Source organism: Cricetulus griseus, chromosome 10 (assembly GCF_003668045.3).
Source record: "Cricetulus griseus strain 17A/GY chromosome 10, alternate assembly CriGri-PICRH-1.0, whole genome shotgun sequence".
NCBI lineage: Eukaryota > Metazoa > Chordata > Mammalia > Rodentia > Cricetidae > Cricetulus > Cricetulus griseus.
In genome coordinates this window covers 28,795,729-28,856,676 of record NC_048603.1, presented here as the reverse complement: position 1 = coordinate 28,856,676, position 60,948 = coordinate 28,795,729, and the positions used below count along the sequence as shown (strand labels likewise).

Genomic DNA, 60,948 nt, shown 5'->3' with positions numbered 1-60,948 from the left:
ACGAAACAGTCAACTGAAGACCTAGGACTTTGTTCTAAATGGTATTCCAAAGGCACTACATTAGTACCCAAGACACCAAGAAATACTGAGGGGAACCAAATCCTCAGGCTTCAGTGGAACTGTAAGGGTCACAATGGCACAGTAACTTCAAGACTGTGTTTGGGCTGGGCTCTTTTGGGTGGGGCTTAACTTTCGCCAAAGAAGTGTTGGATGGACTGAGATTTCAGAGCTGAAAACAACTGACTCATACAGTAAGTATCTGAAGAGGAATGAGAAGAGCTGGTTTCCGCCAGGTCCCTCTGCCCTTCAGCACCAAATAAGCACAAGGACACTATAGTAATTATAAAACTGTTGGCCAATGGCTAGGGCTTCTTACTGGCTAGCTCTCTCTTCATTGTTAACCCATAACTACTGTTAATCTATGTATTTCTTCATGAGCTTTTCTTACCAGAGAATGCCTGGCACATCCTATCTTCCTAGTCTCCATAGCATCTCTTCAGAGTCACTTCTCTGCCTCTCTCCCCAGCATCCTCCTCATCTCCTTGCACCACCTATCTTCCTGTCTCTCCTGGCCAGTAAGTATTTTACTCATCAATAAGAGAAACATACATACAGAAGAACACCCACCATCAGGAATGTTTTTACTTCTTGTCATTCTCTAACTTAAAACTTTCTACAAGGTTCCATATTTTTTTTCAAACATTTTAGTACCAGATTGAAAGGAAAAGAAGATTCCAGAGAGATCACAGCAAGTGGCCAGCTCCTTCTCAGAGAGAATGAGCTGTCCCCGGCATCACCATAGATGCCAAGGACAGAGAAATGAATGTGCCAAGAACGCCATTGCACTCAGGAAACGGGGCTGAAGCCTAGCATGAACCACATAGGAGTATATTAGCACCAGAGGCCCACAGGTCCAGGGAACTTAACACGAATTCAAATTGATGTCTTGCCCTTGGAAACGGCCCTATATTTCACTTACACTTTTCCTAAATTAGAGTAATTCCAGAGTTGCATTTAATAGGTTATTTTACATTAAGTCTTTCTGCAAAGTACAGATTAATACAAATTGAATCAGAAGACTCCACTGCCCAGTATGTTAAATTATACAAAAGGAAGAAAATCTAATGTATTCCAAGATCTCACACTGCGGAGCTGTGTAAGGCAGTCAGAATATAGAATTGTGGGGCTTGCAGAGAATGGAAAGGCTGTCAAGCTCTGTGCTAACATGCTCCTGGGAACCATTTTGTTAACTCACTCCTCACAACACCGAGTGCAGAAAATGTGTTGTGAACAGCGCTGGAGACCCTTGCATTTTGCAGAGACAAAGAAAGCCTGACTCTCAGTTAAACTACTTATTGGCTTTCGAGCGTGATGGATATTGCAGGCAGATGCCACTATGGAATATGAACTTAGCCAGCACCCAACCCCAAGATGCAGCCTGTTGATAAAACATGCCAGACCTCAGGCTGCATGCAAGAGTGTTGTGTGCTAACCATAGAGTTTTCCTGAGACAGAGAGGCTCACTTGTCCCATCTACAACAGGCTCAGAAAGGGAAAGGGACTTGGGGAAAATGAGTTAAGACGATTTTAACCTTGAGCATCGACCGCCCTTCTAAAGTGGTTCCTTTTCTACTCAGAGAAATGCAAACTGATAAAAGCCTGGTGCTGATCATCAGAATATTCACCCGTGAAAGCCCCGGGCTACCCACCACTCTCCGTAACTGCTGACTATACTGTAACTGCTGATTATACTATCACCTTAGAATTCTGAAAGCAGGAGGGAGCAGAGGAGAGAGAAGGGGAGAGGAGGGGAAGGGAAGGGAGGGGAGGGGAGGGGAGGGGAGGGGAAGGGAGGGGAGGGGAGGGGAGGGACAGAGACACAGACATAAGAGACTGACTCGGCTACCTCTATGGTAGCAATAGATTGTAACATGATCCATGGCTTCTGAGGTTACATTGCTCTCGGACGCAATTGACAACATTATGTAAGTATCAAGCCAGCTTCAGAATTAAGAGTCTATGAGCTGATTGGCCTGTTTTTCTAAAGAACCTCCTTTTGTAACTGGAATCTCCAGGCTTTTACTGTTTAGGTTTAGGGGAGAGGTTAGGGTTAGGGTTTCAAGGTTAGGGTTAGGATTAGGGTTTCAGGATTAGGATTAGGGTCAGGGTCAGAGTCAGGGTTAGGGTCAGGGTTTAGGGTTAGGGTTAGGGTTTAGGGTCAGGGTCATGTTTAGGGTCAGGGTTTAGGTTAGGGTAAGGGTCAGTATCAGTTCAGGGTCAGGGTTTAGGGTTAGGGTTAGGGTTTAGGGTCAGGGTCATGTTTAGGGTCAGGGTTTAGGTTAGGGTAAGGGTCAGTATCAGTTCAGGGTCAGGGTTTAGGGTTAGGGTCACGTTTAGGGTCAGGGTTTAGGGTTTAGGGTTAGGGTCAGGGTCAGGTTTAGGGTTAGGGTTTAGGGCCAGGTTTAGGGATAGGGTCAGGGGTTAGGGTTTAGGGTTAGAGTTAGTGTTGGTTAGAGTTAAGGTTAGGGGTTGGAGGTTAGGGTATGGTTAGGTTCAGGTTTAGGGTTAGAGATTTGGGGAGAGAGAGAGGAGTGCTACTACAGTTACACTCAGGGCCGCAGATGCTCTGGCTCTCTCTGTAAGAAGAGTGTTGATTTTAACATCCCTGTGGAGATGCCCTCACAGCAGTGGTTCTCAACCTTCCTAACACTGTGACTCTTTAACACAGTTCCTCATGTTGGGGTTACCCCAATCGTAAAATTATTTTCATTGCTACTTCCTACGTGTAATTTTGCTGATACGAATGGGAATGTAGACGTCTGATATGCAGGACATGTGATATGTGGCCCCTGTGGAAGGATGTTTAATCCCCAGAGGGGTCATGGTCCACAGGCTGAGAACCACTGCTTTAGCATGAGAGCTTGTCTGTTGAAGTTTCTAGACTTCCGTGACCAGGAAAACAGGTCAGGTATCAGGTTGAGGAATTTCATTTCTTCTGCACCCTTAGCTTCGCTTGTCTTTGGAGCTGGCACAGAGTGAACGGAAACGGACTATCAGGAGCAAAGGAGCAATTACAGGCGGCCAAGAGCTTTCTGGGCCAGGTGCGGTCAAGTGTGCCTTCAGTCACAGCGTTTACAAGACGGAGGAAGAAGGGTCAGGAATTCAAAGCCAGCCTCAGCACAGAGTGAGTTCATTCAAGGCCAGCCAGGGACGTATGAAACTCTATCTTAAAGGAACAAAAGAAGAAAGGAACCATCCTGGTGAAAGACCCCCGCCCTTAGCTTTCTCTTTTAAGTTTTCCCGCATGCAGCTGGCGAATACATCCTCCCCTGCACCCCCTGACCCTTGATCCCCACAGCTGCCGGCACTTCCCCGCCGCGGCGCAAGGCCGGCCCCGGCCCCCGCCGGACCGCTCCGTCCCAAGGTCAGCCATCTGGACCGGCAAAAGATAAAGGCCATTTCGCCTGACTATTACGGTGCCTTTTTCCCCTATAAAAGGACTCCCCTTCCGGGGCTCAGGGCTTGGCCTAACAAAAAGCTAAGTCCCCGGGTGCCCGGCGCCATCAATAAATCCTCTTGTTCTTGCATCCAGAGTTCGTGGTTTCGCTGATTCCTGGGTGTGGGTCTTCTTCCACGAGAGAACCTCTCCGGGGGTCTTTCACTGGCCCCTGCCCCCATTTGGAAGGGAGATTCAGGAGGAACACAAGTTCAAGGACAGTGTAGACAAACTCTGCCTCAAAAAAAATAAATAAAAATGAAATAAAGATAAAGTTTTTCTTAAAAAAAGAAAAGTCAGTTGATTGCTTCAGCAAAGAAAAAGCGGTTTATAAAATCCAGCACCCATTTATGATTACAAAGTAAACCTTGTACCAATAGGAAGTTCTGTTACTCTGAAAGAAACATCTATTTAAAAAAAAAAAAAGCAAACAAACAAACAAAAGCCTATAGCAATATGTTGCAGTCAAATACTGAAAATTTCCACTCTGAGATCCTCCTGCTCAAAAACTGAATGACCACTCTCCACAGTGGAGTAGACTTGTTTAAAAAGCCTGCCAGGCAGTGGTGGTACACATCCCTTAAGCCCACAAGTCTCTGAGTTCGAGACCAGCCTGGTCTACTAAGCAACTTACAGGACAGCCAGGGCTACACAGAGAAAAAAACAAAAACAAAAACAAAAACAGACAAAAAAGAAAGTACACATATCTCCCTAAACTAAGTTGTTAAACAATGCAAGCTGCAGCCAGCTTTTAAAACAACAGTGTAGCATGACAAATAAAAGACCTAGAGACTGATCTTGGGTTCAAGCTTCAAACTGACTATCAGAAAAGCAAAACAGCCAGCCACTAGCTCTTACTGTACCTCAGTCTAAAAGGGCTGATCCACAAACTCTCCAGCAAGCCTCAGACTGCTATGCTCTCCTCAGAGAGGCAGGAGAATCCTGAGACTGACATTGAAGGCCCTGCTCCTATCTTTTATATCACTCTAGTGTTGGGATTAAAGGCGTGAGCTCTGTTACTCTTAGACTGATTCAATCTTGTGTAGCCCTGGGTGGCCTTGAACTCAGAGAAATCCATCTGCCTTTGTCTCCTGAGTCCTGGGACTAAAGGTGTATACCACCACTGCCTGGTCTCTATAGCTTGAGGCTGACTTTGCTGTCTGAATGCTCAGGCAAGCTTTAATAAATCATAAATAATATATCACCACATGACAGAGCCCAAACCACCAAGTAGAATTGAAAGACTCCGAGCTGAAGACAGACATAGAAACCATCTCACCCCTAGATACCCACTCATTTTAGAGTTGTCCCTTTGTCAATTTCTTCAGTAGATGAGTCCTAGCCTTTAGCCAGCTTTTGCTGGACAGTCATGGTAGATTTTTGCTGGGTGATGACCGTTGCTAGAACTAGTGACCACTGTATTCCCCCTCCTCTGCCTGGATAGAAATTGTTACTGCATGCTGGGTGTGTTGGACCAGGTGTTTTTCATGTGTAGGTTATCTGGCACCAACCACATAGGACAGGACAATGGTGTTCTTGATAAACAGTCTCTACTCAGAAACTTGAGCCTTGTCCCAGATGGGTGTCTTCACAGAGGGGACAGGTGAGACATGAATATGTGGTATTCACAGGGGTAGATTTCAATAGACAGCTAACTTCAGAGGTCCTTCGTGCTACGGACTTGGTCATCCAGAGTGAAGACCTCTGGAAGTTTCTAGATGGAAATTTGAGAAATGTGTTGTGTCGAGTGGTGATTTAAGTCACCTGGAGCCATTTACCTTTCGTTATTCCTTCGTCCTGTGTGGGTAACTGCTGGGACTCGAACAACTGTTTCAGATCATGAATTGCCTTCATGATGAAACAACAGAACTAGGTCTCAGACCTCTTTCCGAAGTGTAACCCCTTTATCAGCTCTGGGCAACACGCCATGATAATGTTACACAGGACACAAGTTTCTGTCTTCTTTCAGCCATTGTGTTCCTGGGGTTTTCTGGTTTGCAGTTAGAGCCAATATGATCAGGACAGGTCAAACCACAGTTCTCAAGTAGAGGTGTGTTCTGCGGAGTTTCAGTGTCTGTGGTTGTTTTAAACCGTTTGTGAACTCAAGACATTTTCACTAATACAGCAAGGCATTGTTACTGTTAAACTGGCAAGAGCGAGGGTGTGATTGAAGCTACAGAAGGGTGAGGCAGAAGGCCTTGAGCCCAGGAATTTGAACTCACCCTGGGAAATTCAAATTGATAGGTGAGGAAGGAGGGAGGAGAAAGGGAGGGAGGGGAGGGAAGAGGGGAAAGAATGGGGGGTGAGGGAGGGAGGGAGGGACTAAGAAGTGGGGGCAGGAGGCAGTGTGGATCCATGAAGGCCTAGGCAGACGCTGTACTCTTTGCGGCCATGTGTGCCAAATTTGGGCTCAAGCATACAGTCAAACAAAAGGCCATATATATATATATATTCATTCCCTCCTTCCTTTTGCAATCAAGTATCTTCCCCAAGCTAAACATCATACAACAGATCAAAACAGATGAGAGTCCAGCTGTCTCTAGCAAGCCAGATGTCAAAGACACTTGGAAAAACCTTTCTAAAACTCTCCAATTCTCACTAGCTTTCGAAAAATAACTTCCATAAAATATGCATCATTTACATAAACATGAAGCTGGTTTACAGTTGTACTAAACTAATAAATTATTTTTTAATAATATTTTAGTTGCATCTCCAATACAGTTAAGTATTTATATAAGCTTCCTACATAAAAGCCATTTGGGGAACCTCAAATGCTTGGAGAATCAAGACATCTTGAAAATAAGAAGCTTAAAATCTTCGGTTTGTGATACTGAACTTAAAACATAATCGCAAAGCTGTTTTCCTATGAAAACACGGGCGCTGCTGAGCCCTGAAGTGGAGAAATAACACAGAGGTACAGAGAGGGGGTTGGGGAACGGGAATGGGCGGAGTTTCAAAACTGCAGATCGACAACAGCCTTGGTGTGAAGCATCAGGGACACAGGAGACCAAATGCAAGCAGAGTGGTAGCCACTGGCTGCAACGCGCATGCACTGCCAATAAACCAAGACGTATTTCTTTCCTTGAAAAGAGGGTCTCTCACTGTGGGGCGCTGGCGCTAGCGCTCATTCAGCTAAATGTGTAGACCACGCTGGCCGTGAACTCTCAGAGAGCTCACCTCAGAGCCTCCAGAGTGCCAGGACTAAAAGCGTGCACCATCACGCCTGCCCTTGACATTGACTGTTAAATAGGGAATGCGTGTACGTATCCAATTCCTCATTATGCATTTGATGGCCTGTAATAAAAACGGTGGCCCCGGGAACTGCCCGTGGAGTAACCAGCCTCCCCGAAGCAAAGCGTGAAAAGGTCAGAAGTGCCAGAGGATGTGACACAGGAAACGAGGCAGTCTTGGGATGGACACAGAATGCCCCCAAGGGCCTCAGTCAGACTTCAGTGTCAGCGGAGAAGTCAGAGTGACGTGGGTGACTATTAAGAGCCGGCTCCGTTCAGAGCGCTGGAGACCTGAGCAGGGGGAGCATCTCTTCCTCAGAGATGAGATGTACAGCCCGGCTAATGTTTTTCTTAGCAAATGTGGGCTCTTTCTCTGAGTCAAGGTAGAAGAAAGAACAGGCGAAGATGTTAGTGCAATAAACCACATTAACTTTCATTTGTTCTCCTCCCAGGAAGGAACGGAGGAGGAAAGGGAGCTTGCTAGCTTGGGGTTTCTAAAGTCACAGCAGGGAGCATCTACGGTTCCCGCTGTGCGTGCGGATGCTAAAACACTCCGCAAATGAACAGCTTGCATGCTAATAGCGAACGCCAGGTCAACCGAGTATCCCAATTTCCACTTATTCACTACATCCAACTGCTCCAGAGGGTCTCCCCGGCACCTCCTCCTCACACTTAATCACTCAAACAAGAAGCTCTAGTGACTGTGGAAAGACGGTATAATTTTCAAGGAAGGAAGCTCACGAACCTTCATACCTAAGCTTCCGGAACGTCATGGCATCCATGCCCGGTGTGGTGCGAACAGTATGGAACACCAGTCGTCTGACACTGCAAATGGAAACATTGTATGTGCCTGTCTTGATGACTCCCCTCTTGCTAAAAGTGAAACAAACAAAAACAAAACGCCACATCCCATGAAACAAACCTACTTAACTTCAGTCCTAATTCAGGTATCAGCAGCACACATTGCGTGACTGAAAACAAGCTATTGCTCTGTGGTCCCGAGCTCGGGACAGACCCTAGCTACTTACAGATTATCTACAGACGTTTTGTATCCCAAGATCACTTTTCCATGCTTCTGGGTCAGTTTCTTCTACCTCTATCCGTCTAATATCCAATGGCTATTCATCCTATCACTGTGTGCTAATATTTAGGGCTAATCCAGACATTTGCCTAGTGAAATAAAGAGGAAAACGTTCATAATGCACCCGGAGGTGAAATCTTATTTCATGTCTGAGATGAAACATCGGTTTCCTAGAACACGGCACATTTCTCTGCGCAGACATTTGTACTGTGTGCTCACTCCCTCCAGTCTTCCCTGGTAAACTGTTTAGGATCACTGGCATCTTCTAATCCATGTCTTCTTCCATTTAGCAACCAAAAGATTTTAAAAAATTAAGTGTGCATCTATATTTCTGTTCTCTTCCCCCACCGTTGTTCCTCGAGGAAGGAACTTCACGAAGACAGAAGTACCAAGCCCAGGGCAGTGGCACAGTCCTTTAATCTCAGCGCTCCAAAAGCAGAGGCAGGAGAGATGCCCAAGTTTAATACCGGCACAGTGAGACCTTGTGTCAAGGAAAGAAAAGGGAAAAACAAAAACACTTTCCAAACAAACAATAGTTATTGGTGCCTTGGACTGTCCCTAGCACACCATATGTAACCAAACACACAGACTTTACCAAGTAGACCTTGAGATTTCAAGTAAGAATATGCTGTACCCAAGGACATAACTAACTCAAGTCCACTGGAAAGTAGCGATTCCCCAGGTAACTGCAGCAACAACAGTGTTGTGATTAACTGTGTCGATGTGTGTGAAACACTGCAGGAGACAGCGACAAGGCAGTGTTGATAGGACCATCGTCACATGAGAGCCCCAAACACGTTTATCATTTCCAAGTAAATCATGGCAAGAATGGGAATCCACTTTCCAAGTCCACACAACTAAAACAAATGCACAAAAAGCAGATTAAGAGTTTCCAGAAACCAGAGCACCTGAGGGGGGCAGGGACATGATAAACCTTAACTCTATTCCCCAGGGTCTTTATTACAGTGAAAATGTCCACAAAGAAAGCTGAATTCTAAAATTAGAAAGATTTACTTCAAAACAGTTTACTCAAACTTCTGCTGAAAAATAGAAACTTCTGTTGTCCTTGTTAGCTGCTGGGAAAGGAAGGGCCAGTTTTTCTAAGAGCGAGTATAGCTAGGCCCTGATCAATCAACCACACTCCAGTGCAAGGCCACACAGCCAAGAACATTTGGCAGCACAATTTGACCTTGGTGGGGGTGGTGGGGCTCAGAATTGGGAGGAAAAAGAACCTGGGAAGTTCAGGTAGGGAGTGTGGATATGATTTGAATACATTGGATCAAATTTGCAAAGAAACCATAAGTAAAATTTAAAAGCATTCTACTGCTTTCATAGTATCCTGTCTGGAGAAACAGCATGATGTGAACTGAGCAGTCCATGCATGGCTGGAGCTGTAAGCAGCTGGTCCTGTGCCTGAGCAATCACTCACAGCTGTTTGATGGGTCTTTCCTCTCTCAGACTCCACAGGATTCAATGTCAATGGAGACTGTGTGCTGTGTGTGTGTGTGTGTGTGTGTGTGTGTGTGTGTGCATGCGTGAGTGTGTGCGTGCGTGTGTGTGTGTGTGTGTGTGTGTGTGTGTGTGTGTGTGTGTGTGTGTGTGTAAAACTGCTCTAAGCAGTGTCTTGGCATGTTTGTCACCTCATAACAACCCTGCATTTTTATTAATCCTGTTTCCTTCAGTGATAGAAGAGCCCAGGCCCTCTGAGATTAAGAAAACCAAATTTTAAAATCAAAACCACATTCCGAATGTCTTAAAAGGTATTTTTTTGTTCAATTCTTTCGTAAAAACATTGGTCACTATTTAACATACAGAGGCAACAAAATGTACCCAGTTTACATGCATGAACAGGTCAGTAAATAATAACACAAGAACGGCACAAACTGAGCAAACAGTCCTCCCGCAGCTCACGGTACAGCTCTCTGGAGCTCTGGTGCTGACAGAGAACAGCTGCCATGAGGCAGGGCAGGGCAGTCCAGTTTCAGCTGATGTCAGATTCTCTGTGGTGGAAAACACTAAACAAGGGTCTTATGGAGTCAATAACTTAAGGGGAGCCATCTTCAGAAATCCCATTGTACAAAGAACAGTGTGAGACTGGCGCCAGAGCTTGATTGGCTGAGGACAAAGAGACTGATTTTGTGTGTCTGCTTTTGAAAATTAAGTATTTTAATGATTCAAAACTTTATTGATTAACTATCATTCCGTGTTTTACTGAAAATGTGACTGTCTTTCAATGTGAAAGTTACATCTTTCATGTGCTGACAACTGAGACAGCTGAAGACTTAACGACACTGGCTTAATTAATTGTGTTACCAAGATTCTGGTAAGGACTAGGGTGTATTTAAGAGAAAGATAAGGAAAATGGACAATCAAAAGTCCTTCCTAAACTCCAAGACAGGTTTCTGGAAATGGGATTTAATAAGAAGGAAAGTTAAGCACCACAATACAACACTTAAAAACAAAACAGATACAGGAAAGCCACCAAAACACAAAGGATAGACACACACTCACGGTTTACACAGAAAATGAAACACTCTAATCTATCGACCTGGAGCTCTCTCCCTAGTGTCCATGTGTTATGTGGAAGGAGATATGAAAGACAGGTCTTTCTGTGTCTCAAGTCCTGTAATTCTGATTGGTCAAAAGAAAATGTTACTTGAGTACATGAGAATTGGATGGTTTTTTTCATACTATTTTTTCTTAAACTCTATGATAAATGGACAACACTAAATCGTCCCATAGTGCACAAGGGGTGTATGTGACACATTTTCTTATGGAAGAGAAATCTGCTTTAAAAGGGCTTGAAGTAAATATGTGTAAACAAAACTCCAAAATACGATTTGAAAGGCATAGTCATGCTAAGTCAGGGTTTTCCATCTAGTTAGCCAACATGGATAATTTTAATTCCCCAAAGAATAACTTCTAACTTCAGTTTCTCTCTTCCACATGTTCAATTATTCTGTGACATGGGACTTTCTGCCATGTGTAGGCCCCATGGGAGAAAACTTAGGACCCCCACATGATTTAGGTCAGACATACAAGCACAGACACAGACAGCTCTCACCAGCCACGTGCTACAATCACCGCAAAGAAAAAATCTCCATACCTCAAGGTATGTTTGACAGACTATACAGCGAAGAACAAAATATGAAACACATGTTATTTCTAGAAAAAAATTCATCCAAAAAAAAATCACAAAGCGAGATCTAATGAGATTAGGATTCTGAGCACGGACTGTTTAGACTCACTCCTTCTGACGAGACAACAGCAGGTCAGGGGAAAATCCTCCAAAGTAACAGGACAGATGCCTGTGGCCTCTCCAAACACCACCTGTGTCCACCTCATTCTCCATAAACCTCCTTGAAAGTTTCCTTTTTCTATCTCCCAACAAAACCCAAAATTTAGCATAATTTCCAAATGTCATCCCAAATCCCTTAGTCAACCCTGACTTCTTAATCCCTATTTCCAAAGACGGTAAACACTGACACCGTCTTTCCCTCACAAACCAGAGCTAACGGTTCGATTATTCAAAGTTGGCAAATAAAAGGTAAAACGTCAACTAGAAATAAGTACACTTGTTAGCATATATGGTGTATGTAAAAGGAAGGCCAGCAAATCGATCTTTCTGGTTAATCTCTGGCCCTTAAGACAGCGTGGTTCAAAAGTAAAATGAACCGGATATACTTAGAACACTTACAAACCTCTATTCATTTCGAATAGATGGGAAAGCTTTAAAAATGAGTGAAATTTTATGACTGTAAGTGTTTACTGTGAAATAACACAGAAGTGACGCCACCAGGCAGGGATTAAAATTCCAACTGATATTAAACATCTGAAATAATCTGGAGAAACCCTAGCATTGAATTATAACCACCAAGAAAAAAAAAAAAAACATAAAATAGGTATTTCCATGCATATACATGTTACATAACAAATAAGCAAACCCCAAGTCAGTACAGTACAGTATCAATGACTAAAAGTTAAATAATATGTTGATACACAGAGAGGAAGAAAAGATAACATGTTGACTGCCACTGAGGAAAAGCATCTCAACAATTTACAGAAAATGATACTAAATGGTTTTAAAAAAAGATGTCTTTAGAGACCAAGCCACAATAAGTTAGTGTTTCCATAATACATGCTGAATTATTTGATCCCTGTATCTATACACTGCTACTGTCTTCACCACTAAATGCTGTGACAGTATTTTTTTAATGACTGAGGTACATTAGTTTACATCGTTTTATTCTAAGATGATTCATTTGTCGTTTCCAGTTTCTCATCTTCTTCACCTCCTCCAAAGAAAAACAAAGGGAACATTCCTAGAATGCAGCCAATAGTCACGCCAACAGCCTTGCCCTAAGGAGACAAAAGACAGCATCTCTTAAATATCCTTAGTAGAGGTGTCATCTCATAGACACTGATGACAACAGTCCATTGCCACTACAACTGTGTTCCTGTTGATTACAGAAACCTAAGTATTAAAATAAGCTACCAAACACACAACTTGCCATTTTAAAGTTCAGAGGAACACGGGAAACCATCCATCATGAACATGACATCAAAGAAAGATTCAAGTAGAAAATATTTTTTTAATTGTTTGTTTATCTTAATGTCAGAACACAGGAGGGGGAAACATAGCAACTATTCTGGGTGTATTTGGATTTGATGTCCTTGTATGCAGTCCTTCAGGACCAAATCCCACAAATGCTTAGCTATATGAAGATACAACCGTTACAGAAACAGTGTGGCTCTCAGCCTCAGCAATCTACATTGCGACGCCTACACTGTGAAACATTTAAAATTTCAACTTCCAAAACGGATTCTAAATTTTGCATTCCTATGATGGCTATCAAATTTAAACACTTTTAAATTCAATTTTCTTTCTTTTTTTTTTTTAAGGTTTGTTTCTTTTAAAGATAGGGTTTCTCTGTGTAGCCCTCCCTGGCTGTGAGTTTTCTTTTTTAAAGAATACCTACTGTATTATTTTTAATTATTTGTGTGCATGTCTTCGTGAGTGGATATGCACACATGAGTGCAGGTGTCCACAGAAGCCAGAAGAGGGCAGGGATACCCTGGAACTGGAGTTAGGGACAGCTGTGAGCCCTGGGTGCTGGGAACGAACTGGATCCTCTATAAGGAGTACTAGCTCTGGACGTCTGAGCCATCTCTCCGGCCCCTCGATTAAGTTTTCATTTCTTACAATCATCCATTGAGATTCTGCTATGTATGACTAAACTCTCTGTGCTGGGTAATCCTGAGGCAGGGACCAATCACATGGCGTTGTCTCTGGAGCTCCAGTTAGAAACACAGAGAGACAAAACAAGTCCCATCTGACATTGCTGATGCCGTGCTGGCTACATAATCTGTAGCCCTGAAGGGACTGTTTCCTCTTGGATACCGTCCAGTAAGCAATCAGATCGTGGGGGTGGGGGTGGGGGGTGGGGGGTATCTGTAACAACTTTCAAAGTAGACATCAATGTTCTGACAATAGTGTATGCAACACTTTTTCAATCTGTTACTATGGCGTCTGTTGTTTGCTGTAGTGATGGGTAGTATGCCCGTGTTTTACATTAATTGTTAAATCTGTTAATCTCATTATATGAATATTTGAAAAGGAACTACAGTTTCAGAAATATAACAAGAAGAAATGTGCTCTGTCCAGACACTAATACAGCCAGTCCTGGATTCCTTACTTTCATCTCATATTTGGTTCATTTATATTTCAACATAGACTATTCTGTTTGGCTCCTGATTGCCCTAGATGCGACTGCTGCTAAGAGACCCCCCCACTGCCCCCCATTCAGTTTAAATGACTTTCACCATCACCCAGGGTGACCAAGGGTCCCCCATTGCTCCCTTTAGAAATGCTGGAGCAGGGTGATCGGGTGATCCTGCTCCATTAATATTTCTACCCACTGCTGTTTGACCTTCCGTCCCCTAGGAGTCCACAGAAAGGCTCAGGAACGACCACCACGAGCTACCACAGAATATTGGGGATGAGCTCCGGAATAACCAGCCGATAGCAGAGTCTTTGGGTGCTCAAGCCCTTAATTAACCAAGCTGCGCAATGTTTGGAAAAAAATCAAGTATACTTATAAAACTAATGTATAACAAACTATTTTCCTGACAATGTCCAAGGCCTGGGTAACTTTTTGTAGCAACTCCACTCAAATCAATTATAGTCTCAAAACTGCCACGCTAACCACCAGCTTCATGCTCACGAGCCACGTAACTTACCAGATGTGTGCTAACACGCGTTTGCCACATGTCAACTTGCTTTGGTGTAAGATCGGGAATTGATAGACCTAACCTGGAAGCCAAGGCCTCAACATAACCTGCAAGGCTTTAAGAAAACAGAAGAAGAAGAAGAGAGTTTAGAGAGATGGGAAAATGTCTTCATATAGTAAAAACCAATCACTACAAAGAGAGATGGGAGTTTTGTCCCTGTGCTCATCACTAGACAAATGATAAAAATTCTATAACTTCTGTTTTTATTATGTATAAATAACTCTGGTTTAAAAATACTTTCAGATTCGCTTCTAAACACAGTGACTCAGAGCATCTATTCTTTATCATTATCTTTAAGAGACCAATTAAGGTACATACTTTTTAATAAATAATTAAAATGTACTTACTTCAAACTCAAAGCAAATTATTTAAATATATAATTTAATTTGGTAACTATGACCGGAAAGTAAAAGTTTTTAAAATTCATCACACACTTATCACTTTTAGCATAACTGGAGATTCTAAGTTGCCATCGCTGCGGGATAGAATCTTTCTCTAAGTACTGAAGAAAAGAGCCTGTGAGTTACGCACACCGACAACCACAAGGTAGGTTCTGGCTTCAGGTGAGAAGGGCTTTGAAACTGTGTATCTGAGAACACATAAAATGCAGTATTTGTGAAAATACAAGGAAGGGGACAGTTCTCAAAAGTGAAAGTTCTTTATAAAAATCTTCATACCTCAATCTAAAGCTAAGTGGCCTTAAAATCTATCAGTTGGCTCTACTAATGCATCAGAAAGCTCCACAGAAGTTGCAATGTTGTCGATATTAAGCTTTGAAGTTTGAAAATGGGAGATGGAATGTCAAAGAGGCCATATCAAGATAACATTTATGTCAAGAATTCTAGGAATATAAAATCCCAATCATGGCCTTAAAGAAAAAAAACAAAACAAAACTTAAATTTAGTTTTGGCTCCAAACTCAAGCACAGAGCCTAAAATTGAGGGTCACCTTTAAATTGTCTCTGCCTACTGTGACCTAAAATAGAGTCCTACTAGATCCAACCCAAATCTCAAAATATGCCACTTGAGTAGCCGAGAAAGGAAGCCAGTGTCAATGACAGAATGAGAGAGAGATGTTTGTCCTAATATTTCATGCCAACTTCTCGCTTCCCCAAGCCCAGGAAGCAGCCAGGCCATCTGCCACCTGGACGAAAACGAGAAATCTGGCTTTCCCAAGCAGCCACCCGCCATTTGTGTTATTGTTCCTGCCATACAAAAACAAAATGGCCAAGCAAACATAGGCTTTGGAGGCTGGGGTATGGCTGAGTGGCAGAACACATCCTCAGCAGAAACCCCATGTTCAACCTATTAACAGTGGTGGGAGGGAGGGTAGAAGGAAGGGAAGGGAGAGAGGAGATTGGACATTATTTCCTTTGTGGGTCAGAACCTTTAAATCTCTTCATCTTTGGGATTTTCCAAGTATAAGGAAATAAGAGATGTTTACTTTTAATCCTCTGTTCCCATCAGAGATGTCCACAAAATACATCTTCAGCAAATAGAAATTCCATTTTGCTTATTTTTATCATTTTAGGATATAACAATGTATACAATAGTTCTATCCATTTTTGGAATCACTGATTCAATTTTATACACTCATAGACGACAACTATATTTGATTTCTGCAAAATATTTAGTATTACTGATTTAGAAATGTTAAACTTAAATTTTTAGATTTAGACCCCAAAGGAAAATAACTGCCCTTTCAGAAGGCCTGTTGGTTAGAGAAGAATGAAGACAAGAACATAGAAGTACATAACTGCAGAAATGAATCATGAAGGGACCTACCCAAGTCCAGCTAAATCTGACACAAGATTTCCCAAAGCAGCAGCTGGAAATTTGAAAAACACACAATGAATTGTCAAAACAAAGCCAGCAGAGGCCACAGCATTACGTCACATCACAGGCACTGAACTCTGGTCTGCCGAGGCCAACATATTTCTCTGCTGTAACAACCATGTTGGAAGAAGCTCAGGGATAGCTCTAGGTGTTGAGAGTTTAAAAGACTACAGTCCTAAAACTGGATGACCCTGTGGACCACCCTACCTCCATTAATAGAGTGACCACCCTGCCTCCATTATCAGAGTGACCACCCTGCCTCCATTAACAGAGTGACCACCCTGCCTCCATTAATAGAGTGACCACCCTGCCTCCATTAACAGAGTGACCACCCTGCCTCCATTAACAGAGTGACCACCCTGCCTCCATTAACAGAGTGACCACCCTGCCTCCATTAACAGAGTGACCACCCTGCTTCCATTAACAGAGTGACCACCTGTATAGCAGAAAATTTCTATTCTTACATCAACACTAAAATTCTGTAGTTGCGTCTTTAGTGTGATATTTGTTTCTGGGAATTTGGATATTGGAGGTGCTACATTAGCAACTCCAAGCTCAAGAAAGTGAAGGCAAGAAAAACTTGCCTTTACATAAGACAATTTAGTTGAGTATTATCACCACTAACTAACATAAATTAGTTACAATTTCTCAGGAAAAAAAACCAAACAAACAATCCTGCTATATACAGAAAACTGGGAACCAGAAGGTTAGGATTAGAGATACCTAAACAAACATCTCAGCGAGCAAATTCATTTCAAACAAACTGTCCCCTAAACCTAACTAACTGGCCTTTTAAAACAACATGCAGACAAGAGAATTTTAACATTTGCTATTGTTACATACCTGCCATTGTTGAAATTCCCAAAATAATTCCAATAGATAATTCAATTTGGGTTCCCTGAAAAGTAATTGGGGAAAAAAATTAAAGCTGACATGGCTATCAAAGATATCAATGTGCTAATAAAAACAGACTGTGTGGTAAAATCAACACGCTGCTGTAACACAATCACACACAAAGACCCATGAATGTGCACGGCGTGAGGTGAGTCCCTCAGTTCTTATTTACATAGACACATTCATGAAGGAGTAACCACTAACATCCACTAATGCTGCGCCTTCCTAAAAGTAAACAGTGACACATGTAATAACCAGTTCTTCACCAAGAATCTGATCTCTGCATTCTTAATTCTACTTTTCTTCACACAGAAATATGTTTAGAGCTCCCTGAACAAAAAGATGGACACATAGATGCTAAATTCTGAAACATACTGTGTCACTATCTGCTCTTTCGGGGTTCGAAAGACTAAACGATTTTCTGGGAAAACTGGTTAGTAAGGCCTTCCTCCACGTGTTTAAGTGGGAACAGCAGTTAGTCTGGCAGGCCGGCAGTAACAGTGAGGACCGCTGCATCCCACCAGATTTACTTACTGGCCATCAAAGGGCTCCCACATTAATCTTCCCCTGGGGAGAGAGGAAGGGCTCATGCTTCCCACCCACCTTACAGATGTGGAACTGAAGTAGCTCCCCTGGGCTGTCACACGGAGGAGGAGGCCCTGAGTCTATTTTGCTAATTCAGTTCCAATTCTTCATGAATGTGAACTTAATTTTCCCTAGGAGACTGGACCTGAAAATTTTAATTTTTAAATCTTAACATTGAGGGGGAAAAAAAAAAAGACTGTCTAATGTGCTATATAAAACTCCCCACTGCTCGGTCAATATGGACCATAAAAGCTGGGTGACATTTCCCTCAATTCTCTTGTCCTCTGCTTTCAGCTCTGCCCCTGGAAGACGCAATTCTTGTTGAATACGACCAACCAGCCTGATGTGCCACTGTTGCAGACACAAAAAGTTACACACTTCTAAAGGCACCTAAAGTAACAGATTTCTGAGGGGAAACAAAAGGAAGCACAAACAGAGAAAAAAATAAATATAAATGCCAACATGGCAGAGCATCACTATGGCAGACCACAGTAAATAACAAATTTGACAGCACCCTGAACAGCCGTGACTCACTGTCAATGACCCAAGAAGAGCCTCTTTAAAAGTATACATATGAAAGACCATTTGTGTGAGCATGGAGACAGCTCTGAGGGTGGAGTATCTGCGGGCATGGAGACAGCTCTGTGGATAGCGTCTGTGAGCATGGAGACAGCTCTGTGGATAGTGTCTGCGAGCATGGAGTCAGCTCTGTGGATAGCATCTGCAGGCATGGAGACAGCTCTGTGGATAGTGTCTGCGGGCATGGAGACAGCTCTGTGGATAGTGTCTACGAGCATGGAGTCAGCTCTGTGGATAGTGTCTGTGAGCATGGAGACAGCTCTGTGGATAGTGTCTGCGAGCATGGAGTCAGCTCTGTGGATAGCGTCTGCAGGCATGGAGACAGCTCTGTGGATAGTGTCTGCGGGCATGGAGACAGCTCTGTGGATAGTGTCTGCGAGCATGGAGTCAGCTCTGTGGATAGTGTCTGTGAGCATGGAGACAGCTCTGTGTGTGGAGTGTCTGCGAGCATGGAGACAGCTCTGTGGATAGTGTCTGCAGGCATGGAGTCAGCTCTGTGGATAGTGTCTGTGAGCATGGAGACAGCTCTGTGTGTGGAGTGTCTGTGAGCATGGAGACAGCTCTGTGGATAGTGTCTGTGAGCATGGAGACAGCTCTGTGGATAGTGTCTGTGAGCATGGAGACAGCTCTGTGGATAGTGTCTGTGAGCATGGAGACAGCTCTGTGGATAGCGTCTGTGAGCATGGAGACAGCTCTGTGGATAGTGTCTGTGAGCATGGAGACAGCTCTGTGGATAGTGTCTGTGAGCATGGAGACAGCTCTGTGGATAGTGTCTGCAGGCATGGAGTCAGCTCTGTGGATAGTGTCTGTGAGCATGGAGACAGCTCTGTGTGTGGAGTGTCTGTGAGCATGGAGACAGCTCTGTGGATAGTGTCTGCGAGCATGGAGACAGCTCTGTGGATAGTGTCTGTGAGCATGGAGACAGCTCTGTGGATAGTGTCTGTGAGCATGGAGACAGCTCTGTGGATAGTGTCTGTGAGCATGGAGACAGCTCTGTGGATAGTGTCTGCGGGCATGCACAAGGTTCCCAGGTTGAGCACCACCATCCTCCACTGAGTAACAGTAAGAAACAAGTATTGTGTGCTTATCATTTGGTGAAATTTGGGGTGCTTGAAGGTCCTTCTAAGAATGTAAAAACTTCATATAAATTCAAAGATGTTTGGGGGACAATTTCCTACTTCTTTACTTTGCTATGTATTTCAAAAAAAATTAATAGAGATAGGAATTATGAACAAAATCTAACAACAGTTATCACAAAGTAACACTTTATCACCTAATTACACTTATCTTACAATTAATCTATTCTTTTAAAAGATCTATCCTAAATTGAATTGTAAAACAAAGCAATTCCCCAAATGACTAAAATATAAATTATAAAAAGCAATCCAGCAATATAAAAGTGTAATAAGTTATATAACCTAAGGCTGAGTATTCCTAAGCCTACTTCCCCCTATTCTAACTGGCTATACAGAAACTCGTTCATGACTACAAAGAGGGCAGCAGCCAGGAATGTGCAGCAAGACAGGTCAGAAGACTCAACTTTGTCCTGTCTGAGAAACTCACATCTGCTCCACAAGGTGAAGTGTGATAAAGGGGCAAAAAAAAAAAAAAAAAAAAAACCGGAAAAAACCCACACTGCTGCTAGGACAGTCATGAGATTCTTCCATTGTATCACATAGCTATTCTAATGTCTGGAGTCAAATAAATCACCTCACTGGAAACTGTCACCCTCTCTGAAATAACCTTCTATTACAGGGGTAATCGAGACCATCACTGTTAATTGGTGTTGAAGTCAGTGACTTAAAATTCTCATTCTGTAAAAACTGTATCCAGGGGGATACACCCTTGAAACTGGGTTTCAGTGTAAACACGTTATTGCTAATTTGGAGTTGAGACTCTCGGGTCTGGAAAACCGTTCTACTCTGAAACACTGAGGCAGAGTTCTGAAGGGCACAAACTAACAAAACGGAAGTGACTGCAGTCCCTGATGTGCTCTGCTGGGTTTGGTCCTCTTGAGCTCATTATAAGAAGGGTCTGAGAAGATCTAAGAAGCCATTAGCTTCCATACTCCTCACTCTTCAGACTATCCCTACACCCCTTTGTCAGAGCGTAGGTCCCCACAACTGCTCCCTACACCCCTTTGTCAGAGTGTAGGTCCCCACAACTGCTCCCTACACCCCTTTGTCAGAGTGTAGGTCCCCACAACTGCTCCCTACACCCCTTTGTCAGAGCGTAGGTCCCCACAACTGCTCCCTACACCCCTTTGTCAGAGTGTACATCTCCACAACTGCCAATACTGCAGAGGGCAGTTTTCGACAACTGGGTGTTTAAGGCGTGCCTTATTAAGGAAGTTTGTTACAATGGTGGCTGGAGCACTGAACTGTCAAGGGAAATAATGGGAAAGTGAAATATTTAGCACAGAGGTGCTCTGCACCCTGCTCCCGGGCACACAATCAACTATGGCTTATAAACTCAACATCGAGGAGCTTTTATTACAAGCAGGTGCGCTTTGCGTTAATAGCAGTAATTTAGCCAACTCAATGTGAGCAGCCTGAGAAGAGCAGTGCAGTTTTAAATACTTAAATACTCTTCGGACGTGTGTGTATACGCAGATCAATTGTATTCAATTGTATGATGCTAGGAAAGCATCATAATCCTAAAAAAAATGACTATTCTAGAATTACATTTTAGGGGCACTAACTTAATGAGCAACAGCTTTGGGAAGTCTGGACTTTGCCACAGCACGCTACCAAAAAACCCTGCGAAGGTGTTTATGACCCCAAGCTGTGCGCAGACCAGAGTCACTCTGTGACTCTCAACAGTAGCCCCTGAACCTTGCTTAAACCGGGCACAGCTGGACCCTCAGGGACCAGGTCCTCATTTATCTGGATGCAAGGATGGACAGACCCTGTAGCAACCAAATCACTTCAAATGAACTGACTTAGATACGGTAAACAACACCTGCAGCCTATAAAATGATGAGGTAAAATACTTTTTAAATCTCTATTTTATAACTAAATCTATTTATGTTCATTCATAGTACAGGTAAACTCTAAAATACCAAAAATAAGCTCTCTTCAATCTCCCCTACCTTCCCACCCAACCCTTCTCCTCTCCCACATCCTGAGTAGTTTCTTCAATAACAGTTAGTAGAAAATTCTTATAGTTAGACCCTGGGAGGCTCACAGTAAATTCTCAGTGTTCTAATTCAGAGAAGCATTATTTCTTTCCAAATAAGTCTAAGAAAAAAAATCCACCCGGATGCCCAAACTGATACCCAGAAAGCAATAAGTAATTTATACTTTCTCCTCTTTCAAGGGTTTAGGTAGCCTTCCACCTTTTTACTGCTAATATCCAGGAAAGACGGCTGCATGAAGCATCCTAAAGGCACGTTTAAAAGTTAGCAATTGCCTTGACTGAACTATGAGAAAATCATTATCTTTATATAAAATAAAAGTAAATCAACACTGGGAAAGTCTTAAAATACTTGTGTTTTAATCATTACTTTGTTAGGAAAGTGTACCAAATACTGGTGTCCACTAAAAGAGATGTCATTAATATAAGAAAGGCAAAGGCAGGCATTCCTGAGATTGCAGTGGTCACAGCAAAAAGGAATTCTTTATAAGACTACACAATCCAACAAAGGCAGAGGATACTGTTGAGTGAATCTTAAGACATCTTGGATTAAATGTTGAGACTAAAGCCTAGACTATGACAAGGAACTAATCAAAACCCTCTATATGTGATGGCAAGTACCGACAAAACTAAAACACACCAGACATTTTATATACATTTGTGGTTAATAAAAATGTTAAAACAGAACAGAATTATATAAACCATAAGTGTTTGTCTACATGCTTTGCCAAAAGTTTTATGATTAATACACATGATACTCTAAAATTGAACTTGCTCATTGTTAATTAACTTGTTAGGTATAATACATAAATTATTAGGAATATGTAGAGCATACTAATTTATTTATTAACTCAAAATAGAAGTGGTGAGAAGACTTACTGCAACAATCATAATTGCATTATCCAAAAAGCCAAACCCTATGAAAGGTATCGCATTGTGGAAGAATACTGAAAAACATCAAAACACAGAAAAATATATTTTAAAACTTTGATAACTTCAGAATGACCAAAGCAGGCTGTGTAATTAAAGCTTCTAAAGAGACCTGATAACAATCACAGACCCTGTTGTTGCTGCAAGTTTACTTACAGAAGCTATGCTGGGAGACAAAACACGAATACGTAACACAGAAGAGCAATCTTAGGCCTTTATGTTTGCTTACGAGCAATGCAGATACACACAGTTCAAGGGAGAGCACATCTGTAAACATGTGATGGCCCCACTTAACCCCACCCACAATAGTCTATTTCTTTCTCTTGTGCCAGAGGACTGGCACAGCAGTGCTGGCCTCTGCATTTGCAACAAGAATTTTTAAAATTCCAGGGAAGCAATGTGACTGCTTTTTAGGAAATGGTGATTGCCTTCATCTGACATCTAAATTCTATTGAAAACTAAAAACCGGTATTTGCTCGATATCAAACCGTGGCTTAAAGGCCTCTTCCTACCAAAGACACTCTTCACCTCATCTATCTGATACATAACCTGAAACCTGGGATATTAAAAGTCAAAGCAGGAAAAACATGTTTTCCTTTTTATAATCTAGCCTCATTTTTTTTTTTCAAACTTGCATCTTCAGCAGGCTGTACAATGCTGAGTAAATAGCTGAGGGCCACGAACCTGGAAAAGAAGCTAATTCCACATTTAGGCAACTGGAGGCATACTGTGAACAGGTAAAAAGCTGGGAACAGGAAGGACTATCTATTTGTCATTACAGCCTCAGGCACAGCCAACGTCAGCCCAACCGACAACGGTCTTCAAGGAGCATCAAACACCTGAGTTTGATATTAAAAAGCCCTCCCTTAAGCCACCTGACTACACTGGTGAGTGACTTCAGATTCTTTTATCTTTTAATACAGCTGAATATGCAATGTAATCAAATCTAATCCAGAAGTTATGAGAATGAAATTCTATGCGCCATCAGGGAAAGCTAGTAGTCAGTAATTCAAAAAATTAACACTTCTACCCACAACTGCAATTAGAGAAATATCATCTTCAGCGTAATGATCTGTACCATCATGAATAGACTATGATAGTTACACAGTAGATATAACCGGTCATTTCTGGTCTCTGCTTGTCACGGTAACAATGTTCCTGATGGAAGAGCAGGATACGCCATTGTGACTACTGCTTTGAAAGCTATCACGATGGTAAAAGCCAACCGCCACACTCATGAAGTGGGAATCAGCTCAAGAAACCAGCTTACTTCTCTGGCTTTTCAGCGAAGTCCACTGGGCTCCGACTGAACCCGTGACTTTTTACAGCGAGCAGCTTCCAAAACACATACACAATCCCACCTGCCAACTACAACATAAACTTAATAGGCAAAGATGTACACTGGAAATTTTAAAGTCACCCAAAGAAGCCACACAGTGAAGGAAAACCTGTCTAGAGGTATCTAGACACAGCCTTCTCCGTGGTTTCTGAAACACAAATATGGCAAAATAACCAAGAAATCAGCTGAGGTGACTTAGTATTTGAAGAATGTAATGACATCTCTAAAATTAGCCAATTAGAAATACCTGAAAGCAAGGTGTTAATGGCATCCAGGTTGCACCAATAGTCAGTAAAGCTAAGGCATAGAGCCACACCAAGCAACTAATGAACTGTGAAGTAGATCTTTATGTTTACATTTAAATAAATCTGCCATATAAATAAAAAGCTACTTTTAATTCAAAGGGAGAAAATGAAGTTTCTCAAAGAAAAAGTATGCACTGGGCACCCTACTTTGGAACTTGAGATATAGAGACATATAAAACTTGGTTTCCACATTTAGACACAGAAACCTAACCACATAAGCTGTTAATGTCAACATCACCTACAAAAAATGAGAAGAGTTCTGTATGCACTATCAGTACAGGGTTAGGAATCTGGGCTGGGAGAATCAGGGAAGATTACCTGGCAAGAGAGATCTCAAAGAAGTCTCAAATGTTTGGGTGTTGGAGGAAAGTTACTAATTCCTAACATAGTTATACCTTTGAGAGGGAAAAGGACCATCACAAGTTTCTTCCTGGTTGTTTGAATTGGTCTTCCAGTGAAGAATTGTCTCCTACTAATTTGCTATTTCTTCCATTCCCTTTGGAAAACACGATTCTATAGCTAAGCAATTGCTAGCAAATTAAATGAGGCTTCTTTCTCCTCAAACGAACTCTTGCTTTCTTACAGCTACAAACGCTACCAGAAACACTTTCTGCATCAGAGAACACTTAGTCTGAATCTAAAATTAAGTTCTGCAATTACCTAATTTAAATTTTACCCAAGAAGTAAATATAACACATATTTTCCTGCAAATTAAGACAACTTTGAAGAAATTTACTTTTATTACTAGATAAGAACATTTAAAAAATAATAGCTATCCCATACTGTGATGTCTTCAGCCAAGTTTAGAAAGTACTCCTCCATGAAAAACTGGGATAATCCATCCTATCGGAAAGGTTTGATTTATTGACTTTTGCAGTAATTATAAGAAACAGCTCCCTCAGGTCCACAAGAGAAATGCGTATCAATTTAACAACTATAGAGCCATTACCATATCTCAGCTGTCCTGGAGTGGGCGGTAGAGCTTCCAACTTTTCTAAAGGGGAAGAGAGGGGATGGAATAAGAGTTAGTTACCACTGTATAGCAACAGACTTACAAAATGCTAAGACATGTTTCCATTAGTTGATCAAAATTATCCATTTGAAAGAATATTGGTTTGGAGTAAATTACAAGGTTAGGGGCTAAGCAGCTTCAGCCATATGCTGGGGGTCGCACACATGGGTTCTTTTTTATTTAAGTCATGGCATCACCCATTTGCAGGGAACCCATTTGCATCTATTGTAGATAGAATCACTTGTCTTCAAATGGAAACTCTGGATGACGTAACATACAAACAAGCCAATACTGACAGCAGAAAAATAGACTCTCAAATATACTTAGATTAGTTTGTTTCTTTATTTAGAGGTGGTCTTATTATGCAATCCAAGTTGGCCTCGTATCCCCAGTCTTCCTGACTCTACATTCCCAGTGCTGAAATAAGAGCCCTGTACCACCACAGCCACTCAGAAATTACATTTTGAAAGCAATGCCATTACAATGGTTTTGCCCAGCCCCTTCCAGCCTCTGCTTCCCAGCCACCACAGGGTGAGCAGCTTTGCTCATGTCCTTCTGCCATGATGGTGACCTGTCTCACCATCACCCAAAACAATGGGGCCAGCCAGACACAGACTGAGCCATCTGAAACTGAACCAAGACAAATCTTTTCCTTAGGTTCTTTTTCGTACATTTGGTCAAAGCAGCAACGAGCTGAAGAACACCGTGGAGAAATATTTTCCAGCACATTTTGAGAACCAAATACTAAAAACAAAGCCCAACAAATAAAATCAAAATCGAAAGTTACAGGGCTAGAGATCTAGTTCAGAGATAAAGTACTTGTGTGTCAGGAACAAAATGTAGGTTCGGGCCAGGTGTTGGTGGTGCACGCCTATAATCCCGGCAGGCAGATTTCTGTGAGTTCAAGACCAGCCTGGTCTACAAGAGCTAGTTCCAGGACAGGCTCCAAAGCCACAGAGAAACCCTGCCTCGAAACCACCCCCCCACCCAAAAAAAATTAGGTTCAGGTCTTGGGAGGATTAATCTTTGAAACCAAAGGGAGGGGGAAAACTGAAAAGTATAGACCAACTTCCTTCATGAACACATTAATTTGTAATAATACAAATACTAAAATACTTTAATATTAAGAAACTAACTTCTACCAGGCAGTGGTGGCACACACCTCTAATCTCAGCACTCGGGAGGCAGGGGCAAGCGGATGTCTGTGAGTTCGAGGCCAGCCTGCTCTACAGAGTGAGTACTGGGAGAGCCAGGGCTACACAGAGAATAGGGTCTCAGAAAAAGAAGGAAGGGAGGAGAGAGAAGAGGGGGGACTGGTTTCTGAAAATGTCAAAAGGGGGCTGGAGAGGCAGCTCAGTGGGTAAGAGCACTGGCTGCTCTTCCAGACGGGTTCAATTCTCAGCACCCACTCATGGCTCACAGTCACTGTAACTCCAGCCTTTTGAGCTCTGACAACCTCTTCTGACTTCTACAAGAAATGCATAGACATAGCTCATGGACGTACATATAGGCAAAACACCATACGCATAAAATAATACATCTAAAATAAAAGTTAATTTTTTAAAAATGTAAGAATGGAGTACCCGTTTTCTAAGTGACCAAACCAGCCAGGAAAGCCGGTCAGCTTGTCCACCCTGCAGCTCCCTGAGGAATGGCTCATTTCTATTCCCTGAGGGCTGAGATGTACACTGTACCCCGTCAGAATCCTCTCTGGTGCTGAGCTACTACTTATCTAAGAGATGTAAAACTGAAGGGAGCCGCCACACAAACCACACGTGTATCAGAAAAGAACATTTCCTATTCCAGAAATAAAACTTTGTTCAACCCAGATGCTTTTGAGTCTGTTATATAAATATGTGAGCATTATACTCTGTTCATGTAAAGAAAATGGCAATTAGACAAGAGGGGGACAAAGGGAAATGAGACACAGAAGCTTGAGAAGAATGCAGGCCACCCAGGAAGCTGGAGCCTGAGGCTCAGCCCCTCCGCCCCACCCGCTTTGCTACTCAGCCATTAGAGCTCGATGGCAGACACACAGCACAGTGCCAATCACCCGAGACAGCAGAGAAATCATCCCAGCTGCACCCACATGTTGCTTGGCACTAAGGTTCCAGAACCCCTTGGTTATGTTCTTAAGAGTTGCCTTTGAATTTTCAGCCAATTGTTTAGTTGTTTTTTCTTCCGTATCTACAGTGGCATCCGATGGGAGAGGAAATTACTAACTGTAGGTTAGGTTCTAATGAACTGAACTCCAGTTAATTAGGTTTTTCACTTTGCTATACTGGAAAATATCCAAGAAGCTTTTTCATTGGCCGAAGCTCTTCCAGCTGCCTAAAGCATCTAGTGAACTGCCTTTAATGCCTACACTGCACTGAGTGAGGGTAGCGACTCGGATCTGTGAGTGCCAGACCAGCCAGGGCTATACAGTGAGACCCCGTCTCAGATAAATAAGAAACGAATAAAACCAGGCATGGTGGCGCACACCTTCAATCCCAGCACTTGGGAGGCAGAGGCAGGTGGATCTCTCAGAGTTTGAGACCATCCAGGGCTATGTAGAGCAACCTTGTCTCGATAGACAGACAGACAGACAGACAGACAGACAGACAGACAGACAGACAGATAAGATACAAAGACATATACCAGAATGAGGACAGTAACCCTCTACCTGAGCCTGCACTCTATGACCTAACCACCGTAAAGCAAACATTTCCACTTTAGCGCTCACATTTGCTTCAAGAACCCCAGGATACTCCCATTAGATTTTACCCATAACTCACAGCTGAAATGTGACTCTGATTAAAATGTCTTACCACTGACACTGAAATGTACCCTTTAAATAAAAACCCAGATTACAGTGGAAATGTGTATGAGAGTGTGCTCTACAGGAGCGGAGCCGCCTGTAAGCAAGGCAGGCATCCATCCCACTGTGCTTCAGGTCAGAGCCTCCATGAGGCCTGCGTGACAGAGGGGATATGCTGTTGTACTGCGGGAGCAGACACAAGTCTGGCTTATCCCTCACAGCGGACACTTGAAGAACAGGCTGGAGCAACAGTCCTAATGCCAATCAGTGCCACTTTGTGAGGAGAAAAAACAAAAACACTAACAGCTTTCAGAACAACGGGTCTCAGAGTTTAAGGAACTTCTTCACTGTCTTGGCATTGGATGAGTCTCTGTGACAAAGCAAAGGACAAGCCTACTCTAAGAATCTACCTGCGAACACAAGTCCCGGGGCTTAGTGCTTAACTCTCAGAAATCAGAAAGGGATTATCATAGAAAAAAATGACAGATTCAGAGGCACTGTTTTCTCTCAAGGAAGCAAAGTCATCCTCGAAACACCCCCCACACACACACCACACACACCACACACACCACACACACACCACACACACACACCATAGACATACATACATACCACACACACCACACACACACCACACACACACACCATAGACATACATACATACCACACACACCACACACACACACCACACACACCACATACACCACACACACACCATAGACATAAATACATACCACACACACACACCACACACACACCACACACACCACACACACACACCACACACACCACATACACCACACACACACCATAGACATAAATACATACCACACACACACACGCCACACACACACCACACACACACCACACACACACACCACACACACCACACACACCACACACACGCACCACACACACCACACACACACACCATAGACATACACATACCACAAACACACACACTATACACACACACCACATACATGCATATATACCACACACACCACAACCCCCCACATATCACACACACCACACAGACATGCACACACAGAACATACATACACACCACACACACACACACACACACACACACACACACACAGACATACACACACACACTACATATAACACACACACACACACACACAGACATACACACACACACTACATATACCACACACACACACACACACACACACACACACCATAGACATACATACATACCATATACACACACCCCACACACATATACCACATACCACAAACACACACACCACATACATGCATATACACCACACACCACCCCCCCACATACCACACACACCACACATACACACACACACACACACACACACACACACACACACACACACACACACACACACGGAGCAGTCTGGGGCAGATCCAGCATGCCATGCTAACATAGCATCTCTGACATGTGGTCACTCAGCATATGCGCGTTACCTTCCCTTACTGTTAAGGCAGTATTTCTCTCCCTTGTTTTTATCGACCACTCGGATGTCTTACAGAATTGAGTCTGCACGTGTGACCTGTTAGTCAAGATGACAACTCACATCTCAAATATGGCTTTTGCACCTGATCTCATTATTAACTGCTGAATCGATGAAGTGTCATAATCACCAAAAGGGGTCGAAACCAACAAAAGGACGGTTGAGTAAAGCCCAGGGGTCTCAATTGTTTCTGCTGTGTCTTTCATGAAATCACATTTTCCCCAGTGAAGAAAAAACAATTTTAGTTATGAAACCATCAAACCCTTACCCTACTTGTGGAAACAATTTTCTGACAGCAAATTCCCAACACAGTTTATTCCAATGGCAAAAGACTATGTACCCTACTACTGCTTTCAAAGACTAATAAAAGTCACATAAAAATGTGTTCCCAGCAAAGTTTTAGTAATATGAACTACACAAAAACAAATATAGTGAATATATAATTATCCAGAGAAGAGAAAATAGTATTTGTTTATGTCCAATCTTCCTTTGCCAAAATGATTTTTACAACAAAATTCATTAATGTTTTAATTTGAGATTTTCTGTCTAACTTGGACAACTGTACAGCAGATTAATTCTTTATTGGATACTTTTATTAGTTGTTTTTTTTATACACTTAGGATTTACACCTAAATCTTCTATGTTCTTTAGAAAAGTCATTAAGTGATGTTTCCTTGTGGTGTCATTGAACCCAAAATAAAAGCAAGACACATATTTAAGACTGCTCTAAAGCTATCAAATGTCCCAGGAAAAGCATTTCCAATGAAGCCACCAGGCTGCTTTCCTACCCCGTCCCTTGGCGTGGAGGGCTCGCTGTCCTGTCCAGGCTAGACGGAGACGGTGGTCTCCAGCCTTGGCTGCTCTGGGGCCACAGCACACTGAGCCCAGCTCTTATTTTAGGTCAAACCTGATAGTGTTTTCATGTTTTGAGATGTAGAAAAAATAAGAGTAAGAAAGAAATTTAAATATTTTCAAGCTCCAATGATCAATTTCTTTTAAATGGTGAGCCTCTAAGCAAAATAAAGAGAAACCAAGGTTACTGTAAGATTTAACCTATAATATCTCCTTTTTCATATTTCCTCTAATTATAATTTTTTTAATATTAATAAATTATAGGATTTTTAGAATAAGCTATGCTTGTTGGTGTTTTTCTTTTCCAATTGTCCTACAAGGCATATCTGAAGACTGAATCAAAGGACTGTAGTAAGAGAAATGTAAGGGAGGCAGTTACAACTCCCATGTTTTACTCGCCACTGTTGAATTATAAAATACTTTTATAGCAACTGGCTCTGGGAAGCAGGATTGCAGTCCCACGGCATACAATAACCTTTATTATCTAATAGAAACTAGGATGCTATTTTAACACTGAACACTCCTTAAACTTAACCACACTTTATATCATGTAACTCTAAGCTTGAAATGACAGACGTTTGAAAAACCCAAGTGTCTTAGTACCAACTCTATTTGGTGTTGTGCTCTCATCACAAAATAATTCTTAATGTAATTGTTTATTTCAGCCTATTGCCATGACTGTAAAAAAACATCAAGAGAGACATTTTTTAAATCATTTTTAGGAAGTTTACGTAGCAAAGCAGCTGAGAGGGCAGATAACTGTCTAGAGTCGGTGCCTGGCCTTCTGAACACAGCCTCCTCCAGATCCACCCAGCTTCCCCCCAGGGAGGAGAGCCAGCAGTCTACTAAGTCTACAACCAATCTACTAAGGAACTCAGGAGGGAGAACAAAGACAAACCTGATGTTTTAAACAGACTAAGATTCCAGGCATAATGAAAATCTATTTAGTTTTTAATAGGAACAAAAAAATCAGATGTGTATAATGAAATTCACAGAAATACGTTAAAGAGTACAAAATGCAAACCATGCTGCAGGCAAAATAAGTTAGTTATATTAGAGGACAAAAAGCCATGCACCAAAAAGGGATTTATAACACGACATAAATGGGACTAGATAAACACACTCGCAAGAAACAACAAAAACAAAAAGAACACTCTTTAGAAACAGCAAAGAACTCAATTGAGTTAGTAGAGTTTAGTTAATTGATCCTTCTGTACCAAGATTTCAAAATCATATTTTAAACAGATGCTTTGGGTCAAACCCATGAAAGTATTTGAATGTGGCCCTGTAATTTTATTTAACAATTAGAAGAATTTATTGTGAGATATACATTATATTAGCAAAGATAGTCCTGCTCAGAGCTTAACATCCCTCAGCCTTCTGGGGAACCTGGTGGGTGACGCAAGCCTGGACTGCACCCAGCCTCGGGGTACCCAGGAGCTCCCGGGCCAGTGGCAGCACAGCTGAAACAGGGGCTGACCTGGTATTGCCAAGAGGTTGCAGCGCTCAACTAGACACTAATGTACTAACCTATTAAATTCTACCGTAAGAAATAACTACCACACTAATGATAAAATCACTTTATTTTCCTTCTGTCTTCCATTTCACAGAGTCTCTTTTAAGGTAACCAAACACACTATTGGCGTACAGTTGCTTTTACATATGCAGCTATGTGCGTGAAAAATTAACAGATGTTTCTTAATGCACACTCCCCTGCCTTTCTGCTTAGGAATAACAGGAAATTATTGCATGTAATGTTTGTTTTGTACAGGCTAATACAGTAAAGCAACTGACTTTAAGAAAACTCAGATCCTGCTACTTTTACTTACTGTGGGCATTAGCTTTTTCTTAAAAAAAAAAAAATCATCTAGCCATGTATATTGTAGATGAAAAACTTAAACTGAGCTAGAAAAATCTACCCGTTGTAGAATACCATAAATAGTACATCTGTCTGTGAGTAGGGTTACATAACCACCCCCCAAGACATTCATTTTACAATACAACTGCTGAACATCGAGGAAAGAACCGAGGTTGTTTTCAGGTGATTACCACCCTTTTCTCTTTCTGTCATCCCTAAAATAAGGATTCTTTCACAGAAATGTGAGACAAAAGGACTCTATGAAGTAAAGCTCTCGTTTCTCAGTGGGATGCTGCCTCCCCCAGAAGCAAATGCACAGCTGTTTAGAATATGATTAAAACAATGGGAAATGCTACTATCGGCAGCGATTCTAAACTTTTTTACCAATACTGCAGAGTCCGTCACAACTAAGAACTGTATCTAAGGCAAGGAGCATGGCCACCCGGAAGTGTGGACAGAATTCTGTGCTCTGAAGATGGAAGCTGGAGCCGCAGAGGCGGTGCCTTCATTGTGACGGGCAGCTGGTCTACAGTGTCGACTCAAATTCCCTTTGATTTAATAACCCTCCAGCAGAAAAATAAAGAATAAAAAATATCAGCACATAAATAGAGAACAAAGACACTGGCCATGCATTAGTGTTTCAAAGAGAAAGAAAACTTCAATTAAATACCACTGTCCTCTTCAAGCTGCTTTCCCTCCCTCTCCTAGGATACAATCTCTCACACGTAGTTTTTCAAGCATCTGTAATTTAAAAGAAAATAATAAATCTGATATACCTCACCACCACGCATCATGAAAAGGGAAATTAAAAAGCCATATGGCTCATCATGATCACCAAATAAAACCCTACATGCATGGGGAGAGGCACCCATTAGACTTCTGCAGGCTTCAGAACTATGTGGCCTCCAGTCTAGGACCAATCTCTAACCCTGAACAGATCTGTTGTCCTGAAATCACACTGAACTAAAACTCTGCAGGGCCTGCAGGAACTGACGCCAACCCCTCAACACACATTTTCACAGTGCCCAAACGGAAGGTTAGGTCTCTGCATTCCCGAAGAGGCAGCTGTGTTCTCCTTCTCTCCTGCACACTGGTGGCTTCTGGGGGAAACTATCTCAATGTCTGCAGAGAGGTGTAACGACCAGGGGCCTAACTGGAGGCTGAGTTTCAGGAGCTGAGTACCATGCAAGCCCTACTGTTAGTTCAGTTCCCACTCGGCAGCCCCGAACCTGCTGGGGGTGAGTGCCGTCAATCAGCTCGGGAACACACAGCCTTTCTTTGTGCCCACACTGGGAACAACCTCCAGAATAATTCCAAACCAAAACTGTTCCTCAAGACATATTAGCATTAAACGTGTATGCTTACCTGCTTACTTTTTTTTTTTTTACACTGCCATTAGAAATAACAAAGTAGGCTATAGTAGAGGATTTTGCAGACAAGGAACTAATATGTCAACGTGAGTGCAAACACGTGTACACGCAGGCTGCGCCTCTATATTTCTCTGAAGTTCTGACAACTCTGTTTTTGTCCTTGACAAACACTATCTGAGTACTATTTAATCCTCGGCCTTACAAAATATCTTTAACCCATAAGGCCACAGATAGAATCAGTCAGCTACCTTTTCACATTCTGTAATGCACTTTGGGCACTGCTAAATATTAACTAGTTAACATTAAATGTTAAATTGACTATGAATTGAAATCAGGGTAGAGAATATCAATTTTAAACTGGTTTTCTCTGTGTGAGTGTCAAGCATAAACACAGTTCACACAGTTTCACCACTACTATGCAACTGTACAGCTACCGAGTCTAAAACACAACAAACCAGTCTTTCACTTCTGGCTTTAACATGAACTTATATAAGCTTACAGACTGCTCAAGAGAAATATGTCTATGTATGGGGAGAGCACTAAGATAGGGTTTTATTTTGTAGCCCAGGGTGGCTTTGAACTAGTAAAGCCTTGTCTCAGCCTCCTTATGGAGCTGTTACTTTCTCACCGTCACAAACTTAATTCTTTAGTCAGTTAAGCACGCAGTAGTTACTCAGTTACGTCCACAGGCCAGGGTTAGGTAATGGAAGCATTATGCTGACAATCTAAAATATTAATGCAAAAAAGTTTTTAAGTGTTCTATTTGAACAAGCAAGAAGTCCTGTCACATAGATGCTTTGCTATTTGCAATAAACAGCTGCCAAACAACAGTGCCAGATTGTACTGTACCAAAGCTATCAGGGGTCTCTCCCGGTGATACCTCCTTCGCACGATTCACAATGACCATCTCAGGTTTGGGAAATCTGCATGCTAAAAATATTGTAAAATCAAAACGCAATCAAGCACTGAAGTCATTACAATGTGTGCAAAAATGAAACACGTTAGGATTTTAAAGTGCTATGTGCTGGCATATAGGCCTTCCTTTCTACACACAGTACTGTAAAACCGGCAATGCGGAATTAAATGGTACTGTCATAACAGCCAACGGGCGCTAGGTGCAGCACTTGCCTAGTGAGTGACGCCCTGGTGTTACAACAACCAGTAGGAAAATTTTAAATTGTTCTGTGACCTTAAAGATTTACCCCCCACCCCCTCTACCCAGGAGTAGTGGTCCATGTCTATAACCCCAGCACTAAGGAGGCAGAGACAGGAGGACCAAGAGTTAAGGCCAGCCTGGACCACACAGGAAGTCCCAGGGCAGCCCGAGTTTAGTGAAACCTGTCTTAAAATAGAACAAGGGAAAGGGGGAGAGGGGGCAGGTGCCCCTGTGTGGAAGCTAGAAGACCCCTCAACTCCTATCTTGTGACACTATGACCAGGCGTGACTGAACCTTTGTCAAAATGCCATCACCCTGGTCTCAGGCCTCTGGCTACAATAATGCAAAGCAAACGAGCAATCACACCGCTTCCTTCTCCTCCTCCCTCTCTTCCTCCTAAGACAGGCCTCACTCTAACAGCTGGTCTGGGATTAGAAGTGTGATCTCACTCAGTTCACACAGGCCTCACTCTAACAGCTGGTCTGGGATTAGAAGTGTGATCTCACTCAGTTCACACAGGCCTCACTCTAACAGCTGGTCTGGGATTAGAAGTGTGATCTCACTCAGTTCACACAGGCCTCACTCTAACAGCTGGTCTGGGATTAGAAGTGTGATCTCACTCAGTTCACACAGGCCTCACTCTGACAGCTGGTCTGGGATTAGAAGTGTGATCTCACTCAGTTCACACAGGCCTCACTCTAACAGCTGGTCTGGGATTAGAAGTGTGATCTCACTCAGTTCACACAGGCCTCACTCTAACAGCTGGTCTGGGATTAGAAGTGTGATCTCACTCAGTTCACACAGGCCTCACTCTAACAGCTGGTCAGGGATCAGAAGTGTGATCTCACATGGTTCACACAGGCCTCACTCTAATAACTGGCCTGGGATTAGAAGTGTGATCTCACCTGGTTCACACAGGCCTCACTCTAATAACTGGCCTGGGATTAGAAGTGTGATCTCACTCAGTTCACACAGGCCTCACTCTAACAGCTGGTCTGGGATTAGAAGTGTGATCTCACTCAGTTCACACAGGCCTCACTCTAACAGCTGGTCTGGGATTAGAAGTGTGATCTCACTCAGTTCACACAGGCCTCACTCTAACAGCTGGTCAGGGATTAGAAGTGTGATCTCACCTGGTTCACACAGGCCTCACTCTAATAGCTGGTCTGGGATTAGAAGTGTGACCTCACTCAGTTCACACAGGCCTCACTCTAATAACTGGCCTGGGATTAGAAGTGTGATCTCACTCAGTTCACACAGACCTCACTAAAATAGCTGGCCTGGGATTAGAAGTGTGATCTCACTCAGTTCACACAGGCCTCACTAAAATAGCTGGCCTGGGATTAGAAGTGTGATCTCACTCAGTTCACACAGGCCTCACTCTAATAGCTGGTCAGGGATTAGAAGTGCGATCTCACACAGTTCACACAGGCCTCACTCTAATAGCTGGTCAGGGATTAGAAGTGCGATCTCACACAGTTCACACAGGCCTCACTCTAATAGCTGGTCAGGGATTAGAAGTGTGATCTCACACAGTTCACACAGGCCTCACTCTAATAGCTGGTCTGGGATTAGAAGTGTGACCTCACTCAGTTCACACAGGCCTTACTCTAATAACTGGCCTGGGATTAGAAGTGTGATCTCACACAGTTCACACAGGCCTCACTCTAATAGCTGGTCAGGGATTAGAAGTGTGATCTCACACAGTTCACACAGGCCTCACTCTAATAGCTGGTCAGGGATTAGAAGTGCGATCTCACACAGTTCACACAGGCCTCACTCTAATAGCTGTCCTGGGATTAGAAGTGTGATCTCACTCAGTTCACACAGGCCTCACTCTAATAGCTGTCCTGGGATTAGAAGTGTGAGCTCACTCAGTTCACACAGGCCTCACTCTAATAGCTGGCCTGGGATTAGAAGTGTGATCTCTCACGGTTCACACGGGCCTCACTGTAATAAACTGGCCTGCTCACACTCAGTTCACACTTTCATTTCTTTGACACACCACTTTCATTTCCCCATCAATTCCTTGTTCATTCCTTCATGCATTTGGTTGACTGCTGAGGTGGGGTTGCGGTGCTCAGAGTGGCTTAAACTCCTGAGTTCAAATAACCCTCTTGCCTCATTCTCCAGAGGAGTTACAATTACGCTCATGTGCAACCATGCGTGGTCCTCAACTCCCTGCAGATTATCCACTCTGGAAAATGTTCCAGGGGCCTGTCACTAGGAGACAAGAAGGAAACGCGATTGCGTGCTCTTCTGTCAGACAGTGAGGTGAAGAATGGACACACAGCACCCAAATAGGAACGCGCTGGGATGAGACTGTTCGCGACACCCCACACATCTGCGCTTATAGAGTGCTTTGTGAACTGAGAACCTCAGCAACACTCGAGAGAAGTTTGTACTTTACACAATTATTCAAAGTTAATAAGCAAATAAAATTGGAGTCACGTTGTTGGAGACCGATATTATTTAACTAAAGCATCATTATTTGAATCCTGGGAATCATTTACAGCGGAAACAGCCTATGCAAGTGAAAAACAGATTATTTAATAAATTATGCATAAACTCTACATATGCAAAATAGGAAATTATTTTCCTTAGAAGTTCGATGCTCTGTTTCTAAATTCTTCAATTTTAGTAGCATTCAACCATCTCCCCAGGGTTCACTAGCTGATGATGAAGCAAGTTCATCGGTTAAAGCTTGCATGTAAAAATAAAGGAATTCTACCACAGATTGACTGGAAAGTTTTTTCAATCTGACTTTCCAGTTATGACCAGAAAACAAAATAAAAACTTAAGGGTCATCTTTAAAAAACAATTGTCCCTGATATCCAAGAGTTATAGACATCAGTTGGCAGAGTGTAAAAACAGACACAGGAAGTAGAGAGCAGGCACTCTGTGACCTTCCGGCAGAAAGAACTGACTGTCTCCTGACAGATGACAGTCTTCCAGAAGAGCAAGGCTTTGGGCTTAGCCTTAAAGCACTGCGAATTTTAAGCAAATGGGTGGGGGGGGGACATTTCTTCCCATAAAACGTAGTCCAACAGTCCAGACATGACACAGAAGTGTGATCTCACACAGTTCACACAGGCCTCACTCTAATAGCTTCATGCAAAGGTGAGGAGGGCAGGGTGATACACAGTAGGCTCACAGCTAAGGCAGGGCAGGGGGTAAACACACACGAGGGGTCAGGGGTCAGGCTGGAGAGTGGAAAGGATGTGCACACACTGGGTGTTGAGGCCCAGATTAAAGTGAAAGAGCATTTGCACGGACGGGAAGGCGCGGCAGGGTACACTGGTGACAAGCGGGCTCTGTAGCATGAACAGTAAAAACCCAGAGACAGATATTGGGGTTCAAGCTAAAGACCAGAGAAACAAAGCAGCCAAGTCACCAGAGAGCTCTCACCTCTGCCAATGCTCAGACCAAAGGGGCATCCTGTCCTCAGACCGCACCCTCAGACTTCATGCTCAGACCACACCCTCAGACTGCACTGCTCCTCAGACCACACCCTCAGACTTCATGCTCAGATGCACCCTCAGACCACACTTTTCCTCAGACTGCACCCTCAGACTGCACCCTCAGACTTCATGCTCAGACCGCACTGCTCCTCAGACTGCATCCTCAGACTGCACCCTCAGACTTCATGCTCAGACCGCACTGCTCCTCAGACTGCATCCTCAGACTGCACCCTCAGACCGCACTGCTCCTCAGACTGCCTAGACTGTGAGGTCCTGTCTCCTCCCACCTTCTATTCCTCTTGCCCAGCCATATCACTCCTGTGTCCACCTCCCTAGTGCTAGGATTAAAGGCGTGTCATCCCCAGTGCTCAGATCACCTTTGTGTGAGCTCAGTTTCTCTTTTAGACTGATTTAATCTCATGTAGCCCTGGGGCTTTGAACTCACAGAGATCCATCTGCCTCTGTCTCCTGAGTGCTGGCATTAAAGGTGTGCAACACTACCACTGTCTGGCCTCTATGGCTGTCGCTAGCTTTGCACTCTGATCTTCAGGCAAGCTTTATTTGTTAGATCATAAACAAATCTCAGCACAGGTATCAGAGATTAGAAAACATCTATATTAAGAATAACAGGAGTCGCCGCTCGCTGTCCTCTGACTATAACACTCTTTCTACCCATTCTCCTGCCGTGTTCCCTGAGCAAGCTACAGACATCCCGTCAACTGCTGACGACTCGGCCACTTATTCCCAGCACTTTGAAGAGCTATGTACATCTGCATTTAACCAGCCATTACCTGGCAGAGTAAGAAGCTTCTCTGCCTAGGGCTGGGAGCAGCACATGTAAAGATAAACGTTTCGAAAGAAGCTTGACAACACGATCACTTAGCAAAACAGTATCAAGAGGTTCTCGCCTTGGGCCTGTGCCTTCTCCAGACTTGGGTTTTCAATACCATGCGTGACTTCCACCCTGTGGCACAGGTTGGTTACCCCATCAACTGTCCTGCCTTTATTGTGCCAGTAGGCACATGTTAACTGGCAGGTCAGTATTGCAGTAGGCGGGATCCAGTACTGGGTGAGACCACGGCTGTCTCCCCCCCTTCCCCGCCCGCCCCCAGCAGCCTGCACAGCCCCTTCCAGCACTAGGAAAGCTAGTCAGCAGGGACACAGAGTTTTCTGGTCAGTTCAAGTTCTGCGACCAATGTGGTATCTTCAGCAGTGGGGTCCTAGGGTCTGGGTGCGGTGGGTAACAGAACAGAGCAGTAGCAGTAGCCACGACTGTATGGGTGACTGGGGCCTCCCTGGTCACTAACTCATCCACAGCACTGTTCACCTACGACAAGTCAACTCTGTTCAAATGCCCCCCTTTCCTTTTAATATATTTTTAGTTTACAAACTAGTAGGGTTTCATAAGATTTCTTCACACGTCCTTAGTCTTGGTTAACCCTTCTCCAGTGCATCCTCTCCTCCGGCAAAGTGTCCTTGTTTGTAGGAAATGCACAGCAAAGTACTGCGAGCGTAGTGAACACTGGGTTGTACAATACCATCCGCAGCTGCCTGAAGTCCTAAGAGATGGCTCTCGGCAGTGGCTGTCTTGTGGGGTGGGGGTGGATGGCAGGGCTGCAGCTGGAGAACAGTACCTCACCAAGGCTCTATACTCTTCCCACAGCAGTCTACAGTCAACAGCCCCCCTCCACAGAAGTAAGACCGAGAACTCTCAACCACCTCAGGACAAGGAAGGAGGGCCATCCCAACTCCAGAACTGCCCACAGAGGCAGCTGAGCCTTCTCTTCAGACTCTCCCAAAACCTAATTGCTTTCCCTGACAAAGCCAGGCCTGGGTTTCATTTCCCTTTCTCTCCTGAGGTAAGGACTGCAGCAACAGGACCCGATACTTCTTGCCTGTTAATCTTTGTCTTACAGACTGCTTCCCAAGGAACTGTCACCTATCACTGAGACAATAAGGCTTCATCCCAGGAATTCAATTTCTAATGATTTGGGGAAGGAAAAGTGTTTATTGAACGATACTTGGAAGTCTGTAATTGTCAGAGTGAACCAAAAAATTCTAAGTAGTCAAAAGTAAGTGCAGAAAGAACCGGAGGAAAATAGCATTTTTGGAAAGCAATGAAATTGCTCTCTGCCTGGAAGCATAATCCCTGAGGAAATACTTCCTTGGAGAGTATGTTGTAGACAACAACAGGAAATAAAATGAACAAAAAGTTATCCAGCCACGCATCGCTTAATAGGGACAGATCTGAGAAAAGCACTGTCAGGAAATTTCAGCTGTGCAAGCATCACCGCCTGTACTTAAACTGATGCTGTCGCCAGGCAATCTGTATTCTGGAGCACCGAGGTATATGCGGTTCATCACTGCAATGATTTGAGCGTGGTCTGATCCCTACAGGTGCACTGGTCCCCAGGGTAGTGCTGCTGGGGGTGACAGAACAAGGCGAGGGGTCCTTAGGTCACTAGGGAATATGTCCTAGGAAGGGATAATGAGAATCTGTGAGATCCAGGGTCTGTCTGTCTGTCTCTCACACACATCCTCCTCCTGCCCCTGCCCCTGAGTTCCTGTTTGCAGACTGGGCCTCTTGTACTTCTACCCAGCTACTAATGGCTTTCACAGGGCCCCGTGCTGCTCTCTGCACCATGAAGGGATCTAGTCAAGAGGCAGCTGCAGAATGGAACAGCGAGGCTGTGTAGACGCCGAGCTAGGTGAGTCTTCTCTAAACTGGCTGTCTCTTATGTTCACTACAACAGGGAAATGTGGCATTGGGCACGGCATCCTTGTGTAGCGGCACCTGCTATACAATATTCATTTCTCAAAGGTGATTGCCACGTAGCTATAAAAGCCATGTTAACAGGTCACATTTTTTTCTAATGTCTGCAAGAAGCAAGCCCCTTTGAAGCAGAGGAAAACAATTCTAGGATAATATATTGTTAAATATAAGATCATTCACGCATGCTAACACAAAACTCTACCATTCTACAAAACGCACCACACCTTATAATGATCACATTTGCTTATACTTCTCAACTCAAATGTTCCTACACCTACTATCTGAACAGTTTCAATTTTCTACTATCTTGAGTGAATAAAAAGCTCAAACCTTTGCTATTTAGAATAGAGTCCCTGAACCTGTATAGCATGGGAACCCCTGGGAATTCATGAGGACGTGCAAAGCCTTTAAACATACTGAGATATGAGATAGACTCTTCATTTATATCCTAATTTCAGGTAATGTATTCAGAGTAAACGTCATTAAACCAAATTCACTTTCCACTGCAAAACAGAGAGCTACAAGGAACATCATCCATCTTCATGGTAAAATAAACCAAACCAAAGTCAATTCACATGTAAAGCTTTTTTCAGGCTGGAAGAGAACTGTAGTCAAAGGGCAAGCAACTGGAGCCTTGTGAGGAGCTGACAAGGGCAGAGGAGACGTCAGCAGCTGTTTACCTGGGAGAGATGCAACCGTACACCATTAGAAGCGTCCAGCTAGAATAGACTAAGAGCAAGGAAAGGCAGCGTGAAGGCTAATGGCAACACACAGACGCTGGGACACGCCTGGACTGGGGGACTGCCTGCAGCTTCTTGAAGGTTTCTACCCAAGATTACACACAATGAGCCCAGGGTGTCTCTAGAAGAGCTCACCATACAGAATAGTGTGACTGAGCTCACTGCACCTCGGGGTGACTGCTGCTCAAGGCCAACAAACACGGCTTGAAAGACCTTGGCTCAAATTCAGGACTAATATTCCCAATGTCCCCATCTTCTTAGGAACACAGACACAAAACTATCTGAATCCATGTCTCCCAACCATAAGACCATCTGACACCCCAAAATTTACTTACAAAATTTTACGGTTTCTGAGTTTGCACTGTTCATAGCAGACAATTTATCTAAACACCGACTGGACACTGCTCACTTTTTCTGCATTTAGGAGCAAATGTAAATGCTGACAAATTCTACTCTGCCTATGAACTCCTCACCAAGACCAGATCCTACCTGCTAAACAGCCACAGACTTTCTACAGAGTGCTGCCACAAGAGTGTGGTTTGCTTACATGTGAAATTTACATTTTTCATAACGAAAACTCATTAACTATTTTCGGCTTCCTTCAAAGCTGTCTGAAAGCACACAGTGGATTTCTGAGATTACAGGAATGGGAGATGACCCTCCAGACAGCTGCCTACAAGGTCACTTTGCTTGACGGTTACAGAAAAAATATTAAAATATCATCCTGCCACGAAGCACAAGGAGAATATGCAATTTGCAAATAAACTGAGAACGGAGTAGAGACAGAGAAAGTCAAGCTCTCTGAATTCACACAGGCGGGAATTATGACAGTGATGAACTAGACCCCTACTCAGGGACCACCTGTGGAAATGAGCATATTAACAACTAATTTGTCCTTTAAGTTCAGACTAACCTATGAGCACAGAGATCAGGTAAAAATCTAGCCCCATAGCTACCCTCTGTACCCCAGGTTCCCTTTACAAAGTTAAACCCTTTTCCTTTTCAGCCAACTAAGTCTGACTGCTCCCCATGTGACCATCATAAACTCCTGAAACAGACACTGTTCCCTTTTCTTCTCTTTAAAGCCAAGGACACCCCCACCCACGTGCCCTCTCGCCATGGTGAATTGCCAGATCACCAGCTCATCTGAAAAGCTCTCTTCATTGCTGTTTTTCCATCTCTCTAGACATTCACAGCCATCTAATTCTGGCTTTTCTTCCTCTCCCCATCCAGCAAGCACTCGGGAGTCTCAGAGCTCCTTCCTAGGGGCTTCTCCTTTCATCCCACCCACTCAGTCCCAACTGTAGTGTCCACACACCCGCCTAACCACTGACTAACCACTGACTAGTCTCCATAATTACCTCACAAGCAGACAATATACAGAAAGCTATGAACGAACTCAAACACTGGCTTCCTGACTTTTCCAAACTTTTACATATCTTATTAGCTATGCTGCACACTGAGGTCCCTTACTGACAAAGTAATGATGCTGTGTTTGCTTATATATATATTGACAATGTATTTGTGCAAATAGAAAACAGACTAAGATATGTTACCAGCTGGGTATGGTAATGCAGGCCTACAATGCCAACACTTAGGAGGCAGGAAGATAGTGAGCTTGAGGCAACCCTACCTCAAAAACACAAGCAAACACACAGAAAAGATAACACTGACAAGTTTTGGGTTTTGGCTATTTGGATATTCATCCCAGTACAAATATTCAAAGAGGAAGAATAAGAACTGAGGCTTTAAAGGCAGGCAAAGCAGAGTTATAACTCAAATATGACATGCAGCTTGAAAGATCTTGGGCAAAGTACTCAGCCTCTGTTTATTAACATTAAAATAAAGATAACGTCTTCCAAGAACAGTAAACAAGGAAAGTGCATGAAGATTCAGTTCAGTCCACCCAATAACCTACACACAGCAGCCGTGAGGATGTGCGTGCCACAGCAATACCTACAGCAATAAGACACACAAAAATTCACAAGTTACGTAACAAAATTCCAGACTGATTTTTAAATTACAGATTTTTTTTTTTAACATGCTAGTCTATCCTGAAATTCCGATGGGAAACAGGAAATCTGAACTAAGCCAAGAACATCATTCTAACTTAAATTTCCAGCAGTTGAAAGACTCATAAAAAGCAATGCCCCAGACAACTACTTTCTGGGTATTTAGAGCAATGATAACCAGCCATAACACTCTCAAGAAAGACCTCCAGTGAGACAGCTGAGGCTGGATCTATAACCACAAGATGGATTCACCGACTGACCGGAGAGACCAATGAGTATTGGTCCATGAAGTGTCCATCAAGATTACACCTTGGGGAGGGGGTGGAGAGACGTAAGGTTTTGTTTTATTAATAAAAGAAAGATAAATTATAAGCACTGTGGAATAGTAACAGTAGCAGAACAGCACACATTAGAGACAGTAGCGGAAGTACCAAGAAGCACACCTCCACACAGAGCGGGGAAGAGCCACCAGGAATGAATGAAACAGAGAAGAATGTGTGTGTGAGTGCCCTGGGGGAAGGTGGAGGGCAGGCTAAGCCCGACACACTTCACTCTCACTGCACGGTCTAAAAAGATGCCACCTAAAACAGCTGTGCTCTGCTCGCATTTGGTGTAATGACTAGTACATCTACAAATAGAAGTAGCTGCACAGAAAACCACTGCACCAAAATACAGTATAGAAGCACCCTGGCATTTAGTGGAAAGTATGTACACATTCTCATATTTTACCTAAGACGGAGAAGGGGTATGGTCAGATGTAGTTCATCAAAGGCCAGGAGAATAAAGGTCTCATAGTTTCCCGGCAAGAGACACACATTAATCAGACTGAGATGATTTTAACATGTAGCTACTTATTACATGATTATGTGCCTTAACTTAAAGAAGACATAAAGCAATGAGCCAAAGACAAGGCTAGAAGCCTGTAAAGCTACGGACTAATTAATTCAACTGACTTGAATATTATGCTAATAGACTCTGCACTTGGGGATTTGGTCTCTGCTTGTTGCAGTGATTTTATAAGCAGGCACGCCACAGGAAAGTGGACAAGAATGTGATTGTGCAAACATCACTATTTTTAGAGAAACTAAATCTCTACTAATAATAATGACTTAATATCAGGTCATCCCCAACATTCAAGATCACGCAGTTTCTTTCAGCTCCGTGCAACCCTATTTATGATCCTATAAATCACTGACTTATAGTGTTCCAACTTTCCTACCCACAGCTTTGTTCATTAAAAAAAAAAAAAAAAAAAAAAAACTTGCTTGTCATAACTGGAAGAAAAAGGACAAGGAGGAGGAGGAGGAGGAGGAAGAAGAGGAAGAAGAGGAGGAAGAAGAATTGAACTACCAAACAGTAAATTAGACTAGGGTAACATCTGATTTATTTGAAAGCTGTATTTTCTAACTTTCTAATATTTAGAATTTAGTTAAATGGAAAAAGCACAATCAAGGGAAATAGTTATCAGTAAAGTTGATTGATCACACAGATGAGAAGTTGATTGGATAGATCCTTCTCAGGTCACAAATAGGTGTAAAATGAAACAGTGGTGTAGGGGCAAAGGCAGGTGGCTGATAGCAAGCACCAGTATGATGAGAGGAGAGACAAGCCCGACCAGCTAAAGAAACAATGGCAGAGTTTCATATAAATGATGTCTCTCAGCCAGGAGAGTCTGATAGGCCTCTTTCTGCAAGGCTCCAGACTCTCTACAATCCAAGAAACACTTAGCTACAGTTAGAGACATTTGTGGCCAACACAACTAGGAGAGCAAATGGCAGGCCCAGGACAGGACTGCTGTGAAGTATCCTATTAGAGACAGCCCCAGAGCCAAGAATGGCCCAGCCCAAAACCCCACACCCGGAAAGTGAGAAATCCTGATAAAGAGAGAGGAACGCAGCACATCTCATTATCTAAAAAGAGTCACTGTACTGGCACTTGGTACAGGAACAAATGTTCAGAAAGGGGCCCTGTACCCTTATAAAAACTTACAATGATCTGCAAAATCTTCAAGAGAAAATTTGTTCATTACACACATAGAAAGAAATTACAGTTACTAGGCAGGGCCACTCAACATAAAATGCTAAGTTCTCTTTCCTTGAATCTGGAATGGCCCTGGTGACATGTCCCTTGATCAATAAATGGCATGCAGCAAAGAAGGCAGTGTGGCCTTTCCGGACTAGGTCACAACAAGTTTGTAAGAAGCTGGACGGGGGACCTCAGAGATGCCCTCATCCTCCAACCTTTGAATACATTACCTATACAGATGTAATTGAAGATTTTATGAGATTATTCTGAATTATCTGGTTGGGTCCTAAATGTTGTCACAAGCTTTGTAAAGTGGCATTTGCAACTCAAGTTTTATCCAGGGAATAATAATTGCTAATTGAAAACTAAATGTAGGACAAGAGTCCTTACAAAGTGTGTGTGTGTGGGGGGGGGGGTCATCTGAAGCAGTGGTGGGGCCAAGAGCCAAGGAATGCTAAAAGCTGGAAGACTAAAGTAACAGATTCTCCCCAGAGACTCCTGAAGCACTGGGCCTTGCTGACCAGCTCCCTTCACTTTGAGCGGGGCATTGGTGGCAGAGCACGCCTTTAATCCCAGCACTTGGAAGGCAGAGGCAGGCGGATCTCTGTGAGTTCGAGGCCAGCCTGGTCTACAAATCGAGTTCCAGGACAGGCTCCAAAGCCACAGAGAAACCCTGTCTTGAAAAACCAAAAAAAAAAAAAAAAAAGGCTCACTTTAGACCCTGAGTTGTTGCAAAACCTCTACAAGAGTTGCTGTAACTAACTTTTCACAGCAGCAATAGAAGAGAGATACAAAGTTCCATGGCTTCTTTTACCCTGTAGGGGAAGGATGACCTTAGGGTTTAGTTAAAATAGATAGTTAGGATGTGACATAAGCAGATTGTTGTATCTTCTTGTATTTTACCTTTAGGATTGTTAATTTTGGATACTTTAAACTGTTAAGTTTTAATCCTCTTTTAGACTAAAAAGGGAATTGTAGGGGAAGCTGTAGCCACGCCTACTTAGGGGCTGGCTACAGGTGTGCCTGACCACGCCCTCACAAGCTTGCGAGGGCGTGGTCAGGGGATGTAGGGTGACTGTGTTTTCGCTTTCGGTTTCTCTTTTGGGCTTGCACACAGACTGCTGCCACGCCGGCTGGCTAGGTCGCTCTGTAAGTTGGGCTTTTCCCTATTAAATACCCTTATATTTCTACCTGGCTCTGTATTGGTAATATCCCACTATATTACCCTTCTCGGAATATTTTCTCTACAAGCTCTAACTTATTACCTAAATGTTATCACCATTCTGAAATGCCGCAGTCACATTACTGAGGAAACCTGCATCTGCCTGTACCAGCTGGGCCCAGACCCCTGAGAGGAAACACTTCTTGGGCCCTGGGGCTAGTGGCTCCTGCCCTCCTGCTGAGGCCAGCTGGGGCCATCCCAACTATATTCCTCTTTTATTATCTTAACTACAGCATTGCAATGTCTTTATTTGTCATGTGTCTCAATTGACACGGGAAATGCTATTCTGTTTGAGCAAAAGCTGAGCTCATCTCACTGCATCCCAGAGGCTAGGATGTGGGCACAACTGCTTGCTTCTCATACAACCCCGAGGAACAGGCTGTGGAGAATAGGGAGAGGGTTTTTAAAGGTGCAAGACCCCTAGCAGAGCAATCTCCAGGACAAAATTTGGTCATGTGTAAGGACTCTAGAAGTCCAAGCCCAAGAGCTGCCAAACTTTCATTTTGTCAAAGGTCCTTTAGGCTACTTGCCAAGGCTCCAAACAGAGGGGTGTGGCCTACTGTAAATAAGCAGTCACAAAAGGAGAGGGGTGAAGACACACAGGTTAGAATTATATGAGTAATATGGAGTACATAACAGTAAAAAACTTTAAAAGCACACAATTACTGTTTACACAAAGAAACAAGAATTGTAAGCTAATGAGTGTGCTGTGACAGAAAAACTCACTGTTCACCCTGAAGTATCTTTCTAGAGTAAGGCATGAACACAGTCCCTCCCTCCCATAAACTTCTGTCAAGTTTGCCCCATTTGGGGAAGCCACAGGGGTCAGCACACCCTGAGTGCCATGGGTGAGCCTCACCCTAGGAAAACCACCTACTTGACCAGGGTATCGAATGTCACCTTGGCATTTGCCCTACAAAAAAATTCTTTTTTAAACTTTTGAATACATTTGACAATAATATTCCCTAAGAGGCTTTTTTCAAATCTCATGTTATGATCTCTCTCCCCAAGCTAGCCCTAGTCTTACATAACTCTACAGTACCTGTTCATTACACCTCAGTAAGTGCGACACTCAGTCTCTACAGTGACTTCAGTGACTCTCTATCTCCTGCCCTAGAAAGCTGGCTTCCAGACCTCATTCCTTCCCTGAGTACACAAGGTCCTCCCCCGTCTCCCCATCCCTCCAGGAACTCTGTCTTGAAAGCTATCAGCCCCATAGAAAGACCCATATAACAAAGAACCACAGGGCCAGCCAACAGCCATGTGAGTCCTGCCGGGAATGAACCCTCCAGCCCCAGCCAAAACCTCAGAAAGCCAGAAGCTTGATTTCCACATCATGAAAGACTATGAATAAGAAATACCCAAATATGTAGCTCCAGGATTCCAGAACATTGGAAACTGTGGGAGGCTTGTTCTACGTTTCTGTGCTTTGATATAATCTGTTTTATCAGGTAACGAGACTAATACAATGTCAACTACCTTGTTTCAAAAGCAAAATGTACTTTTAGAGGTTTTTAAAGCAATTATAAACAGAAATGTTAGTTGCAAAAATGAGGAAGAAGATATTGCTTTAAAAAATCTTGGCTAACAATAAAGGCAACTGTAGCAACGTCAGCTTGTCAGTTCTGCTTATGCTAAAAAGCCAGCCTGTCCGTGGAATGCAGCCTGCTTCTGGGAGGAAAACAAGTTGTGCGCACCGCAGGTAGGAATGCAGCGTGGACTGTTTCTTCAGACTGGGAAGGAAGTCAGTGTGTAATTCTAAAACCGAAACAACCCAACTCACTGAGATAGGCCATCCCGCAAAGTCTGCCTCATGGGCTGTAAGCTGATTGTGGGGCGTTATCTTGTCACAAATTGTACCACTCTCATACTGATAGACACACGAGACAGATAAGGACCCAGCACCAAATTTCAGCAGACCTCACCACCCATCTCAAAGCAAAGGCGATCTTTGTTTTCTTTCTGTAATGTTCCATCAAAGCCAGACTGCTTCCTTGGATGATCTAAGCACCTTTCCAAGGGCACACAGGCTTTCCATAGTAAGAACAGCCCTTTCACAGTGATTACAGGGCAGCTAGTACTGACACATTTAGTGTTGGTATTTTAAAACATTACAAAGACACTCGAGATGGTTCGGCAGGTATTTGCCGCCAGGCCTAGGGGCCTAAGTTTGATCTCCCAGACCAGTATGCTGGGAGGAAAGACTGGATGACTCCCATATTGTTCTCTGGCCTCCAAAGGCATGCAGTGTCACACTCACACACAAAAATACATGATTAAAATAGAGTTAAAAAATTAGGAAACACTGAAAAAAGCAACTAAGAAAAAAAAAATGAGAGGTTTTCATCTGGAAAACAAAAAAACAAAAAACATTGACTTCCTCAATAGCATGTATAAGCTGTACCCATACCCCTATGCAGTAAGATCGCTCATGGTTGCTAAGCAAGGTAAGTTACTAAGCAAGTCTAGTTAGCCCCATAACTACGTGTACTGGTGATGAAAACTGAGAGTGAGCCCGAGGCATGCTACAGATTAATGCAAGAGCACTGTCACTAACTCAAAAGGCAATGATTTAGTCAACAGCAACAACAAAAACAGCTCACCAAACTCTCAAGTCCTTTAGCTTATAAACAGGGGGCATTAAACCATTTAAGTTACCAGTGACTTCCTCAAACAACTTAGATCATTAAGGTTTACTGATGCTAATGACCCCCGTGGACTTGAATTTTTAGGTTCTCCCAAGGATATCTAAAACCATCTCAGATTTAAAAACACTACCTTCCCTAGAAAAGGTGGCACTCCTATCTCATACACTGCCTGCGTGTGCAAAATTAGGAACTTAGGAGATAAAAGTTAGCAAGCCCGGCGTTGTGGAACATGCTTTTCAATAACCACCATAAAAATATATTCTCAGGGCCCTCCAATCTCCCAACATGCTGACAATGTAGAACTTGCAAGATTTAGCTTTTCCTAAAAGGAAAATGGATTTTTACGAAGTCTTGCCTGAGTGACAAAATTTGAGCTTCTAAGGCATGACTATCTATATTGTTTTTCAAAGAGCACTTTTTTAAACCACACATGGAAAACACACAGACAAAAGATATGCTAGTATTCAGGTGTAATTGCCTGTAATACTGTGATTTGCTACCTGGACTGATTGGGATTCTTCGTTTTCCTGTAAAAAGCATTGTGGGTAAAGCAATTCTTCAAACTATCCACTACTTTATCAATCCCCTAAACTGGAAAAAAAAAAAGATATTAGTTAAAGGGGACAACTAATAAAAAGTTTAAGTAATAAAGATAAGCCATGCTAATGAGGTGGAACTCACTTTCCTCTCAGGCCAATGACAAACTTTCAAGATGCTTGAAAGACACTTTCCAAATGAATGTGTCCCATGCTTCAGGGCCTGTGGGATGCCTTAATAGTACTATACTGTACCATACAGTACCGACTTCACCTATTTAAAACCTTCCAACACATTCGAATGCAATGTAAAATAGTAGCTCTGTGGTTTTGCGTACACAACAGAATTTACGTAGCAAAAGCACACGTTACGACTGAATCCACTTTGGTCTTTGCATCCTTTTGAGTCTGTTTCTGAACTTTTAGCCTTTTTCGCCTACACTCACATCCTGGCCTACCACATTCCGCACTTGTCTTAAAAATATCCTACCTTAACGTGTCTGTTTAAAAATAGCTTTCCTAATGAAAAGAAAAATAGCTTTCCTTCATCCTTTCCCGATTATTTTTAAGTAGAAGTGTGCTTTTCATTTCCAAGCAAGCCACAGATTCAAAAAAAAAAAAAAAAATTCACTTAACTTCACGCTTTCCCAGCTCTTAAAGGAAGCAAACGCTGGAGTTCCAATTTCAATCTCCAGGCTTCCAGTACACACTCCAGGGGCTGACTCGATAACGCTCTTTCCCACTTGCCCTGAAAAGATTTCCTGGGGCCGGTCCACCGCCAGATGTGTGCAACAACAACAACACAGAGCCTCCAGCATCCCTGCCTCTGGAAGCTATACCCCCTTGGCGGGTGGAGGGGGAGAGCGGGGGTGCATCCACACGCCTTCAAGAAAGTTTCCCCTGGCTGCCCAGTTAGTTGCAAGCACTTTAAGACAGACAGACGGACGGACAGGGCATGCATGGGTGCACCGTCTGGGGAAGACACCCAAGGCTTCGGGAATGGACTTCTGGAGAGAGGGGAGGCACGGGGCAAACCAAAACACGACCCCGAGAGGCGGCGGCTGGCACTTGGGGCTCCTCGATTCCACGGCTGGGGAGGCCCCAGCCAGGCTTGGCCCCGGCTGCCTGGCACGATCCGAGCGTGTCCTACCTGCCTGGGGGACACTCGGGGACACTGGGGGGGGGTGGAAAAGTTTCTCCTTTTGGCTGGGGAGGCAGGCGACAGGGGTCCAGGGGCGAGGTCCCCCCCTCTTCCCTCCCCCTCCCTCCTCCCCCTCCCTCCCAGGCGGCCCCACCCGCTCACCCTGGGCGATGGCGATGGACTCGAAGCGGTGCAGCTCTTTGAGCAAGCAGCTCCTCTCTGTGGAGTGCAGGCTGTAGATGAAGTCGCGCGCGCCCTGCGCCGTGTTCAGCGCCTCCATGGGCTCCTTCTTGGGGTGGGTGCCCAGGAGCCGGGGCCCCCCGGGGACCCCGAGCGCGGGCAGCCCCCGGCCGCAGCCGCACCAGGACGGCGGGCGGGGCGCGGTGGCGGCGGTGGCGGAGACGGCGGTGGCAGCAGGGCCCGGCGGCCTCAGGCTGCGCACCGTCCGGCTCCCCAGCAGCGGCAGCAGCCGGGACATGACGCTGGAGCGCGACCCCCGCGGCAGCCCCGAGGGAGGGAGGGAGGCCGGCTTCCGACGCGGCTGGACCGAGGCTCGGGAGCTGGGATCGGCCGGGCCCCGCCCCGCCCCGGGTCCTCCAGACGCTCGGCCCCGGGGCGCCCGGCACCATGCACTCGGCGGGCCCGCTGCGCGCCCAGCAAGGCAGGCCCTGGGCCCGGGAAAACTTTCTGTGCCGCGGCCGGGCCGGGAGCTCGGAGATCGGAGCGGGCGAGCCGGGCGAGCGGGGCGGGCTGGGCGAGCGGGCGGGCGGGCGGGCTGGCGGAGCGTGTCTGATCGTCCAGAGGGGATGAGTCACCGCGCGCCGCCCTCCTCCGGCGCCGCCCTCCGCCGCCGGCCGCTTTCCCACCCTCTGGCCTCGCGCTGTCCCCACTCGGCGGGGCTGCGGCGCCCTCAAAGCCACCGCGATCGCCGGCAGGCAGGCCGGAGCCGCAGCCGCAGCCGCACCCCTAGCGGTGGAGCCCGGGATGGCGGGGCTGGGGCTGGGGCGGGGCGGGGCGGCGGAGAGGGGCGGGGCTGGGGCGGGGCTACGCCTGCGCAAAGTCGCCCGGGGTGGGGAGGGAGGAGGCGCTCGCCCTGAAGTCTCCACCCACTCCCCAGGAAGGGGCTCACACCGTGTCCGCCCGGTGTCAGCTCGTGTGAAATGCGCTGCGGGGAGCGCAGGGCAGAGCTTAGGACCCGTGGAGGGCTGGCGAGCGGGCGAGCGGGCGGGCGAGCGGGCGGGCGAGCGGGGTGCTCCTGCTGCCGTGCTGCTCTCCCCGGCATTGTGCTAAATCTGGAGCTCGAAGGGGGGCCCTGGCGCAGCCGCGGGGCGGCTGGGAGCCACCAGGTGGGGTCCTCGGGTCCCCGCACCTGCCCAGGCCTGCGGGAGAGGGACAGCAAGAGCCGCGCCCCCCGCCCAGTCCGTGCCCCCCGTGCCCCCCGGTGCCCACCGCGGCGCGGAAACGCCCTCTCTGGCCGCTCCCTGGGGACCGCAGGGCCGGTTCCACCTGTCCCCAGAGGAGGCGGGTTCCAGGCTGACACTTCAGGGTTTGCGGAGGAAAACACCACCCTTCCCTGGCCTGGTGACAGCTGCGTTCTTGCAGACTGCTAATTCTGGAGCCAGAGGCCCAACTGTAGTGAAACCTTTTTTTTTTTTTTCTGTTTTTTCTGTTTTTTCTTTTTGAGTGGTCTCTAGTGATTTATGTCCCCCTCTTTGTGCCACGCAGAGGAGAAAAAAAATTCCGTGGTCTACAGATCTTCAAGGCCCGGGTCAAGTGTCACCTACTCCATGAAGCTTTCCTTTCGTTGTACAGGAGAAGATCACAGCTTTAGCTGAACCTATCTAAGGACCCTTAGGCATCCCATCTTAGAAAATAAATCTGCTTAGACGATAAATCCACTCAAGTGTGATCCAAATCCCCATCTTTACCGTAACCACCGCGGCTGCCAGCTCCGAACCCTGTGTGTAGTTAAGTGTGTAAGGCGGCTGTCAGCCCCCCCTGTCTGTGGTTCTCAATCTGCAGACGCAATCAACCTCAGACCTAAAGTACTTGGAAAAAATGTGCGCCTGCCTGGGGCATCTGGAGACTTTTTTTTTTTTTTCTTGTGATTACTCCCTTAATAGATCAGAGCAACAACTGTTGTTGTGCCCTTACACTGTATTGGTTATTGCAAGTAACTGAGAGGTGATTGAAAGTATCCCCGGGGGCCCAGTCAGCTGTATTTTCATAAACTGGATGCGTCCAAGAATTAACTGATGGGGAAAGACCCCCCCCACTAGAGTGGGCAGCACCTTCTGCCACACGACTAGACAGGACAGGGACTCCTGAGAGGTCAGTGCTGCTGTTTGCCTGCCTCTGAGTCTTACTGGTAAATATGACCATCTCTGTTACCACCATTCAGTTTCTTCAGACTTCCAACCTGGTATGCAGACCAGAAACACCACCACCACCACCCCGCCAGGAATCTTCTAGGTCGTCAACTATAAAGATATATTGTTTGTCATCTAACAAATAAAGCTTGCCCGAAGATCAGGCTGCAGCGCTAAGTCACTAGTTAACCACACACCTAGTTAAAGGCTAAGCCATTAGTTAGCCACACACCTAGTTAAGAGTTAAGCCACTAGTTATACACACACACACTAAACCACCAGTTAGCCACACACCTAAATCACTAGTTAACCATAGAGGACCCGCAGTGGAGGCACACACCTTTAATCCCAGCACTTGGGAGACAGAGGCAGATGGATCTCTGTGAGTTCAAGGCCACCCTGGGCTACATGAGAGTGAATAAGTTAAAAAATGACATGCCTTTTATCCCAGCACTTGGGATGACACGCCTTTAATCCCAGCACTAGAGAGGAATATAAGGCAGGAGTTCAGTGCAGTCTCAGGAAGTCTGAGGTTTGGTGGAGAGCATGGCAGTCTGCAGTCACCTTGAGGACCGGATCGCGGCCCCCACCTCTTTGGTCTTAGCCTTGGTAGAGTTCTCTAGTGTTTGGCTGCTTTGCTTTTCTGATCTTCAACTTGAACCCCAATATCTGTCTCTGGGTTTTTATTATTCATGCTCCACTCAGCACCGGCTTTGGACTGTGCTTCATGTACTGTGTGGGAGTCCCTGCGAGCGCTACAGCCAGCAGAGAGACAAACCGCCAGAGGCAAGAACCAAACTTGGTTCAGCGTGACCTAGATAGTTGGTGTTGGTTCAAACTTCTAGAGTCTGACACCAGGCTAGTTTAGTTTAGACATATTTAGGTATAGTATAATTTTGGGAAAAAAAGTTTACTGGTAACAACTATCCCAAACTATGTGTCCAATAAAGGTTAAGATTAAGGTGTGGCTGGAACCTCTCTGGTAAGGTTCATGTGAAGGTGGATTTATAGTTTAAGGGCCTGGTGTGGTCTCTGACCAAGATAGCAAAGAGGTCAGCAGGTAAGGATGGGTTCTACTGACTGGGAAACAACGCTAAGATAAAGGTCTGGGGAGGGAAATTCTGGGATAAACACTCTGAGGGTTGTAGCTGAGGTCTGGTGCTATAGATAGCAAAGGTCACCAGGTCATCAACAACATTCACTGTTGAGGAATATCCTCTTACACTGCGGGGCGATGTGTCTCTATGATCGGTTTAATAAAGAGCTGAATGGCCATTGGCTAGGTAGGAAGAGGTTAGGCGGGACTTCTGGGGACAGAGAGCTCTGGGGAGAAGGAAAAGTCACTAGCCCGATGCAGAGGGAGTAAGACATGCAGGAGGAGAGGTAAAAGCCACGAGTCACAACACATAGGTGTGTAGAAACGGGCTTACTGCTTACTGAAAGCAGTAAGCGATAGTGGGACAAGCCTGAGCTATAGCCGAGCTTTCGTAATTCATAAGTCTCTGTGTAATTATCGGGGGACAAGCCTGAGCTATAGCCGAGCTTTCGTAATTCATAAGTCTCTGTGTAATTATCGGGGGACAAGCCTGAGCTATAGCCGAGCTTTCGTAATTCATAAGTCTCTGTGTAATTATCGGGGAGCTGTCAGTCCCAAAGAAAGTTCAACTACACTCAACAAATTAAACTTTTGTGGTCCACTGGCTTGGGTAGTTCGCCTGCATACTAACTGCGGGTTTATCCATGTGATTTGCCCAGCTGATGAAAGAGACACTACAAACCTGATCTGATAACGACTTGCCCCTTTGGACACTTACTGTAACGCCTCTGGTGTGTGAAATAGTGGGGGGGGGGATAAAAATGTGGATGCAAGACACTCAGGAGTTGCACCTGTAAGAACTGGGTGAGTTTTGAAGTAGAGTGAAAGAATGATTCCTATGGGAAGCCAGTAAATTTAAACACTAAGAAGTTTAAAAGAAACGCCAAGTGTATATACCTCCAATTAGATAAAAATGTAATTGAACTTCGGAGGAGCATGGACTCATCACTGGCTTCATGGGTTTTTTTTGTTTCAGAGTTTCACTATGTCTGAACAATGGCATGGGGTTGGGGTAGTTTACTCAGCAAGGTTTAAAAAAAAAAAAAAGAAGAAAACATAGTAAACATTTTCACGACAATGAAAAAAAATAAGTGCAAGTGTACGTGTTCCTTTCCACATGGGATGGGGGTGCAGGGGAGGGGTGCAGAGCTTGCCCAGTGCAATGCAGGGCCCTGGGTTCCATCCTAAGAAATGCAGAGATAAAAGTAAAAATACAGGCAAAGATCACACCACCTCTGGATTGATAGATATGTCATCCCTAAAGTGAGCACCTACCCAGTGTAGTCCAGTTATGGCCGTATGTCATCTCTGCGTGCTCAGATACAGGTGATAAATCCTGGAGACACGCCACCAACTAATGGCCAGCTGGTTATGAGCAGACCTGCTCGCCCTTGGTCACCCTGTTTAGTCCCTGGAATCGGACTATCTGCAGAGAAGACGGCACAGCACAGGGCACGGAGCGCACGAACACCGCATAGACGTTCGTCAGTCCATTGTTCCGGTTGAGCATTGCTCTTTGAGTGAACAAAACTTTAGTGGCTTGACTGATTTTGCCCATGATTTTGCAGCAAGTCTTTCTTCAAGTCCCTAAATTAGCTGCAATCAGATGTCAACTGTAGCTGCTGTCATTTGAACAATCCAGACATCCAAACTAGTTCACTTGTGTAGCTGACAGGTGACATTGGCTGTTGGCTATCTGGAAATTCAGCCCTCTCAGCATGGCAAACCTGGAAGCTGGCTCCCCTGGGGTGAGAGTCTGAAAGGAACCAGGCTCATGGCCTATTTTGTCCTGTCCTTGGGAGTCAGGTAGTAACCCTCACATTGATCATATTCTCCGTTCTAATAGCTGGGAAGTTAGCCACTGCAGCCAGCCCAGATTCAAAGGGAAGGTACTCCTTGGGTTCTTTGGTTGCTGTGACCAACATGCCTTCAGGAAACAAAGGAGTCATACTTTATTGTGGCTCACGGTTTCAGAGTGTTCAGTCCAAGGTTGTTTGGCTTTGGGTGCTTGGAAAAAACATCATGACAACAGGCGGGTAGCAGAGGCCACTCTCCACATACTGGGAGACAGGAAGCAGAGAGAGTAGCAGAGGCCACTCTCCACATACTGGGAGACAGGAAGCAGAGAGAAAGGGAAATATAGCAAGGAACCAGGACCAGGGATAGCCCTGAGGACACACACACACACACACACACACACACACACACACACACACACACACACACACACTTCCTTCCACTACACTCCGTCCCCTGTGTTTTCCTACTCTCAGTAATGCTATCTCATTGTGAACCCATTAAGTGATTAATCTATTGATTAAGTCAGTGCCCTCATGATTTAATTGTCTCTGAAAATGCCATTACAAGCACCTAGCGGTATGCTTTACTAATCCCCTAGGCCTTCGTCAATCCAATCAAGTTGACAATCAGGGTTAAGCGTCACAGACGCTTAAGTGTACAGACCCCACTTCTAAATGGGAAGGAAAGGATTGTAAGGCGTGCTCTTAAATCTCTAGATAGACAATGTGACTCAAGGACCTTGATTTGGTCTATCTGGCCGTGTGTTCTGTGGCCCGAGGGACAACTCGGCTTGGTGACATATTTGGAGGTTGCTGTTGCATCAGCATGATTCTCTGGATGGCATTTGGAATTCTTTAGATCTAGCTGCTGAACAAAGAAATCTGAAGTACCCTTTACAAAGATCTCTTGGTGGAGAGGACCTGAGCCTACAGCAGTGGGTGAATTGTCAGCATATTTATGAGGTCATCTTGGACCATCCAGCCCCACTCAAGCATCAAATGACAACAGTTGAAAGAATTATGCTGGAACTTGGAGTTGAGTCTTCACTACGGATTGGCTGCACTGCCCCCATGAAAATACGTCAGCTTTTCCATTGCTCATCTGTCCGATGGATATGAAGACAGAATGTTCAGTTAGCTCATCTATTAAATGGAGATGCAGGCATCTGCTTTATAGGGCTGTGGTGATGTTTTGTCTATGATCTAACAAATAACGCTTGCCTGAGAAGATCAGAGTTCAAAGCTGGTCACAATAGTTATCCATAGAGGCCAGGCGGTAGTGGCAACACCTTTAATCCCAGCAGCCACAGTAGTCAGTCATACAGGCCAGGCAGTGGTGGTACACACCGTTAATCCCAGGACTAGAGAGGAATATAAGGCAGCTGGAGACAGGAGTGCAGGTATTCAGTCTAGGCAGTCTGAGGATGCAGTCTGAGGAGCAGGGCAGTCTGAAGATGCAATCTGAGGACAGGCTCTCCCCTTCGGTCTGAGCATTGGTAAAGGTGAGAACTCGCTGGTGACTTGGCTGCTTTGCTTTTCTGGTCTTCAGCTTAAACCCCAATATCTGTCTCTGGGTTTTTACTATTCATACTACATAGGGCTGTGATGAAACAGATGACGTATTTGAAACAGCACCTGACACAGTAAAAGTCCAGCAACGCTAACCACCATTACCCAGTTTCCGTAGCCTCCCCACCCTATGTGACCGCACCCTAACTTGAGACCTACCCAGCCAGCTGATGGATGTGAATGAATTAGACCTTCCTGAAACTCCCTTTCTCTGAAAACCTGAAAGGCCTGGAGATGAACAAAGAGAAAAGCAGGAGCAAGAGGTTTTGTGGTTTGTGTATGCATACTCTGTGGAGAACTACAGAATAAAGCAGGCCTACGTGTGGGTAGCAAGGAAAGTCCCTGGGAATACATGACGTGTGAGAGAGGTGATGCTAACAGGGTTAGCATGTGGCAGAGGAAGAGAAAGGGTGGGGCTGGAGAAGGTAAATTTAGCGCGGGCTAGCCCAGCAACTTTTACTTCCAAAGGTAACAAATATCACATCTCTGCTAATAATCCTGTTCTCCTCCTGTAGTGGTTTGTATGAGAATGGTCCCTCGTAGGCTCATATATTTGCACTTAGTTCCCAGCTGGTGAGTTGCTGGGAAGGGTGGGAGGTGTGGCCTTGTTGGAGGAGTGTCTAGATGTGAACTTTGAGGCTCAAAAGCCCACACCAGGCCTAGTCTCTCCCATGGGGATGTCTAACTCAAGCCGAGCAGACACTCCCTCTGCCTTCCATCCTACCCAGGCCCTCAGTGAACTGGGCCATGCCCACTAACATTTGCAAGGGTATCTCATTGCTCAGTCTACTAGCTGGGCACTGCAGGCATGCGTCTATCCCCGCTCTAAGGGGACTGGGCTTGCTGGCTTACAGCCTAGCTCAAAAACACAATCCCTAGGTTCAAAGAGAGACCCTACCTCAAAGGAATAGGGAGAGGGGTAGAAGAGGACACCTGAACCTTCTTCTGGATTCCATGTGTAAACTACTATACACCCATGTGCCTAACACACACGCACGCACGCACAGACACACACACATCCCCATACAGGCACACATGAATGAACACACACACACACACACACACACACACACACACACACACACCCATACAAGCACACAAGCTTGAACACACACACACACACACACACACACACACACACACACACACCTTTCTTTGTAACTTCTTTGTAACTTTGTAACTTCTCCTTCCAGCATGCCCTTTATGTTTGAGATTGGAGAAATATTTTGACAGAGGTAAAAATAGAAAGGTTTTGAAATGATTGAAAAATGATTCTACCCAGAGGCCAGGAGAAAGGTCAGTGGAAGGGTTTCAAATGTTCCTGTTCTTTTGGAAGAAAAATGAGGTATTGATTAAGACTTTTTCTGAACACCTTTTCAAAAAGATGTATCACTACCCTCCAACACATCTGAGTTCACTGGGAGTATAAAAAAAAAAAAAAAACAACCTACAAACCCCTTATAAGGGTTTTCTGATGCTGCCAATCATCACTGTCCATCACCATCTGGTCCTCAGGGACCTAGAGGATTGCTCATCTCTGTCCTTCGGAGTCAGAGATGCCACATGACTTGCTTTGGACAATGAACAGAAATGTGACTCATTCCCTCTGTGTGTCTCTGCTCAACCACACAGCTCACTTTTCTCCCACCATGGAGAAATTCACGTGTGTTGGACTTGAGGTTCCACGGGTTCCAAATTACCTAGAATAATAGCTGTCTGGCAAGGCGGTTCAACACTGGGCAAATTTTTCATGGTACAGAAATACACCCCCCCCCATTGTCACTGTGATTGGGGTTACTTGATATGTAGCTAAGAGCACACACGGGTAATAGTTAATCCTTTGGGCCTCCAGATGCTGGTTTTATGAAGTTAAATGCTTTCCTTCACTCTTGCTGTTTTCTCTGTCTAAAAGAACTTATTTTGGCTCCAGAACTGTCCACCTGGTCCTGTGGGCCCGGCATCCCAGATGCTCAGAGGCTGAAGCAGAAGGGTTGCAAGTTCAAGGTCAGCCTGGGTAGCTTGATGAGACCCTGTCTCGAAATAAAAAGCACAGAAAATGGAGTAGCATGGAGGCAACGATAGTGGCGGAGTACCTGCAAACACGGCCCCGGTATCATAAAAAAGAGAATGAAAGAGAAGGAAGGAGGGGGGGAGGAAGGGGAGAAGAAACAGGAGGAGTTGGGACTGAGATGGGGTGTTGGAGAGGAAATCGAGAGATAAACAACAGGAGAGGGAACTCAAAGAAAAAAAAAAGAAATATGCCAAGAGAAAGAGAGAAAAAAATATGGCCATAGAAGCCAAAGAGGGATGAGGTTTCCAGAGGTATCCATAAGCCTGGCTCAAATGCACCAACCAGGAGCGGGTGTGGTGGCTCAAGGTTCCGAACCTGGAATGCTGGTGGTGAAGACAGGGTTAAAAAAAGTGCCCAGCACACAAACTAGGAGGCGCACAACCCCCTGTAACTCCAGTTCTGGGGATGCAGCATCCTCCTCTGGCCTCTGTGGGAACTGTATCCAAATGAACACAAACCCCACTCACAACCTACCCATACCTAATTAAAAATAAATCTTCAAGTGTACCATCAAAATCAAGTAAGTTAGGACGAAAAGCTGCCTATTTCATGGTTTCCATGAGGTAAAAGACGCTGAGATTAGTGAAAATGGGTTGGTTTTTTTTTTTTTTTTCCCCCTAAAGCAAAGACTCACAGTCACTGGGAGAACAAATAGGAACAACTAAGTACAAGACGGAAAACAGTTAAAGGAGTGGGCAGCAACCTGGGCAAACCACAGACAGGAGAAAAACAAAACCAAAACGGAGCAGAGTCAACCCAAATGAAGCCCGAGGAATTAGACGTGGGGACCACTTGTGAAAATAGAGATGTTGCTATACTTGAGCCACATAACAAGTTAAAGATATTTAAAAAGAAAACTCATAACCATGCAGCTAGGAATTTGCCTCTTCCTCATAGAAGGAAAGATCTAGGTGTTTCCTGATAAAGGAACACCGGCAGGACCTCTCTAGGCAGAAGACGCACACAAAGGTGAAGAGGAGAAACACACCGGCTTCTGACCTCTGGGCCTGCTGTCACTTCCTGCTCTGCTCCTGGAACACTGGTACCCACACCACTGAAGGATTCTTTGCTGAGCATCCAACAAGAGTTCAGCCAGGTGAGCCTACAACAAACCCACTGCTTAACCAGGCCAACCCATCATAATCTCCACCCAGTGTTTTGATGTCCACTTTACCGTGGAATGATACTTTCGATCCCATTAACCACCTTGGACTTTTGGGGTTGATT

The 60,948-nt window shown here is 44.5% G+C and overlaps 1 protein-coding gene and 1 non-coding gene across 3 annotated transcripts; both read right to left on the bottom strand.

Moving 5' to 3' along the window:
• Positions 1-9,553: 9,553 nt before the first annotated feature.
• On the bottom strand, positions 9,554-51,757 carry LOC103160192 (transmembrane protein 65). Of its 2 annotated transcripts, XR_004771265.1 has the most exons (8): positions 50,980-51,757; positions 24,650-24,694; positions 22,006-22,073; positions 16,777-16,831; positions 15,883-15,925; positions 14,630-14,687; positions 14,048-14,153; positions 9,554-12,166 (listed from the first exon to the last, which is right to left on the bottom strand). XR_004771265.1 is itself a non-coding variant. In XM_027431635.2 (7 exons), exons 1-7 carry the CDS (start codon positions 51,293-51,295, stop codon positions 12,056-12,058), a joined length of 744 nt encoding a protein of 247 aa, XP_027287436.1. In that variant the 5' UTR covers positions 51,296-51,601; the 3' UTR covers positions 9,555-12,055. The 2 variants fall into 2 exon arrangements, 1 of the variants encoding a protein (XP_027287436.1); XM_027431635.2 differs by lacking the exon at positions 14,630-14,687 and having other exon boundaries at positions 9,555-12,166; positions 50,980-51,601.
• Positions 47,241-47,400, bottom strand: LOC113832048. Its single transcript, XR_003488133.1, has one exon. It is a non-coding gene; the product is annotated as a U1 spliceosomal RNA (small nuclear RNA).
• Positions 51,758-60,948: the final 9,191 nt, after the last annotated feature.

Coding starts and splice junctions, on each gene's coding strand:
- LOC103160192 (XM_027431635.2), bottom strand. CDS start 51,295: ATGTCCCGGCTGCTGCCGCTGCTGGGGAGCCGGACGGTGCGCAGCCTG. Junction 24,695..50,979: donor GTCCATCGCCATCGCCCAGG/GTGAGCGGGTGG, acceptor CTTCCCCTTTAG/AAAAGTTGGAAGCTCTACCG. Junction 22,074..24,649: donor TCCAGGACAGCTGAGATATG/GTAATGGCTCTA, acceptor GATGTTTTTCAG/TATTCTTCCACAATGCGATA.